The sequence below is a fragment of the Rhinatrema bivittatum genome, chromosome 1 (assembly GCF_901001135.1).
Source record: "Rhinatrema bivittatum chromosome 1, aRhiBiv1.1, whole genome shotgun sequence".
In the NCBI taxonomy this organism is placed as follows: Eukaryota; Metazoa; Chordata; class Amphibia; order Gymnophiona; family Rhinatrematidae; genus Rhinatrema; species Rhinatrema bivittatum.
Genome location: NC_042615.1, coordinates 466,754,542 through 466,826,630, shown reverse-complemented (window position 1 = coordinate 466,826,630; position 72,089 = coordinate 466,754,542).

Genomic DNA, 72,089 nt, shown 5'->3' with positions numbered 1-72,089 from the left:
CCCCAAGACTTACCAAAACTCCCTGGTGGTCCAGTAGGGAGTCAGGACGCCATTTCTGAACTCCTTTGCGAGGAGCACGTGACGTCGGCGCCACGTCGGAGTGACGCGGCGTCATGTGATTCCCCGCGGGTTCGCTCCGGGACCCTCGTTGCACCCAAAAGGAACTTTTGGCCAGCTTGGGGGGGCAAGCTGTCCAAAAGTTGAGTGGAGAGACTGCATTCTCACCATCACTCTGTCATGCCCTGCTAATTTTCTTTGTAGCTTTTTTTTGGCATGCCAGAGGAAGTTGTTAACTTATTGCCATACTTGGCAGTAGGGGTTCTGGCTGAGATGTTCCTGGGGACCTCTGAGATGGTTATAGAATGCCCCTCTATCACGGCCTGCTGTTTCATGGCCCTGGCAGTTATGTTGGGGTGATGGGCTTCTGCAATTTTGGCAGTGGAGGGGGAGGCCCGAGTGGTGTCAATTGGATGGGTCCTAGCAGAGGTGGCAGGGCTGATTGGAACAGATGGAGTTTGGGGTGGAGGGCTTTGCAGATGAGGGGGGAGCTCGGGGGCAGCAGACTTATTGGCTTGGGGGGGGCAAGCTGGCCAAAAGTTCCTTTTGGGTGCAACGAGGGTCCCGGAGCGAACGCGCGGGGAATCACGTGACGCTGCGTCACTCCGACGTGACGCCAACGTCACGTGCTCCTCGCAAAGGAGTTCAGAAATGGCGTCCTGACTCCCCGCTGGACCACCAGGGAGTTTTGGTAAGTCTTGGGGGGGGATTAAGGAGGGTGAGGGGTTTAAATTTTTATTTGCACGTATGGACATAGACTCAACTTATGGAATTCTCCATATGTCCATATTGACCGAAATTGACCCCCCCTTTCAACTTATGGACTTATGAACATAAACTTTTGGTCTTCACATCCCTACTGCCTCATTCTTATCCAAGGATATTCCCTGTGAGGTATTATTTGCAAGCATACCTGCTTCAACAGTACTGGGGTGAGGAGCAGACCTCTTTGGGATGGTGAGTGGAGAGACTGCATTCTCACCATCACTCTGGCATGCCCTGCTAATTTTCTTTGTAGCTTTTTTTTGGCATGCCAGAGGAAGTTGTTAACTTATTGCCATACTTGGCAGTAGGGGGTTCTGGCTAAGATGTTCCTGGGGACCTCTGAGTTGGTTATAGAATGCCCCTCTATCACGGCCTGCTGTTTCATGGCCCTGGCAGTTATGTTGGGGTGATGGGCTTCTGCAATTTTGGCAGTGGAGGGGGAGGCCCGAGTGGTGTCAATTGGATGGGTCCTAGCAGAGGTGGCAGGGCTGATTGGAACAGATGGAGTTTGGGGTGGAGGGCTTTGCAGATGAGGGGGCAGCTCGGGGGCAGCAGACTTATTGGCTTTCTTTGCCTTGGGTTATACTTTGTGGGTATGTCCCACCCCCCAGCACAGGAAGCACCTCACCTCCTCTGTGCTGTAGTAGATAGTGTGTGGGGCCCCATTATGTGAGATAATAAAAGAGCTCTCCAGTTCCTCCCTTCCCTGAGGTATCTTCATGGTCACCTGCAGTCTATAGGACAGGATGTGGTGTATAGCCCTGTGCCTGCACTCCAGAGGTATTACAGTGATGAAAGAGCAAACCTCCCTCAGGGTGCATAGGTGACCCATTATTACTGCCTCCGGAATATAGGGTGGCACATTTGATAGTACCATCTTCATTCTGGGGTTCCTCCAGAGGCTCAACTGGTATGAAGACCCCCTCCACCACTATGCACTTTACAATTTCCATATGCATGGTGGACAGCTGACGGAGGAAAAATACTATTTTTACATGCATCCTGCCAATCACCTCAATAGCTGCAGGACCCACTACATCAGCTAGTGCCATGGCGTGGTCCTCAATCTTTTTGCCTCCCATTGCTGGACCCTTTACCTCATGCCTTCGTGTTAGCCCATGGAAGGGGTAGGTGACATCTTGTAATGGGTATGAGGCTCTACTGCCTAATCCTGGCTGTTGTGCTCATCCTACATCCCTCATGGCAGAGCCACCAGCTGCTGTGCCTGATACCACTGTCGAAAAGGATCTAGTTTGCAGCAGTTTGACTGCAGCAGAAGTGGATGCAATGACCAGGGAGGAACTTGGGCTCTGAGCTTTATCTTTATTTGTGCCCTGCTGCTGCTGCCTGAGGTGGAAGGAAGGGTTCTGTCAACCAGAAATACTTTCTCAGTGGTGAAAGGAGCTAAGGAAGGAATGGTGTTTTCAGTTACTACTTTAGTAAAGCAGTGGTTCTCAACCCTGTCCTGGGGATCCCCCCCCAGCCAGTCGGGTTTTCAGGATATCCACAATGAATATGCATGAGAGAAAATTTGCATGTTATGGAGGCAGTGTATGCAAATTTTCTCTCATGCATATTCATTGTGGATATCCTGAAAACCCAACTGGCTGGGGGGGTCCCCAGGACAGGGTTGAGAACCACTGCACTAAAGGGTCATCTAAAATAGGAGTCTCTGCCCCAGCAGATTACAGTGCTGGGACAGGAATATTGTGCCCAGAAATAGCTGAGATGTCATGATTAACTGTTGCTGGGTTAGATGTTGCATTTTGAGGGGGTGCAGCTGCAACTGATGTTGTTGCTGCAGCTTTTGGGGTGCCAGCCAGAAAGTCACAGATGTTCTTCTTTGGTATTGACTTCCAGCTGGCACCAGCTTTCTTAGGGTTTGCTTCAGGCTGTTCTTTCTATTGAGGAATAGGCAATGGGGACTGGGATCAAAGCAGCCTCTATTGAAATTAAAAGGAAGGTGAGAAGGGTCACTTAAAGTGTGGCTTTTTTATTTTCTAATATTTTTTTAATTTAAATTAAGTGTAAAAATAAGTGAAATGACAGTGAAGTTTTAACTGAACAAGTGAACCTGTGCTCCAAAATTAAAAAGAGAGTGCACAGGGGAGTGAGAAATAAAAAAAACCCCTGAAAATAAAACTTACTTAGAAAAGAAGGCACGTTGGCTGCTCCGGGAAGGCTTGCAGCAGGTGTCTGATTATAGCTCAGCTGGGCTTCAGAGCTTGTGGCCCAGCTGAGTAGCTCAGCCCTCCCAGAACCTCAGTGATTAAATAAAGAAAATAAAAAGGTGAGAGCTTGCTGCTTGTTTAACTTATAAAACTAAAATAAAATAAAAAAAGCAATTGTTGGGGGAAAGGTTGAAATTAAATAACTAAATGAAACAAAACAGTTGAAATAAAATATTCTTCCTCCAACTGTAAAGCAAATAAGAAAGGAAATGTGTCTTGAAATTAACCCTGCCTAAATCAAAACTCACCCTAAAACTAAATCCCTGAAAAACTGTCCCTGCCTAACTAAAACTTCACCCTAAAACAAGGAAAAGAGCTTATGTGTGTGTAAATTAAAGGGGGAAGGGAAGAGAGGCTACAGTCAGAATACAGGGAAAGGCAGAAGAGCTGCCTTCCCCTAAAACAAACAAATCAAAAGTCTGAATAAATAAAATAAACTCTAACTAAAAGTGAGGAGTGGTTGCCCAACACAAACTTAACTAAAATATATCAAAATTATAAAGCTAAGTAATTGAAAATATGTGAAAATTAAAGATTTTTAAATCAGTGATGCAGGAGCACGATGTGCACACAGCCTTTCTCTAGGAGGTAAAGCCTAGCCTGGATCAACTTGAAAATTTGAAGCCAGTTGGCAACACTAACATACATACACACAGAAAACCCCAAAGAATGGTATAATTCTCTAATACATGTGGAGTACACAGCCGTACACTAGTAATAAATGCATTAACAAATTAAATTAATCCACAAAGTAACTGGCTGTACATGTGGTGATGACTGGCACAGACTGCTCTCTTTATGGATGCACTGAGTCTTGTTCACACAAAGACCCAGACACACAGCTCGATACAGTAAAGTGGGGCCGCGGTTACCCCGCTCCTAACCCGCTTTCTACTCACTTTCCGGCCAGGTTAGCCGTTCCTGCAATACACTATCCCCTTTAACCCATCCTTACCGCCTCTTTAAATCCCCGGGTAACCCCTTCCGCACGCGGCATGTATATCAGATGTAAACGATCGAATTAGCTATTCCCTCCCATACAGTAACGCGCGCCCCGACTATCGCTATTTTACCCTGCCATTTTGCCCCGCGTTTAACCTGGTAACTTACCGCCTACCCTTACCCCTGCGTTAGAGGCAGGGGTAATGGTAGACGGCAAACTTTCCCCCAAAAGGAAACCTCTAAAAACCTAAAATCCCCTCTTCCCCTCCTCCCAAAGCGACTCGACATTACTTTCTGTTGTTTTCTTACCTTTTGTTGCTTTTCAGCCCCTTCCCTTCTCTGCCGCCCTCCGGAGGGGGCAGCCGGCGGAGAAAGCGGCTCACAGCGGTCCCCCCCGCGCAGGTCCCGGTTCTCCTGGCTCGGCGTGAAGTGCCCTCTCCGGCACGAGCGAAGCGAAGCGTTCTTTCCTTGGCCGGAGCGCCCGTCGATTTGGGCGCCTGGCCAATGAAAGCACATAGACGCCTCTCAATCTTTGGTACTGTGGCACAGTTAGTAGCACTGGTACTGCACTGCATCAGGTTTAAAATTTAATAAATCACTGCAAACACAGCCACTGCTAGGCAGTAGCCAGACTTCCCCCAGGAGGGGAGAAGGTGATGATGGAAAAAGCTAACCTTTCTCTAGGTCAGTGGTAGTGACAGTGAGATGTTAATTTGTACAAGTTTTTTTTTTTTGTTTGTTTTTTTAACAGCAATGACACATAGAATTGTTTTATTTCACTTTACCATGTGTGTAGGTTTTTAAGATTTGTTTTATTTAATGTTTTATATGTTGTGCATAGGATTTTAAGATTGATGGTCATTTAATGCTATAGATTACATTTTTAGAAATATCAATATTAATGTTTTATTATTTTATTAATTTGACTATGATGTAATAAGGTATTTATTTAGATGTTTGGCACTTGAACTAATCTTATTATCTGTACTTTTTAAATTTATATTATGTGTCATGTGAACCGTTGTGAAGGAATTGATCCAAATGATGGTATATAAACCTTACTAAATAAAAATAAATAAATAAATAAACACAATGTGACATCCGCTAAAATGATTAGAAAAGATATAATGTTTCTAATGTTGAACAAAGGCACTGTTGATATAGACGACTGTAATAAAAAACAGAATTTCCACACAACAGCAAAGCACTATGTATCCTCCATGCGAGAGAGAGAGAGATCCAAATGCTGCTGTACTAGTTTGGAAATACTATAAGAAGAATATACAAATCAGTGATTCTCTGGTTTAGAAAAATGTTTCCCTCTGATACCTTCACTACTCTATCAGTCTGGTTTCCTTGATAACAGATCCTGGGTCTTCTCTGACCTCACACATGAGTCATAATCATCAGGTCTGGTTACTATGAAAACTCCCATATGACCTGCCAAGCCTCAGGCTCTATTTTCCAATGCAGCCAATGCTTTTCAGTGGGAAACATAAAGTTTCATTTGTGGGACTTACAAATTCATTTTTGGGGCAAATGAATCAAACAAATAGAACATTTTTTTGTGGTTTGTCTATTTGTTATAAATTAATGCACATCCCTATGCAATAGTGTTTAACACAGGATTACACTTGCAATTTTAACATATTTTAGTATATTGGCCACTTACTACTATTAGGGTAATGACTGCTTAACCAGTTGCAGAGAATGCTGTTGAGGTTTCAGATAATTATTATTTTTATCTTCTTCAGTTCACTGCCTTAATTTAAGAAATAATATGTTGTGATAACCTTTTGTTTTACAGGCTCTTAAGAATTTGATCTGTCTTTGGTAAGTATAATTTCTTTTATCTTGTATTTGTTTCTATAACTATAATTATTGTGTTCTCACTTATTTTTCTCTTTATTCTGTTTGTCTTCTAGTGTATTTTCTCAGATGCTTGAGTTCATGGTTAGAGTGTGTATGGATAAGGAACACTGATCTTTTCTATTCTATCTGATACTTCTTAAATGATTTCTACTGATTCTTTCTCAGGTTTTGAATACTTTCTATCCTGACTATAAAAACCAATAAAATTATCTAACCACCTCAAACCATAATTCTTCCAAAATCTATCTGTAAGCACTGACATTGAGTTGGAACCATCTTGAACTTTAATTTCTAGTTATTTAAAAATAAAAGAGTATTTATTCTTTTCTCCCCTATCTACTCTCAGAACAAGTTATTGTAAATCGGTTATTTACTCTCTCAGATAATAGAAGGACCAGGGGGCACTCCAAGAAGTTAACAAGTAACTCATTTAAAACAAATCAAAGAAAATTCTTTTTCACTCAGCGCATAGTTAAACTCTGGAATTCATTGCCAGGAGATGTGGTTTTAGAAGTTAGTGTTACTGGGTTTAAAAAGGTTTGGATAAATTCCTAGAGGTTAAATCCATAAACTGCTATTACGGTAATTAATAAGCAATAGTAGCTTGTGAACCAATGTTTGGGTACTTGCCACTTGTGACTTGGAATGGCCACTGTTGGAAACTGGGCTTGATGGATCCTTGGTCTGACCCAGTATGGCAGTTCTTATGTTCTTATGTTTTTGTCTTTCACAATGTGTCTGTTTCTCTCAACACTCTTCACTTTTAATGTCTCCATTTAATTTTCCAGGATAAGAAACTTAGGAGATATTTCAGATGAACCTTAATCAGAATTCAGGTTTTATTTTCTCGTCTATAAATATGGTTTGGTTAGTTACTAAATGCTGAAACAGCTCAATTTCCTTTGATCTTCGATTTAAAGCTGGATCTGAGAATTTTCTTAAGGAGAATTTTATAAGAATTTCATTTTTTAGCTTCTCTCTCCAATCAGTCACACTTAGGCCTGGATTTTCTAAAATCGCAGGCCTTAGTGAATCGCGCAGTACCAGGGGGCGGGGAGCGAAGCGGGGGGAGGGGGGGGCGGGCCTGAGAAAGTCGGCAGAGATCGCACCACTGCGGTGCGATCGCTGCCAGCTTTCGCAAACCAATAGCACCACCGAGAAAGGTGGTGCTATTGGGAGCGTTACTGGTGGTGATAAGGGGCCTTACCTTTTCGCCGTTAGCGATGTCTTCGCTGCGTCCGCCCCTGTGCTGCCCCGACTCCTCCCCTTCCGGTGCCGACTCCGCCCCGACTTCACCCTGATCTAACTGTCGCAGGCGAAAAGGGACTTTTCGCCTGCGAAAGCAATAGAAAATGATCCCCTTAGCAATCTTCTGAGATTAAGGATGGAAATATTCAAAAAGGCTTTTAAGTGACTTTTTAAGAGCGGAAGGTTTTCTTTAAGAACATTTTCTAGATCCTGCTAGCCAATTTAATTTTGTGTTTTGGATTTTCTCTTTTGTTGTGGTCTCTCTCTCATTTTATTTAAGTGAGAGTTATTTTAGGGTTTTATATCTGTAATTACTAATGGTTTTCAAACAAACTTTACAAGTTCACCTTTCTTTCCTAGCTAAAAACAGTAGAAATTTCTTTGTTTCTGTTTTTCAGATTACTTTTAACTGCCCTCCTTACCTTACTCAGGAGTCTCAATTTTACATGCTCATATTTATTTATTTAAAATTGTATATCCTGCACATTTCAACACAGTTCATGGCGGCTTAAATAGGTCACATTTATAAACAATAAAACAATGTAAGACATCATAAAATGAGAAAAGCATAAAACATCAATGCAGACAAAAAGGTAAAATAAAAAAAAATTGTAAAGTATAATACTGGGTTCCTCTTAAAATCTTTGAATGTCAAGGCAAAAAGATTAGTTTTTAAAGCCTTTATGAAGGATTTCTAGTTGAAGCAGTTCATAAGAGCTACAGCAAAGAGTTCCATAAACATGACGAATGACTGCTATTGCTCTGTTCCTAGTGATTTCCAAACTTGTTAGTTTTGGAGTTGAGATTTCCAGCAAATTTGTATTAACCAAATGCAGATATCTAGTTGGTTTGCAGACTTTACATTCATCCACTCTAATATACATATTGGGGCGGATTTTAAAAAGCATTTACATGTGTAAATCTGGGTTTTACGCATATAAATGCACTTTACTCGAGTAAGTGGGCTTTTGAAAATTGCTACAATATATGCCATTGAATCATCCATAGGATTTATTACGTGAGTAAATGGCTTTTGAAAATTGCTACAATAGTAGTTACATTTATGCGCGTAACTCCTTTGAAAATTACCCCCATTCTGTGTATTTTCATTGTTACTAACTGTTCCCAAAGTAAGTAGCATTGCTTTTATATCAATTTTCTGTGAATTCCAGTGTTTTCGCTATGGTACATTCAATACGCAGCTGCTCTGTCTCTCAAACCAATTGTCTGTAACTGATTCTTTACTGTAATATCAATGCTTTCAGTGAAGTCATTGTAAAAATAATCTCTTATATTCTCTCATATTCCTATTTACAGTTATTTGGGAATCCTCCCATTAACCTTCTCTAGAGAAAGTGCCCCTTTAGATTAAATTTCAATTAATATTTAAATTTAGATAGTCTTTAAAATTATAGGGTGGCTGGCCATCTTACTCCTACGTTATCCTTCCTGCTAACAGTACTGTTAGTAAACAGCTTTTTATCTGCAGCATGAGGCTGCACAAGAGCAGCAAACTGGTGTCTGTGAAAATGCAAATTAGGTCTCTGTTAGGTATGTGCAGGGGAGAAAAATTTGTTTTCGTTTTTCAGTTCATTTTCAGGATGATTTTTCCCCAGGAATTTTGGTTTGTGGATTGCTTGAATCGTTTGATTTATGTGAAAAAACAAATCAAGCAATAAAAAAAATAAACCCAAAATGCAGCCGAAAAAAAAAATTAGGCCTCCTTCCCACCCAACTGGAAACATTCTGGGGCCATGATCCCCCATGCCCTCACATCTGGTCTGGTGGGATCCATTGGCAATGCCTAAGCCGAAGTCTCGGACTTGCACAGGTCTAGGCTGGCATAGGTCACCATGACTAAGTCTATTCAAGGCTGAGGCTTCGGCCTAAACTGGAGCCTGAGCACAGGCCTGATGCCACAACCTGACCTGGAGGCCAGTTGCTGGTGCCTCAGCCTTGGCCTAGGGCCAAGCCTGTGCCCAGACTGGAGAATGGGTCTTGCGGCTCAAGGCTGCATCCTGGCATCTAGGCCTAGACTCAGGTCCAACATTGCAACCTGATTGGGCTCCAGCCTCAGCCTAGGCTGGAGCCTGGACCCAGACATGATGCCATGACCCGACCAAGAGGCTGCATCCTGATGTCTGGGCCTAGGCCTAGACCCAGGCCGTGACCGTGACCCAGGCCGTGACCCAGGCCGTGACAAAGCTGTGACCTGACCCGAAGGCCTGGTCCTGATGTCAGGACCTAGGACCGGAATCAGGCCCAACACGAGGGCTTCAGCCGGAAAGCCAGGATATGAAGCCTAGACCTCAGCCCAGGGTCAGGCCCATACATGGAAGCTCCTCTTCTGTTCTCTTCGGCTCTTCAGCACCATATGATGGTATCTACCTAGTTGCATCAGAGTTAATTAACTTCGGTGCATTTACCCTAGCGGCCGGCGACATATTGATGTGCAGCAATGCTGTACATATTGCCATACCTCAAAATGGTGCTAATTACTGGGTGAACGCACCGGAGGTAATTAACTCCAACATGACCCCAGAGGACACCATCATTTGGTGTTGAAGAGCTGAAGAGGGCTGAAAAGGAGGTCTCAGGACTGGACCTGGGTCTGGGCCTAGGCCCCAACATTTGGAACCGGCCTACAGGTCGGGTTGTGGTGTTGGGCCTGAGCTCTGGTTCTGGCCTAGGTTGAGGCCCTGGCATTGGGACCCAGTCTCCGGGCCAGGTCATGGCACTGGGCTTGGGTCTGGGCTGAGGCCCCAGCGTTAGGATCCGGCCTTCAAGTTGGGTTGGCAGTGTCAGGCATGGGTTGGGGCCTCAGGACCTAGCCTTTGCGTCGGTCCATCGTATCAGGCCTGGGTCAGTGCCCTGGCCTGAGCCAAGGCTGCAGCATTGGGACCTGGCCTTTGACAGATACCAGACGGATCAGGTAAGGTTTTTTTTCATTTAGTTTTCAGAGGTCTCGGACTATGTCTTAGGTGAGGCCCCAGTTTCGGTGTTGACCTAGGCCTGATGCATTTATTTAAAATTAAACAAATGAATAAGGTTTGTTTCATTCAGATTTGGTTCAGGGCCCCCTGAATGAAATGAATTAGTCTTATTCATTACGATTTACACTTTTGTTTGAACTGAATGCCCAGCCCTAGTTTCTATAATGGACTTTAATACAGGTGGAACCTTTACCTTCAGTGTTCTAAGGTAAAAAATCACTTACATTATGTTATTATTATTATTATTATTATTATTACATTATTTTTTACATGCACCACTGTGGTACCAACCAGAAAACTGTAAAAAAAAAAAAAAAAAAAAGACACCTGCAACCATATGTTATTGGGACAATTGTAAAGCATGTCGGCAGTCAGAAAGCTTTAAGCAGAGGTGATATGATACAGACTTTCAGATACTTGAAAGGTTTTAATGATCCAATGACAACGACAAACCTTTTCCATAGGAAAAAAATCAGCAGAACCAGGGGTCACGATTTGAAGCTCCAGGGAGGAAGATTAAGAACCAATGTCAGGAAGTATTTCTTCACGGAGAGGGTGGTGGATGCCTGGAATGCCCTTCCGAAGGAAGTGGTGAAGACCAGAACTGTGAAGGACTTCAAAGGGGTGTGGGATAAACACTGTGGATCCATAAAATCAAGAGGCCGTCAATAAAGAGTGGGTGGCTCGCCAGAATGACGGCTACTGCCTGGAGATAATACCCTTATTCAATAAACATACACATGGTTACTGTGACTCCAACATCACTCTAAGCTACAACAGCAAGAGGAAATGTGGAAAAAAGGATTCGCACTCACAAAGTGGGGAGTAGCTGGCTTGTTACGGCGGTTACTACCCCAAACCAAATAAGCCTGATACTTCACTTTCAATACATATCCAGCATAGCTCTCTGCTTCAACAGCAGGGGAGAAGAAAAACTGATACTTCACGCATAGCTCTCTGCTTCAACGGCAGGGGAGAAGAAAAACTGATACTTCACGCATATCCAGCATAGCTCTCTGCTTCAACGGCAGGGGAGAAGAAAAAAGGATTCGCACTCACAAAGCGGGGAGTAGCTGGCTTGTTACGGCGGTTACTACCCCAAACCAAATAAGCCTGATACTTCACTTTCAATGCATATCCTGCTTCAACCGCAGGGGAGAAGAAAAACTGATACTTCACGCATATCCAGCATAGCTCTCTACTTCAACGGCAGGGGAGAAGAAAAACTGATACTACACGCATATCCAGCATAGCTCCCTGCTTCAACGGCAGGGGAGAAGAAAAACAACCAATAAGGGCTGAATAACACAGTCTGGGTAAAACAAATAAACATGGGTGTAGCTTGCTTATTGCGGCGGTTACTACCCCTACTACCCCTAACTAATCAAGCTTGATATTTCACTTGGTTGCAGCTCCATCACTGCTCTCTACAAATGTGAAGCTTGCTGGGCAGACTGGATGGGCCGTTTGGTCTTCTTCTGCCGTCATTTCTATGTTTCTATGTTTCTATGTTTAAGTAAACTGAATTACAATATATTAAAATCCCCATACATAAACAGCAGCCACTGTCAGCACTCAGACAGTAACAACCCTATCTATGAAAAGGCAACACTGCAAATATTACATCAGGCTCTAAAACACAAATACACCTGATAATAGGAAAACAGAACAAGCCACTTTAAGAGCCTGACACAGAAACTACATTCTAGCAGAATACCTCATCTCAGTCACACTTGCAAAACACAGACAGACTCTCACCAAATACAGAATAAAGAGACAATAAAGTATAACTAGAAACATGCTGATAAAAACTAATTTGGAAACCATAATAAGACAGACTCCTTATGGAGTGCAACAATGGAAAAACAGAAGCATCACCATTCCTCATTAAACATCAAACAAAATTAAGATATATAAACCATCAATCATAATAGTAAAGCCATAGTCATAAAAAGAATAAATATGTCAAAGCAGCTGAAGAATAGAACATCCAATGATTAAAAACATATAATTTTTTTTTTTAATTTTCTAAACATCAATAAAATATTTCAAAACAGCAGGAATATCAAATAATACCCAATAATCAAAACCAAGGCTAAAAAATATCCCCTGCTTTCCATACCTGGGAACTTTACACTCCAGTCACCCTCAGACTGTCATGGATTAATCAGGGATAGGAGGTGTATGCAAACTTTCTCCTCTCTCTCTCTCTCATATATGCACACTCTCCATCATACATGTTAATTTTAACACAAACTCCCTTATATTCTCACACACACATGGGGTAGATTTTCAAAGCAGCATGTGGGCATACATGTGCGCGTGCTACCTGGAAACCACAGCAAGTCTTACTGTATTATACAATTCAACAATGGAAAAACAGAAACATCATTCCCCAGGAAACATTAAGCAATAAAATCAAGAAATATAAAACATTATTCATAATATTAAACTCATAGTAATAAAAAGAATAAATATATCAAGCAGGCAACTGCCAACGAACATCCAGTAATTAAAATAACTCACATTTTTCTAAGATTTCCCAAACACCAAATATTTCAAACAACAAACCAATGAAATAACACCCCAAAATTTAAAAGAACAGGATTAAAAATTTCCAGTTTTCCATACCTGGGATCTTTTGATTTCCAGTCATTCACAGATTGTTGTGAATTGGGGAAGGAGGACCTCACAATCTTTATCCTTTCTCTCCACCCCCCTCACACACACACATACTATCACACGCACAGCCTCTCTCTTTCTCACATATATCTGTCACACAGGATTTCTTGCTATCACCCATGTAGTCTCTCTCATTCTCACATACACATAGACTCTCACAGACACATGCAATCTCTATTACTCTCTCATACATATGCAGTCTCTCACACACATGCAGGCTCTGTCACTCTCATATACATTCAGGCTCTGACATACACATGCAGACTTGCTCGCTCTGTCATGCACACATGCAGGCTCTATCGCTGTCTCGTAAAATGCAGGCTCTAACACATATGCAGGCTGTTTCATACATACATGTAGGCTCTCTCTCTCTCACACACATAAGCATACATACCTACAGCTTTCAGGCTTCCCCCTTTCTTCTGGGACTAATCTTTTGCCATTGTTGGATGCCAGCACTGCTCCTCCATGCGGGAAGGGAGGTGGAAGAAGGCCACTACTACTGTACGGTTCCTGCAAGGTTGGAGGGTTAGAGACATGGGTCCATGTAGGCCTATCTTCCAGCCACGGAAAGATTGGCTCTGCCACAGACTGGCAGGCCTCTGTCCCTGCCATGGCAGGATTGACTCTGCTGCTGCCCCGCATAGCTTTCTTCCAGTGGTGGCAAGATAGGCTCTACTACAGCCCCACATAACTGTCTTCTGGCCATGGCAGGATGGGCTCTGCCACAGCCTTGCATGGCTTTCTTCCGGAGATGGCAGGATGAGCTCTGACACGTCCTCACAGGTCTCTCTCCCGGTGGCAGCAGGATGAGTTCTGTCAAGGCTCTGCATGGCTGTCTTTTGGCTGCAGCAGGATGGCTCTGCCACGGCCTTGCAGGTTTCTTTTTGGGCCGCAGCAGCCCCTCTTCTCCTCATTGGCTTCTCTCTCTCTCCTCATGCTGCCTTTAGCAGCAAATATCAGCAGCACAAACCAGAGTCACTTTCAGCCTCTCTCTGTTCCTTAGGATGCTGACTTTACCTGCAGATTTGGCCACAGTTCTCAAAGGGAAATTATGAGCATACTTCCCATTTAAAAAACTGATTAAAGAAAAAGTAGCTGCAGAAATTTGCACCTGCTTTATCTGTGGGTAAATTTCTGGTCAACAAATTGCACATAGTTTTGAGAATATCGTTGCCTTCCCCAGGCTAACCTCACCCTGGGAATAGTTCCATGCAAATGCAGTTAAAAAGGGCAAGGTGTAGAACAATGTTCTTACTTTTATCTACAAACAGGGTAGCAGTTTTTCAATAGCCCTTTATGCCCAGATATCTAGTCATTTACATGGTTAATGACTTTTGAAAATTGTCCTTACGATGACCAACAATCATTAACAGGGACTCAACAGTTGCCACCCCAGTCATGCAATTCTTCTCTTCAGTTTTCACTACCTTTCTCAAACATGATTTTGTTTGTTGATATGCAGGATTCAAAGTGTAAAGAAAAGAACTATTGCCACCTTGCATAGACCAACACAGAACGGCCATGCAGCATCTTCAAAACATCTCTATTTTATAGGAAATCAGCAGTTAAACAGATTGATTGAATTTCATCCTGATTGCATAAAACATTTACACAGCCCAATTAAAGGGTCAGTTCAGCTAGGCCACCAGTACCCTATCTATCTTGTTGTCATGGCACTATACTTGGAGTGACAGTGCCGTCTCATCCTTGCAGCAATAGAGCTGTGATTAAAATTTCCTAATGAAGCACAATCTCATTTTACAAAACCCAATTGATTAATTATATTTCATTGGAAGCTTGATTCTGGGAAATGAGATCACCAGCAGGGATACAAATCACACATACCCTATGCCTGCCAAGGGACTGCGAGTGTCAAGTTAGTACAGCATGCTAATGTCACATGCTATGGAAAACAAAATATTCTGACCCCCTGCAGATCAAAGCCCCTTTGTATCTCTGGTTTAGATATTATTTTTACAGCAAATCATAATTTTTTAGTATAATGCTATTCTTGAGATACAAATCAAAACCTGAAGGTTAGGTGATGATGTGCCAAGAAGGAATTGATGTAGTGGCATGAGCAAGGCATAATAAGGGATGTGATATTGCTTGAGCTATTTTTAGTCAGAGCCCAAAAGTAATGGTGGAAAGAATTTATGGACAGATAGGTAGTCTTTTAGTCAGACAATAACTGCTGTAATGCACATTATAAACAAAGAAACATTCTCAAATTGGAACAGGTCTCTTCTCTCCAGACCGATTATGTACTGTCTGGAGCTGGATACATGCTTTCCCAAAGAGCACATGACTGAGGCTAGGAATGAGATTGCTATTGAATTTCCCCCAATTTCAGATGCCTTGATCCAGAAGGAAAAAAGAAGATCTAAGTGGGTGCCCACGCAACTATGGGAGATCTAATAACCTGAGCAATAGAATTACTTGGGAACTCATTGTCATGGAGTACATAGTGGACATATAGGCAAGGTTTGTCGAAACTCATATAGATTATAGAAGAAAAGGGGAGTCGCCTATTCAGAGTGCTGTTTGTCATTATTTCAGTTTGGGAAGAATGCTGGCAAAGGTTTCAATGGCAATGGAGCTTGAACCTGAAAATTTCACTTCATACCCTTTCACAAATGGTGCATATAGCCTAAGAATGAGTGGGAGCCAAATTAGAAGCATTATCAGATGGAAATGAAGGAGGAATTTCAGACAGGACGTAGTAAAAGCAGAGGTAACACAGGTAGATTTAAATGAAGACCATGTAAACCGAAATGCTTTCATCTGCTAGCAATAAGGTTATGGACAACAATAAAACATATTGCTTTAGTTGTCTGTATACAAATGCCACAAGCCTAAAATATTAGTTTTGAGAGTTAGAATATAAATGAAGAATTGGACATAATAAGCATATAAGGGACCTGAGTGGAAAGAAGATAACTAATGGGATAGTGGGATACCAAGGTGAAAAATTCTCAAAATGACAGGAAAGATCAAATTGTGGGTGGGATGGCACTAGAAGTTAAGGAGACACAGGAACAAATAGGATAATAAACCTGCAGGAAACAAACCCAGATCTCTATGGATAGAAAATTTTCTGAGTATAACAGTAGCGGTATACTGCTGACTGACTGGCTAGTCAGTGAAATACTGACAGAGATTAGAAAGGATAACACAATTGTCAACAAAATAATAAAGTGAGATTTCAGTTACTCCAACATTGATTAAATGAATCTTTCATCAGGTCATTCTAGGGAGGTAAAGTTTATAGATACTATGAATACTGATTCTTGAAGCTGCCGGTTCTAGAACTGATAAGAGAGGAAGATGCTTTAAATTTAGTTCACAGTGGCTCACAGGACCAGGTGCTAGGGGTAATGGTGATGGGCTGCTTGGCAATAGTTATGATAATACAACCAAATTTGATGTAATCACCAGACAGATAATATTAAGTAAAATAATACAGCAGTAGCATTCAAATTTTAAAAAGGGAGCAATGGACGGCCCGTGCCATCTTAGAAAATGGCGTGGGCCATCCATTGCTACTTCCATGTGACAGGGGCCGATCAATGGCACCAGTAGCCCCTGTCACATGGTAACGGCAAAAGGCCACCGGTGCCATTTTCATTAGTGGCAGCCAACAGCTCGAGAGGGAGAGATCGCTCCCAGGACCCTGCAGTACCACCAGGGCTTTTAGTAAGTCTTGGGGGGGGGGGGGGGGTTGTAATTATTTATTTATATTCTGCTTTTCACACTTCTTTCAGCACTTCAAAGTGGATTACATTCAGGTACTGTAGGTATTTCCCTATCCTCAGAAGGCTTACAAAGTTTGAACCTGAGGCAATGGAGGGTAAAGTGACTTGCCCAAGATCACAATGAGAAGCAGTGGGATTTGAACTCTGGTCTCCTGGTTCATAGCCCACTGTTACATATGCACTAGGCTACTCCTGCACTCCGAATTATGTAAATTTGTAAATTAAGCAAATAAAGTAAAGTAATTAAGTATATTTGAAGGGTTGGGGTGGGGTTTTTCTTTTGTAGACAATCGCCGAAAAAAAAAATAATGACCCGCTGGAAAATGAAGTTTTCCAGGAAGCGCCTGACCCATAGCCCGATCCAAAATCTAAAAACGATGCACATCTCTACACACATATATGTGCATGTGAAAGTGAACATGTGTGTACATTTTCAACTTTTATAAAATGCTGAATACTTGAGTAGAGGTTAGATATGTGTGTTTATGCTATATTTTGTGTGCATAAATCTTTGAAAATTCATCTTTAAGAAGGCAGGTCAAGAAATAATTTGAGAAGATGCTTGAAACCGAGGCAAAAACTAATGATAACATCTTTTTCAAATGGCTCCCCTTGAGAGACATGTCTATAAATACTTATTAACCAGATGGCCGCACGCTAAAGCGAGTAGCTCCGACTCTCTCCTTGTTTTTCCTTTTCTTCGTAGTGGAAACTTTAAAATATTTACCTCATAAATGGGCAAGAGGAAAGGAAGGGCCAGAGTGTTCCCCGAAGCTTCGGAGGGAACTCCTCTCAGGGCCCGATGGACCAACATGCAGTGTGGAGCCAGGAGCCCTTGTTGAGCTTCATGAATGTGTCCTTGGGCGGTCAGCAGAGAGGTGTTCCTTCGCTGATGACCCAGACCTGGATTCATCTCTTTCTCCAGAGGAGGGCTGGATGCCTCCTCAACCTGGCCCGGGTGCTGACTTGTTCAGTATGTTCCCGTTGCACTCCGATGATGGTATGCAGCTGGCAGTGTCAGCGTCGGGTGGAGCCAGTTTGGAGGAACAAACTGAGGGAGCTGGTTCCCGGTTCGGTAAGGAAACAGAGCTTTTGTCGGCTATTTCCCCAATATCTTCAATGCCTGGACCTTCTACAAGGGCAACATCAGAGGTAACAACTGTTTCCTTAATTAAACCTGCAAATAATACTTTGGACATAATTTGGGAAGCAATTGCTAGCCTATCTAATCAGGTTTCACAGCTAGTCTCTCAATATCGTGACTTCTCAAATTCCTTTAATGTTTCCCAGTCTCAAATAGTAGAAATAAAATCTCAAGTTGAACTATTGGAGTCCAAGTAGTTAAAGATACAGAATTCAGTCAATACCATTTCAGTTGGACATTTGTATCTTCAAAATAAGATGGAAAATCTGGAAAATGTTGTAAGCCGTTGCGGTCTAAGAATCTTAAATTTTCCAAAGAAAAGATTCACCATTCCAGTTGAAATGTTGCACAGATATTTTATGGAAGTTTTGTCCATTAAAGAAAACTTACTTCCACCTATTTCAAAAGTCTATTTTCTGCCTGGTATTAAGGTTTCAAATTTGAATAATGCACCAAGAGAAGCCGTTTGCACTGATTTGTCTCATCTATCTTCTCTTCTTGAAAATTCTCCTGAAGAAAGTATTACTTCTTCTACTCTGATTGTCACCTTTGCCTTGGACTCAGACTGGGACTTTGTGCTGAAAATGTTTTTCCGCAAAAAGGAGGTATTATTCTTAGGATTTAAGATACATATGTTCCCTGACGTGTCTAAGTTAACACAAACTAAGAGAAAACGTTTCTTATTAATGTGCCCTGCTGTTGTAAATTTGGGAGCTTCTTTTTGGCTATATTTCCCTGTAAATGTTTTATTAAATATAGTGGGGTCAAATATGTTTTCTTTGACCCCGCCAAGCTAAATACTTTTCTAAATGATAAAGCCAGGCAGATTCCGTCTAACCTTACATCCAGCCCATAGTTAATCGACCAATTGGAATTCCTAGGGCTCTAATCCCTTTGGGGCGGATTTTAAAAGGGATACGCACGTAACCCCAAAATCCCGCTCCTGCGCGTGCCGAGCCTATTTTGCATAGGCCCGGCAATGTGCGCAAGCTCCGGGACATGCGTATTTCCCGGGGCTTGAAAAAAGGGGCGGGGAGCGGGCGGGGTGGGGCAGGGGTGGGACCGAGGTCTCAGCACAGCGGCTGTGCCGGGGGATTGTGCGCCGGCACTTGGCCAGCGTGCGCAACCTATGCCTGCCCGGAGGCAGGTGCAACTTATTCAACAAGGGGTAGATTTTCAAAAAACGCGTATAGGCGTACTTTTGCTGGCGCATCAGGCGCCAGCAAAAGTACGCTGGATTTTAGTAGATACGCGCGGAGCCGCGCGTATCCACTAAAATCCTGGATCGGCGCGCGCAAGGCTATGAATTCTGTATAGCCGGCGCGCGCCGAGCCGCGCAGCCTACCCCCGTTCCCTCCAAGGCCGCTCTTAAATTGGAGCGGCCTTGGAGGGAATCCTCTAACGCCCTCCCCTCACCGTCCCCTCCCTTCCTCTACCTAACCCACCCGCCCGGCCCTGTCTACACCCCCCCCCTTACCTTTCTCCGGAGATTTACGCCTCCCGGAGGGAGAAGTAAATCCCCACGCGCCAGCGGGTCTGTTGCGCGCCGGGACGCGACCTGGGGGCAGGTACGGAGGGCGCGGCCACGCCCCCGGACCGCCCCGGGCCGTAGCCATGCCCCCATACCCGCCCCCTAAACGCCGCGACAACCGGGCCCGCCCCCCGACACGCCCCCCTCGGAGAACCCCGGGACTTACGCGAGTCCCGGGGCTCTGCGCGCGCCGGTAGGCCTATGTAAAATAGGCTCTCTGGTGCGCAGGGCCCTACTCGCCTAAATCCGCCCGGTTTTGGGCGGATTTAGGCGAGCAGGGCTCTGAAAATCCGCCCCCAAAGGTCAGGAGGGTTTAGATAGGGCTGGGGGAGCGGGTTAAGTAGGGGAAGGGAGGGGAAGGTGGGGGGGGGCAGAAGGAAAGTTCCCTCCGCCCCCAAGTTTCAGAGCGGCCTCGGAGGGAATGGGGAAAGCCATCGGGGCTCCCCTAGAGCTCGGCATGCACAAGGTGCACAAGTGTGCACCCCCTTGTGCACGCCGACCCCGGATTTTATAACATGCGTGCGGCTATGTGCGCATATTATAAAATCAGGTGTAGATGTGTGCGTGCCGTGTTGCGAGCACAAATCTATGCCCATGCGTACCTACTAAAATCTGGCCCATTGTGTTGTGGCCTTTTTCTTCTATTATATAAGAATAGACGTTTCAAATAGGAACTCCCCCTAATTGTGGTCTGACAAGGTAGTATTGAGATTTAATGTGTTTGTATAATGATATTTTCCTAAATTGTGTGATCTCCATATACCATTCTTGTCAAGTTGTATTAACTTGTTAATTTGATTTAAATATTGATAAATAAAGGAGAAAAAAATACGTATTAACCAGATAAGACTTTAGTGTCTCCCCCACTTTCTTATGTATGTGAACAATATGGAAAAAACTTCTGGGTACTTCCAAGTGACCTGGAATGGTCACTGTGTGAGACAAGATATTGCGCTCAATAGACTATTGGTCATGTTTTAATTATTTTGAATATTTTTGCGTCATTTGATCTCTTCACTCATTGCTCCCTTTTCTAGTTCATTAACTGGTTCCAGTACAGATCCCCGAGGCCCTTCATGTTTTACATCTTTCCATTGGAAAAACTGACCATTTAGTACTGTTCTGTTTCCTATCTTTTAACTAGCTACCAATCCACAGTAAGACATTGCCTCCGTATTTCATGACTTTTCATTTCCTGAAGAGTCTCTCATGTGGGATTTTATGAAATGGCTTCTGAAAATCCAAATACAACATATTGACTAACTCATATTTATTGACATGCTTATTGACACCTTCACAGAATTCTATTAGATTAGTAAGCATTGACATCCCTTTGCTGAATCCATGCTGGCTTTTCACTGATAAACAATGTTTATCATTATGACAAGTAATATCTGCCTTTAGGTTTTTTATATTGCATTTTATATTAATTGTTTTGAGGGAGGGCCTTTTTTTTTTTTTTTACTTCTTCCAGCTCCTATGAGAGAGAGAGGGGGGTTGGTGTTAGTTAGAGGAGGGTATTATTTGTGAGTTCTATTTAATTAATTACAATTCTATTGAATTTACTGCTTAATTATATATTTTTTTACTGTGCCATAAATTACTTTGAATCCTTTTCTGGAAAAAATCAGGACATAAATAGAACTAGAAATGCCCAAGTTGGAAACCCTAAAAGGAATGAGCAGTAGGTTCTGAGATCAGTGTAGTCATCAGTATTGTTGAGGGAGGGAATCCTTTTAAATTTCAAACTGATTTTAATTTTCTAATACATTTTTATTCTGGTCTATTCAATCTCTCTCTCCCCCCCTTTCTCCCTGAAAAATAAAACCAAATGTGCTAGTTGGGCTATCCACTGGCAAAAGGTCCTCTCCAGGACATTTTTTAAACTTTAAGATGCAAGAATGCTTTTCAGTGGGCACCAAGGTGATTTGGTAGGACCTGTTCCTTATTTATTAATATATAACTATTTATCTGCCAGGTTCTGTATCCCTGGAATTCAGGCAGTTTGGATATATTTACCAGCAAAGGGCCAGTGCTTTCTTAGTGGTGTATTTAATAAAGTAAGTGAAAAATGTGTGTTAATATATGTTTCAGGTGAAAAAATCAGGATTTACTAAAGAACATTAAGCTTTGAGTAAAACCACATGGCCAGTAATGCATGCACATTACCAATTATGTCAATGTACACCACTGGCCCACAAACTAAAATGATAGCCCCAACTGTGAACATCCTCAAGGAGATAGCAACCTCACCCCTTACTCTGTCATACAACTCATAGGCAAGCAGATCCCTACCCCCCTCCAGCAAATACTCCTCCTTCCCCAACAGCAAACCAAGCCTCCCATACTAAACCCTTTGGGGCCGATGCAATATTATTCGCGGAAAGCGGAATTTTCAGCACCCGCTTTCTTAACGCACTCATGGCCATGCAATACACAAATTGGGGGTTGTGCTAGCAAGGAGGTACTAGGGTCGCTTGCGTAACCTTAGTGCCTTCTTGCGAACACGACCCCGCGGTTGCTGGCGGTCTGCCAGTTATGAACACCGATGCCGATAAACTCGGCGTCAGTTTATATGACTGCAGTCAGCCGGTTATGAAAACCGACGCCGAGTTTATCGGTGTCGGTTTTCATTACTGCAGCCGGCCGATTATGAAAACCAAAGCCGAGCATATCAGCGTCGGTCTTCAAAGCGGCCAGCAGAGGTTTTTTTTTTCTTTTTTTTAATTTCAAAAAACTACAGAAAAGCAATTTCTGAGAAGCACATTTTTTTGCATTTGGAGTGAATGAGTAATAGCCTCATTCATATGCATTTGCATGTGATGAGCGCTAACTCATTCACTCCGCGTTGGACGCGCATTAAATAGGTGCTAATCCCCCTATTGCATAAGGGGGTGGATTAGCGCCTATTTAACCCTCATCTGACAGTGGGTTAAACAGTGCGCTCAGCTGAGCGCACTATATTCCATCGGAACCTTTGTTCTTTAAAGGGCTATCGGGGCCATTGGCTGGCCTCTGTCACAGGGTAGGAGCAATGGACGGCCAGTGCCATCTTAAAAAATGGCATAAGTCGGTATATATATAAACAAAAGAAAATAGCACACAATGCATAAAATGACTTGCAATGTAATAGTGTGTCATGTGACACAATATTTACATATGTTGTATGGAATATCCTTAATTTCTATAACCATGCCCAAGTTTTTATTGTGGCTCACAAACATGCTATATTTGAACTTTATTTTCCACGATTTGATGAATCTAGGCCTTAGCAAGATAAAACATATCTGGCTAAGTAGCGGCAAAGTCAGAACTTATTTGGATAAGTGGCATGCAATTACAATACCCGTAAATTTTTACATCTAACTTTACAAATATATGAGTGGAGATTTTACCCACATAATTTCCATTGTCTTACACCCCATAAATCGAGTGCTATGTGTGTAAGTCGGGAGATTTTCTAACATACGCTTAGCAATGAAATTACCCGTGTTACCAATTAGTCTACCATTTTGCTCATTCCATCTGCAAATTGTCGAGACCATCCTGGCTCTTTGGTCTCAACTTCCCCCATTTCATCCCCCACCCCTCCTAGTCCCTATTTCAATTTGAATATATTTACAATCATTTACTCCAAATAAAGAGAAGGTGTAAATATATACAAGTAAACTACAAAATCTATATGCATAAATCTTTTATAAATTAGCAATTTACACACATGAATGTTGGCCCCCATTCAGGAACGACTGCCTCTTTTTAATGTGTATAGATTTACTCACTTACCCTTACTTACGTGTTTATGTTGTAGGTTTCTAAAATAGCAAATATGTGAGTATTTGCTATTTACATACGTATAAGCTGATTTTTTGGAAATTCTGGCTTTTGAAAATTCAGCTTTTAATTTCTGCATCGCAGATAAGGTGCTTAATTGCACCTTATCAGTAACATATTAACACATTTTCTATTATGCATTTCAAATATACAAGAGAAAAACAAAACAAATGGTTAATACATTTCTAATGCATGTTAAGACCAAATTTGGCATTTTAATACAAGCTAATGCCTCATCACAGCTTAGTAAATAGTAACTCTAGTTAAAAACTGTCAATGAATCATCATCTTTTCTGATTGGGTGTAGTTGTGCCTCACTTTTATATGAAAAGGCAGAAGTTATTTCCTTGACTTTTTCACACCAAAGCCCATGAAAAAGAATTTTACTGTTGTATATTATTTTTGAAAAGTCTACTTTTTAATTGCATTTTATGTTCCTATATCTTAGAAATATATTATCAATTATTGAGGTTATTACGTTATTTTTTATTTAAACAATTACAAACATTTAACATTCATGATGCCCGAATTATCAGGAGAATTTATCACTTTATCTTAAAAAAAATCATTTGCAAGATTTTAAATGAACTCTTTAAAAATTAGACAAATCATAATGGTAAATTTTCATGAAATCAGTTAAAAACAGACAGGGTAATTTTTCAAATCATGTTAGGACGCGATAACGCTGTAACACATATCATAAATAGTACTATGCACATTACATATGGAAAATAATTATTATTCAAGGGGGAGGAGTTTGGGTGGGGTTAAATACCCAAAGCGAGGGAGGAGTCCCGGGAAGGAGCCACGACAACTTCCTGTCGTGGCCCCTTTAAATATTATCTTCAGCCGCGCATGCGGCTCTAAGTCAGCCAGAAGGGGGAGGAGTCATCCCCACCATGCAGGGCCCTGCAGCTAGCCTCAGCAGTGGCCATGGCCGCAAGGAGAGTGCCGAAGGAGGCTGCCTGCTGCTTCAGAAGCCTTGGGGCCAACCTGACGCCGCAGGTGAGTACATGGTCCCGGCTGCGGACCGCTGCGGCCGGCAGCCATGACAGTCGGCCACAGTTGCATCCCGCCGCGGCCGACGGCCATAACACTCATGCTTGTTCTAGGAAGAATATACAGTATTTTAGAGACAATTGTCAATCATAGGTCTTAAAAAACCTCCAACCTCCAATAATCTAAATTTTATTTCTCAATTTTGTATTGATACTTGTATTAAATGTGTAAATATATATTTTTTGTTTTTTTTATATTTTCTTTAAAAATTACTCGTTTATGCTCAAGCTGTGCTCTCACGGGCGGATTTTAAAAGCCCTGCTCGCGTAAATCCGCCCGGCGTTTTGGGGGCGGGGCGCAGTGTTTCGGGGGCGGGACCGGGGGCGTGGTGCCGGCCCGGGGGCGTGGTCCAGGCCTTCGGACCAGCCCCCGGGTCAGAGCACGGCGCGCCAGCAGTCCGCTGGAGCGCGTAGATTTATGTCTGCTTCTCGCAGGCGTAAATCTACGGACAAAGGTAAGGGGGGGGGGGTTTAGATAGGGCCGGGGGGGGGGGGGGGTGGGTTAGGTAGAGGAAGGGAGGGGAAGGTGAGGGGAGGGCGAAAGAGAGTTCCCTCCGAGGCCGCTCCGATTTCGGAGCGGCCTCGGAGGGAACGGTGACAGGCTGCGCGGCTCGGCGCGCGCCGGCTGCCCAAAATCGGCAGCCTTGCGCGCGCCGATCCAGGATTTTAGAAGATACGCGCGGCTACGCGTGTATCTTATAAAATCCAGCGTACTTTTGTTTGCGCCTGGTGCGCAAACAAAAGTACGCGAACGCGCTTTTTTAAAAAATCTACCCCTCATTGTTTAAAGATCATAGCAAATTTTTCTAATGATCAATTTTTCTGCACATTCTAGACACGATGAAACTTTTAACTTATCTGACTGGATTCTTCACACAAAAACCATCTATGTGTGGTCACTCTTCTCAGTAGTCCAAACCAGACATTTTCAAAAATGCTGGTTGCTAGCCAGAAGTGCAGAATATTCATTCATCAAGCCGACGTCAGCTAACGTTTCACCGTATGGCTGTATCAAGGCTTAAACTGTATAAATAAAATATGATTACATGAGAAATTCAATGTTAGAGAACAACTTTATGCACAATGTCAGTGAAGCCTCAAAATACCTTCTTTGACGAAAAGTCCAGCATCCAAATGATTCTATGCTGCGGACACAACCGCTAATGGCAATTTTGTAACAAAAACGCCGGTGCATGCGCTGTCTATTTATATGCGCACTCAACTAATGGGAACAACCTCCCTCTGCTCTGTAGTTCAATGATGTTTCAATCCCGATATAGGAATTCTGTATATTATAAACATTACGTTTTACATTTTTAACAGAAGAAAAACTGTCCATTCCTGAATTGAATTACTTGATGTCAGAGCTCTCATAGTTTATATGTCCATCCTCTCTCAGTCAAAACATAATCCTTCAGTAGAATAATGAAAATTTAATTCTCCTTATATTGATACGGAATCCATTTGAAACCTTGTTGGAAAAAATCTTTTGAGGTTTTTATTCAAAAAAAGGGGAACCAGTCAATTTCTAAATTCAAACCAAAAGGGGAAAAACTTTGCAATTTATATATCCATCTTGATTCTTGCTGTAAAAGTCTCTTGCCTCTATCACCTCCCCTAACATTTGATTTTACTCTCGCCAAAACACTGCATCTTAGATCCCATAAACTATGAATAAATTTGGTACAATGGGATACTACAGGTGCTTCAATTTTAGCAGCTTTTGTGTTCAGAAAGCCTAGTATGTAAAGGTCTGATGGTCTTACCCACATATGCCTGCCTGCAAGGACAAATAAGAGCATATATAACATAATCAGAGCTGCAAGTTGTAAAATCATTCAAAAACATTTTTTTTTTAATCTTTATGGTTGATGAAAGTATCCCCTTGTAGCATTATTTGGCAAAAGGAACAATGTCCACAATGATGGTGTCCCCTTGGCTTATTATTCCATAATACATTCACCATACCATCCCTCTTTTCAGCCAAGTAGGAGGGACTAACAATTTCCTTGATGTTTTTTGACCGTACCTATGACGTGCGTATCCTATAATCTTGGAAACAAGGAAGTAATTGCAAATATTTTAAAAGATGTCAGCGTGCACACATATCTCCTGGTGCATGCACAAATCAGTAGTTCCAAAAAAGGAGTGTGGCATGGGTATGGTCTGGGTGGGGCATGGGCAGGACATGGTCATTTCAAGACTTTAACATGAAATGTGCTTGTAAGTATTTATGCACACAAGTGTGTGCAGAGGTCCCTTGCCATGTAACTGTGGAAGGCTTGTAAGTCCAACAACAAAAAAAAAGCTAGTAACCAGGGTTTTAAGGTTAGGGGCTAATAGGGTAAAAGGGAGGCTACTCAACTAGGGGGTTTAGAAAGTCCTTTCCTTTACCTGGGTGAACTGGAAATGAACTGGGGAAACTGGTAATTGCGTTGGCAGACTTGTCTACTGCAATCCCTTCACTTATGTGGTAGAGGTGGTATTTGCTAGCATATGCACGCATCCATATTAAATTGTGCACACATATACATGTCTACAGCCTATTTTATATCATGTGTGCATATACGCACATATGTTATAATATGGTGCAATCTTTGGTGCGAGCCATGTATACATATGCGCCGGTGCGACTATTTCAAAGTTACCATCCTAGTTACTATGTTACTACCAAGCTTTCAGGCCGATACAGTAAAATCGCGGGAGAGCGGGCGAGCGCACAGGCCACTCTCCTGTGTGCGCGATACAGTATTTTAATTTATTTAAATTAGGCCCGGTGGTAAAAAGAGGCGCTAGGGATACTAGCGCATCCCTAGCGCCTCTTTTTTGATAGAAGCGGTGGCTGACAGCAGGTTTGACAGCCGACGCTCAATTTTGCCAGCGTCGGTTCTCGAGCCCGCTGACAGCCAAGGGTTTGGAAACTGGACGCTGGCAAAATTGAACGTCCGGTTTTTGACCTGCCAGCCGCGGGCCCATTTTAAATTTTTATTTTTATTTTTTACTTTTTTAAACTTTAGGGACCTCTGATTTAATATCGCCATGATATTAAGTCGGAGGGTACACAGAAAAGCAGTTTTTACTGCTTTTCTGTGCACTTTCCCGGTGCCCGGAGAAATTAGCGCCTACCTTTGGGTAGGCGCTAATTTCTGAAAGTAAAATGTGCAGCTTGGCTGCACATTTTGCTTTCTGAATCGCGCAGGAATACCTAATAGAGCCATCAACATGCATTTGCATGTTGCGGGCGCTATTAGGTTTGGGGAGGAGGGGGAGTTGGACGCGCGTTTTGGACGCGCTATTACCCCTTACTGAATAAGGGGTAAAGCTAGCGCGTCCAAAACGTGCGTCTAAATGCCGGCTAACAGTGTGCTCCGTCGGAGCGCACTGTACTGTATCGGCCTGAATGTAATAAACCAAATTAATAAACTATTTTGGATTATTGAATTATTCTTTGCCTGAGGATAGGTATACATTATTTGATGACCACTGCACCATTCTTTGACTGATTATAAACCTAATGGCTACCAACATTAGTGAGGTGTTGTCAAAACACCAGGCTGCCCCATGCTGACTGATGTTAAGACTGTAAACCATGCCTGCTCCATGCAGGTCACTCAGGGATACCTCAATAAAAATTGTTTAGCGAATGCAAAAAAGAAACCCAAAACATGTATTTTCCTATATTATTAAATTAGTGTATACCATATTATTACTGAATAACTATATGGATTTACATTGTTTAATTCCCAATTTTATTGTTATGTCCCCTCCTTCCCAGATACATATACGGCAATTCACATCCTTTTAATCCCTTGTGCCTATCCTAGGAAAAGCTGAAATATTCAATGGAAATAAAATAAATACATTTCATCTGCTAACAGACTACTGTTGTTTTTTTTTTTTTTAAACTATACCATTGGGTTAGGTGAGTTCATATGATTCAGAATGACAGACCTTTATAGAAAGAATGATGGACCTTTCTTCAGATGAAATCTAAACCCCTGATATCTAATGTTGATTATGAGATTTGAAGAAGATTTTGAAATCCTCACTAATGTTTACTGGGTGAAAGGCCAGCAGGTGCAAAATGATCTCAAGTTAAATCTTGCTTAAATCATGCTTTTTTTTTCCCTGAGCCTGAGAGAAGCTGGCAAGCAAACATGACCTTGGAGATCCATATCAGCTCTAATTATAGCTAAAGGAATCATATAATATTGGGGAAAAAAATGCAAAGATGCAGTTATAGGTTTACACTGTACTGTGCTGCAGTAGGAAATTAGAGTAAGATAAAAAAAAAAAAGACTTTCCAAATTGGCTTAATATATTCCCTGCAATGCTCTTTGAGTTTGAAGCTATGCTTTTAACTTTTAATGCAATTTGCAGTTCGGTCAGAATATAATCTCACTTATTAAAATGTAGACAGAAAATAATACCAGTTCTAATCACTTAAAAGTAGGAGACAGCAGCCACCTTTGCTTCTCTGACATATTTAATTGGCCAGCCCCGAACATTCATTATGAAAAAAAAAAATCAAAGATGTATTTTTTTTAAGTTACATTTCTTCATGAATACAGCACTGTACAAAAAAGAAGGCCCTTGGTTTCCGGTGATAGCTCAGGAGTAGATTGTGCAGCAAAGGTTAGAAAATTATGCAGCCTGGTTTCTACATTTCTGTGATAATTGAACAGCATATTAGTATGAATTTGCATATAGCTATACATTGCTTACTATGCACAAAATGTCAATTTTATTGAAAAACATATTTTAAAATATTTGCATGAAATCAAATGTTTCCTAGTCCTTATTGTGAGTCTGAATAATTTTCTTTGGTGGTTTTTACATGATTTCTTTCCATTATCCATTTTAGTTCTTTCTCCTTTTTTTTTTCTTTTCAGAGCTTTTTTGTTATCTCACTTCCATTTTTCTGCCTTCCTATTTCTCCTTTCATTCTCTTTTCCTTTTCCCCCCCTTCCAAAAGTTCCTCATGTTGTGCTGGTCAATCATTTTCTTCTTCCCCTCCAGCTTTTCTTTCATTCTTTACCTTTCCTTGTATCTCTTTTTTTCCCAGGACAAGCAGGATGGTAGTCCTCACAGATGGGTGACATAATCAGATGGAGCCCTGTCACAAAATACTTTTGTCAAAGTTTCTAGAACTTTGATTGGCCCACTGAGGCCTGGATTTATCAAAATGCACTAAATACCTCCTCACCATCCATCGATGCCTTCCCACCCTCTCGTCTTTGGTATCCTTCCTCTCTCTGGAGGCCCAGCGGGTGAAGGGGAGACTCCCTATGATCCATGGGAGGATGCATCCTCAAACCATTCCTCACAAGCTTCCAATGAACTTCTCTCGGAGCCTTCACCCCCAGAAGAAAGGCATCGTTCTCCTCCGGAAGAACTCTCCTTTTCCAGCTTTGTCAAGGAGATGACTGAAACTATCCCATTTCCACTGGTAATGGAGGAGGACGCACGCCACAAAATGTTGGAGGTCTTACAATTCAAAGATGCTTCAAAAGAGTTAATAGCGATACCAGTTCATGAAGTTCTTCTTGACATTTTACACTGCCTCTGGGACCATCCGGGTACTGTACCTCCAGTCAATAGAAAGACAGATGCTACGTACCTGGTTCAACAAGCCCCAGGTTTTCAGAAGAGCCAATTGCCCCACCAATCGATAGTTGTGGAATCAGCCCAAAAGAAGGATAAAAGATCCCATCCACATTTCTCTGCTCCTACTGGAAAGGAACAGAAGGCGTTGGATGCACTGGGGCACAAAGTCTTTCAAGGGTCCATGTTAATAGCTCAAATAGCAGCATACCAACTGTACATGACCCAATATAATAGAAATCTCTGGAAAAAAAGTCCAGGAATTCTCAGAGACTCTACCACAGCAATACCAGGAAACCTTATCCTCCATCCTACAGAAAGGATTGGAAGCAGGTAAACATGAGGTCAGAGCCACTTACAACACTTTTGAAACAGCATACAGAGTTTCGGCAGCGGGAATCAGTGCTAGACGCTGGGTCTGGCTCAAGGCCTTGGACTTACGCCCAGAGGTACAGGACAAACTAGCAGATCTCCCCTATACAGGAGAAAACCTGTTCAGGGACAAGATCCAGGATGCAGTGGCCCAGTTAAAAGACCATCATGAGACCCTACATAACGATCAACTGTCACCTCAGATACCTCCTCCATAGCCCATAGGGACACTAGAAAACAGTTCTATAGACCACGTAGGTATTATCCTCCTACCTCACATGCTCGGACAGCTTGGGCCCCTCAGCGAGGACATACACGCCAACCGAGAACTAAAGTGCAGCCAGCTCCACAAGCTGGACCTGCAGCTGGATTTTGACTCCTATCCAGAGAGCAGCAGCCACCCCCCCCCCCCCCCCCCCGATCCCACAAACCAGTTCACCAGTGGGAGGCCGCCTCTGCCACTTCACAACCAATTAGCGCCCAATTACCATGGACTAATGCGTATTGTCCATCATAACCCACGGTTACCGTCTAAATTTCTCAACTGTACCCCCAGACTCCCCACCCACTCCAGCGTGGAGCCAGGACAATCACACACTACTTCTCAAGTCAGAGCTCTCAACCCTTCTACATGCCATAGAACCGGTTCCCTTGACTCAGCAGGGGAGAGAGTTCTACTCCCGATATTTTCTAATCCCCAAAAAGACCGGCAGTCTCCAACCCATTCTAGATCTTCGGGCCTTAAACAGATTTCTTTACAAAGAACGGTTCAGAATGATGTCTCTGGGCACCGTGCTCCCTCTCCTACAACAGGGGATTGGCTCTGCTCTCTGGATCTTCAAGACGCTTATGCCCATATTTCAATCTTCCCTCCTCATCGCAAATAGCTGCGATTTATAGTGGGACACGGGCATTATCAATACAAGGTACTGCCATTCGGCCTTGCCTCGGCGCCCCAAGTATTCACAAAGTGCCTGGCAGTCATGGCAGCACAGTTACATCGCAAGGGCATCCATGTCTTTCCCTATCTAGACGACTGGCTCATAAAAAGCCAATCCAGACAAGGAGCCCTCAACTCCCTTCGTCTCACCATACTACTTCTTCACTCATTGGAATTTCTGATAAACTATCTGAAATCCCAATTGACGCCATCTCACCATCGCTCCTTTATTTGAGCAGAAAAGGACACCAGAGTGGCCAAAGAGTTCCTACCCATGACCACGCAACCATGCTGTCCAACCTTGCCAGCTCGATGCATCGTCAGCATGTAGCCTCAGCTCACCAACTACTCACGTTGCTCGGCCATATGGTGTCTTCAGTACACATCACACTAATGGCACGCTTAGCCATGAGAGTGACACAATGGACCCTAAGATCTCAGTGGAACCAAGCCATTCAGCCACTCTCGTCCCTTGTCCACATAACCAACCAGCTTCGTTTGTCCTTGCCTGATGGACGCACAAGGCCAACTTACAAACAGGTCTTCCCTTCCAGCAATCAGCTCCTCAGTTGATCTTAATCACGGATGATTCCAACCTAGGTTGGGGAGCCCATGTCAAAGGCCTGCAAACCCAAGGTCTTTGGTCAAAATCCGAAGCAACCTATCAGATAAACTTTCTAGAGCTTCGAGCGATGTGGTACAACCTTTATGCATTCCGGGACTGCCTGGCCAGCAAGGTCGTCTTGATTCAAACAGACAACCAAGTAACAATGTAGTACCTGAACAAACAGTGGGGCACGGGCTCTTATCTGCTCTGCCAAGAAGCGTAGCAGATTTGGGCCTGGGCCCTGTCGCATTCCATACTACTGCGAGCCACTTATCTGGCAGGCACACAGAATGCAATTGTGGACCTCCTCAGCCAGACATTCCAGCCCCATGAGTGGTCACTGGATCCCTTTGTAGTGAGCAGACTCTTCTGCTGGAGGGGTCAACCGGACATTGACCTCTTTGCGTGGAAGCACAACCACAGAGTGGACTAGATCTGCTCCCTACACAGGGACAGGAAAGCACCAGCTGTGGTTGCCTTCGCCCACCCCTGGACTATATGCGTACCCTCTGATTCCGCTAATAAGCAAGACTCTCATGAAACTAAAGCAGAACCGAGGCTCAATGATACTTATAGTCTCTTATTGGCCACACCAAATCTGGTTTCCCATTCTTCTCGAACTCGTGTCCAGGAATTTATTTGCCTGGGCACATCACCCAAGCTAATAACACAGAATCAAGGCAAGTTACGCCACCCAAACCTCCAGACCCTGTCTCTAACAGCCAGGATGTTGAAAGGTTGATACTTAACCTTTCTAGTAACATCTGTCAAGACCTTATAGCTTCATGAAAGCCTTCCACACAAAAGTCTTACCATTCTAAGTGGAAGAGATTTACCTTGTGGTGCACACAGAAAGGCTTTGATTCCTTTTCTTGCCCCACACCACAACTCAGACTATCTCTGGCACCTCTCAGAATCTGGTCTCCAGACTTCCTCCATATGAGTACACCTGAGTGCCATCTCCGCTTACCATCAAGAAATAGTGGATGCCGCAATATCTGCTTAACCCCTTGTGGGTCGCTTCATGAGGGGCTTACTACAATTTAAGCCTCCCTTACGCCCACCGGTCGTGACCTGGGACATTAATTTGATACTTGCTTTGGTCATGCATACTCCTTTTGAGCCTTTGCACTCTTGCGATCTCATATACCTCACATGGAAAGTACACCTGCTCACAGGGTCAGTGAATTGCAGGCCCTTGTAACCTACTCCCCCTATACAAGGTTCCTCCATGATCGGGTGGTTCTCCATACTCACCCTAAATTCCTACCTAAGGTGGTAACTGACTTCCACTTGAACAAGTCTATTGTCTTGCCTACTTTTCTTTCCAAGGCTTCACACTCACCCGGGTGAGTGAGCTCTGCACACCTTGGACTGTAAGCGTGCGCTCGCCTTTTACTTAGACTGCACCACAGTCTATAGGAAATCCACCCAACTCCTTGTTTCTTTTGACAAAAGCAAGCTTGGAGTTGCAGTGGGAAAGCAGACTCTCTCCAACTGGTTGGAAGACTGCATTGCATTCTGCTACCACCAAGCAGGCCTTTCACTTCAGGGATGTGTAAAGTAGGGATGTGCAGAGGGACGCCATATGTTGCATTCGGGATTCATATTTGTTGGGGGGCAGATACGTTGCATTCGGCAAGGGGGCCCCCTGATATGTTTATCCATTAATTCCTATTCGTTTCCCCGCTAAAATTAAATTAACTATAACCCCCGACCCTCCTGACCCCCCAAGACTTACCAAAACTCCCTGGTGGTCCAGCGGGGGGTCCAGGAATGCAGGCGGTTGAGGCCCGACAGGAGGAGGTCGCTCCTGGACCCCCGCTGGACTTTTGGCAAGCGGGGGTCTGGGAGTGCAGGAGGTCAAGGTCCGAGTGCAGGAGGTCGCTCCCGGACCCCCGCTGGACTTTTGGCAAGTCTTGTGGGGGTCAAGAGGGTCTCCCAAGACTTGCCAAAAGTCCCTGGTGGTCCAGCGGGGGTCCGGGAGCGATCTCCTGCATTCGGGCCGTTGGCTGCCAGTAATCAAAATGGGGCCGATAGCCTTTGCCCTTACTATGTCACAAGGGATACCGGTGCCATTGGTCAGCCCCTGTCACATGGTAGGAGCACAAGATGGTCCTGATGGCCATGTGACAGGGCTGACCAATGGCACCGGTAGCCCCTGTGACATAGTAGATCAAAGGCTTTCGGCGCCATTTTGAAACCGGCAGCCGAGGGTATGAGTGCAGGAGATGGCTCCTGGACACCCCGCTGGACCACCAGGTAGTTTTGGTAAGTCTTGGGGGGGTCAGGAGGGTGGGGGGTTGTAGTTAATTTTAGCAGGGAAATGAATAGGAATTCACGTATAAACATATCGGGGGGCCCCCTTGCCGAATGCAATATATCTGCCCCCCCCCCCCCCCCCCCGATGAATACGAATCCCGAATGCAATGTATGGCGTCCCTCTGCACATCCCTACCATTCGAGCTTCTTCACTCCTGTGATCTTCGCTATCTCACATGGAAAGTGATTTTCCTTCTGGCAGTCACTTCAGCTCGCAGAGTTAGTGAATTACAGGCCCTAATTACCTATCCTAAACTTCTGCCCTAATTACCTATTCACTAAACTTCTGCAGGACTGGGTGGTACTCCACACTCACCCTAAGTTCTTGCCTAAGGTAGTATCGGAGTTTCACATTAATCAATCCATTATACTACCTACTTTCTTTCCCAGGACCCATTCCAATCCAGGAGAACAGGCTCTGCATACCCTTGACTGTAAATGGGCTCTAGCATTCTACCTAGACCGTACAGCTGCCCACAGGGAAAGCACTCAATTGTAGAGATGTGTATCGTGTGATCGATCGTCTTAACGATCAATTTCGGCTGGGGGGGGGGGGGAGGGAATCGGATCGTCGCGGTTTTGTTTTTATAAATATCGTGTAAATCGGGGGAGGGCGGGAAAACCGGCACACTAAAACATCCCTAAAACCCACCCCGACCCTTTAAAATAAATCCCCCACCTTCCTGAACCCCCCCCCCCACAATATCTTAAGTTACCTGGGGTCCAGTGGGGGGGGTCCCGTTGTGATCTTCCACTCTCGGGCATTGGTCGCGTTGATATAAAATGGTGCCGGCGCTACCTTTGCCCTGTCATATGCAAAGCAAAGCAAAGCGAAATGGCGCCGGCCATATGGCCATATTGCCGTACAGCAAAATGGTGCCGGCCGTACGGCAACACGATTCGAGTGCAGGAGGTCATTCCCAGACCCCCGCTGGAATTTTGGCAAGTCTTGTGGGGGTCAGGAGGCTCCCCCAAGCTGGCCAAAAGTCCCTGGGGGACCAGCGGGGGTCCGGGAGCGATCTCCTACGTTCGTGACGTCGGGGAACAGGAACCAAAATGACAGGGCAAAGGTAGAGCCGGCGCCATTTTCTATCAACGTGCCCAACGACCGAGAGTGGAAGATCACAACGGGACCCCCCCACTGGACCCCAGGTAATTTAAGACATTTTGGGGGGGTTCGGGAGGGTGGGGGATTTATTTTAAAGGGTCGGGTGGGTTTTAGGGATGTTTTAGTTTGCCGGTTTTCCTGCCCTCCCCCTTCCCCTCCCCCTTCCCCCGATTTACGATTTTTGACGATAAATCGGGGGAATTCCTATTAAATATCGCCTCTAACGATTTTTGACGATTTAAAATATATCGGACGATATTTTAAATCGTCAAAAAATGATTCACATCCCTACTCAATTGTTTGTCTCTTTCCACCCTAACAAGTTAGGGAAGCCTGTGGGTAAGCAGACTCTCTCCTCCTGGTTGGCGGACTGCATATCCTTTTGCAATCAGCAAGCGGGCATTCCATTTCAAGACCGTGTTAAAGCACACTCTATGAGGGCCATGGCAACTTCAGTAGCACACCTATGATCGGTGCCGCTTCCTGACATTTGCAGGGCTGCCTCCCAGAGTTCTCTCCACACCTTTGCAGCCCACTATTGCTTGGACAAAGCCGGAAGACAAGATTCCATCTTCGGCCAGTCTGTCCTTCATGACCTATTTACAACGTGACGTAACAACACCCTTCCACCTGCCCGGTGGGGTTCAGGATGCCCTCTATCAAATTCCACCCCAGTTGTTGTGCCAGTTGCACGCCAAAGGTACATTTGGTGCATGTTCGGACATCCTCAGCTCGGTACTCACCCATATGTGAGGACTACCATCCTGCTTGTCCTATGAAAAAGCAAATGCTTACGTGTAACAGGTGTTCTCACAGGACAGCAGGCTGTTAGTCCTCATGAAACCCGCCCGCTGCCCTGCAGTGTTGGGTTCATAACGTTTTATTATTTTATTTTTCGGCATTGCATGTAGCTTTTAAATAAGACTGAAGGGGGACCCCTGCTGGCTGCAGGGTTAGTGCCATGCTGGGCATGCCCAATAGGTGCCAGTCAAAGTTCTGGAAACTTTGACAAGTTTTCCGTGATTGGGCTTCATCCTGTGATGTCACCCATATGTGAAGACTAACATCCTGCTGTCCTGTGACAACACCTGTTACAGGTAAGCAGCATTTGCTTTCTTCTGGCAGTGAACCAGTACAGGAAGAAGTGACAGTTCAGGAAGAAGACAACATACCTGCATAAAGGAAATCCTTGGATGCTGTGCCTGCCTGATCGTCCAGGCCTTATGTCCCTACGAGGGCTTGACCATTAACGCTGTGCCTGTCCATCCAGGTTTTCCATCTCTACAAGGGTTTGACCTCGAATGCTGTGCCTGTCTGTCCAGGCATTCTGTCACTACAAGGCCTTGGCCTGTTTCCTCTAATGCTGTGCCTGTCCGTCTAGGCCTTATGACCCTACAAGGGCTTGACCTCTATTGCTGTGGCTGTCCGTCCAGGCCTTATGTCTTTATGAGGGCTTGACCTGTATCCTTGAATGCTGTGCCTGTTTAACCAGGCTTTACATCCCTATGAGGGCCTGACCTCTATCCTCGAATGCTGTGCCTGCCTGTTCGTCCAGGCATTATGTCCCTATGAGGGCTTTACTTCTATCCTCGAATGCTGTGCCTGTCCATCCAGGCCTTATGTCCCTACAAGGGCTTAACCTCTATCCTCAAAAGCTGTGCCTGTCCTTCCAGGCCTTATGTCTCTACAAGGGTTTGACCTCGAACGCTGTGCCTGTCCATCAAGGCCTTATGACTCTAGCAAGGGCTTGACCCGTATCCTCTAATGCTGTGCCTGTTCGTCCAGGCCTTATGTCCCTACAAGTACTTGACCTCTGTCCTCGAAAGCTGTGCCTGTCCATCCAGGCCTTACTTCTCTACAAGGCTTTGACCATTAATGCTGTGCCTGTTTGTCTAGGCTTTACATCTCTACAAGGGTTTGACCTCGAATACTGTGCCTGTCCATCTAGGCCTTATGTCCCTTCAAGAGCTTGACCTATATCCTCGAATGCTGTGCCTGTCTGTCCAGGCCTTATATCCCTTCAAGGGCTTGACCTGTATCCTCTAATGCTGCCTGTTTGTCCAGGCCTTATGTCCCTACAAGAGCTTGACCGCTATCCTTGAATGCTGTGCTTTCCTGTTCATCCAGGCCTTATGTACCTACAAGAGCTTGACCTCTATCCTTGAATGCTGTGCCTGTCTGTCCAGGCTTTATTTCCCTACAAGGGCTTGACCTCGAATGTGTGCCTGTCCATCCAGGCCTTATGTCCCTACAAGAGCTTGACCTCTATCCTCGAATGCTGTGCCTGTCTGTCTAGGCCTTATGTCCCTACAAGGGCTTGACCTGCATCCTCTAATGCTATGCCTGTCCATCCAGGCTTTACATATCTACAAGGATTTGACCTTGAATTCTGTGCCTGTCCATCTAGGCCTTATGTCCCTACAAGGGCTTGACCTCTAATGCTGTGCCTGTCTGTCCAGGCCTTATGTCCCTAAAAGGGCTTGACCTCTAATGCTGTGCCTGTCTGTCCAGGCCTTATGTTTTTAAAAGGGCTTGACCTCTACTGCTGTGCCTGTCCTTCAACATTTGGGATGTAAGAACATAAAAAGCTGACTTCAGTTCTTGCTTCATAAATGGCAGTCTCTATTGCTCTAAAAGGTCATCTGTTGATTTATCTTTCAGACATGATAAAGATAACATATTCTTCTGGCAGAGAATCAGTTCTGGAAGAAGTGACAGATCAAATCACAACATACCTGCACAAAGGAAATCCTCGAATGCTGTGACTGTCTGTCCAGGCCTTATGTCCCTACAAGGCCTTGACCTGTATCCTCTAATACTGTGCCTGTCCATCAAGGCCTTATGTCCCTACAAGGCCTTGACCTGTATCCTCTAATACTGTGCCTGTTCATCCAGGCCTTATGTCCCTACAAGAGCTTGACCTTTAACCTCAAATGTTGTGCCTGCTTGTTCGTCCAGGCCTTATGTCCCTACAAGTGCTTGACCTTTATCCTCGAATGATATGCCTTTCTGTCCAGGCCTTACATCTCTACAAGGGTTTGACCATTAACACTGTGCCTGTCCGTCCAAGATTTACGTCTATACAAGGGTTTGACCTTGAATGCTGTGCCTGTCCATCCAGGCCTTATGTCCCTATAAGAGCTTGACCTGTATCCTCTAATGCTGTGCCTGTCAGTCAAGGCTTTACATCCCTACAAGGGCTTGACCTCATACACTGTGCCTGTGCGTCCACATTTGGAATGTATGAACATAAAAAGCTGACTTAAGATGTTTGGAGCCTGCGTATTTCATATGCTCAATAGTTTTCATGACCTTCATAATATGGGGGCCATGTTCCCTAAATCTTTCTTAGGTGCCAACATTAATGTTTCTTCTAGTACTATAGAAAACTGGTGGTAGTTGCACTCTAGTTCATCCTCTGTGTTCCCATAGTTTATAGAGGCACTGTAGGGTACAAAGTCAACATAGGTCAATATTGTATATTTGAGCGGGAGATGACGTCAGCGCTTCTTTTGGTCCTAACGGCTGAACCTTCTTTGCAAAGGGAAACCTCAGTCTCCGGCAATTCAAAATACTAATCCTTCACAGCATGGATCCTTAAATAAAACAAACAATTTTCTTTTCTTTTCAGGGCAGAGAAGAAAACTTCCTCCATCTTGCTCAAGAAGTCATGATCTGTTTGCACATGCTTAAAGCCTAACAATTTGTATTTTGTACCATTATACACTCTAGGGTCCAACCCATTCCAGGGAGCCCTTCCCTGCTCAAAGGAAAGGGAACTCTCCCCGTGGTAGCCAGCCTATCTCTTAGTACCTGTTTACCCATGTTGAACCGCTGTTCACCTGGCACCCTGCTCCACATCACCACACTTTGAAGGCTTGTTCTCCACTCTAGGGTCCAACCCATTCCAAGGGAGCCCTTCCCTGCTCAAAGGAAAGGGAACTCTCCCCATGGGAGCCGGCCTATCTCTTGGTACCTGTTGACCCATGTTGAACTGCTGTTCACATGGGTCAACGTCGCCACACTTTGAAGGCTCATGCTCCACTCTAGGAGTCAACCCATTCCAAGGGACCCCTTTCCTGCTCAAAGGAAAGGGAAACTCTCCCCGGGTGTAGCCAGCCTATATCTACCCTCTGACCCATGTTGAACCGCTGTTCACATGAACCCTCCTCTGCCTTGGCCTTGAAAGTTCTCATTTGTATATCTCCTACATCGACCAGATTTTAAAAGACCAGCGAGAGCTCACTAGACACCAATGAAAACACCCCACTCTAGGGGCAAACCCATTCTAGGGAGCCCTTTCCTGCTCAAAGGAAAGTGAACTTTCCCTGGGGCCGGCCTGTCTTACCCCTCTCATAACCACAAGGACCAGACTTCATCCGCTCTGCCAGCCTGTCTTGCCCCTATCATCTTTCTACCACTGTGCCTTGCTGCCATACACCAGCTGACTCACTCAACTCCTTGTGGTTTTATTGCCACTATCATGGTTCCTCAGTGTGCTGCTGCTAGTCTTTCTGCTTGCTATGTTGCCCCTTCATTGTGCTGTAGGATGTTGATGCCACTTGTCTTGCCACTTTGCCTGTCGTGCTGCCTTCGAGGGTTCATGCATCTGTTATTGGTGCTCTATTTTGAAGCTGTGGGGTGTTTTTGACACTCTCACTGCTGCTTTGCACCTCTGTTAAAGCACTCTTGTCACTCCTGGTACCCCTTTGCCCCTTTAAAGTGCCTTAGGCTATTCATGCCACTTTTGTGCCACTTTGCCACAGTCTAAGTACCTTGGAGCTATTTTCTCATACTGATGATTACTCCCCAGACGTTTCATTAGAACTGATAAGAAAACTCCAATTCTGCAGCCAAAAATAGGCTGCAAATACTTCCCCCATTGACTTTAATGAGAAATTGGAAAACGAATACAACTAATCAACGAATTGGTTTCTCCCCCTATGAAATGAATACAAAGGATTCCTGGCGAAATAAATACCCAATCGAAACAATTTTTTTCCTTTTGCACATCCCTAAACAGGGGCAGTCTTGGACTTGGACATCCCGCTATATCAGATGTTGGGCTATTACCAGCTATTCTCTTGTTCAGCCAGGTAAGAGAAGATTCATGTTACAGAAGTTGTTCTGAATTCATATGATTATAAGTGGGGCACAACTGGGGGATTTAAGAGCATTGGCCATTTCTCACAGCTCATAGAAATAACTGTAGAATTGATTGAAATGAAGAGAATGTGACATTAGATAGAAAGGAGCTGCAGTGTGACTTCCTTCTCAAGTGACCCAGCTAAGATACATTTGTTTTTGATATGCAGATCTGAGGCTCTTCAAGTGACCCTTATCTGTTCTGAACATGGTCAAAGAAGTATAGCCTCATACTGGAGAATGTTGGGCTATAAAGTGAAAATGCATTAGTAATTATTACTTTTAAAGGCCAAGAAGCAAAAATGCAGACTTGAAAAAAAATGTTGTCACATTACAACTTGAGTTGTCACACTTACCATCTCACTAAATCTCTAACAACTGGATAGAAATCGTGGTAATACTATGACAATCTTGTATATAATGAACCACGTTTAATGAAATGCCAAAACAAAAAATATTTTTATTGCGACAATAACCCTTTGTCACAATAAAAATTGTCGCAATAAAAATATTTTTTGTTTTGGCATTTCATTAAACGTGGTTCATTATATACAACACTTACCATCTCTGCAGATACATTTTGTTGAGCATTTAATCATCTGATTGGTTTACAATTTTTAAATGAACTATTTCTAAAAAGTGGACAATGAACCATGATTATAAGAATATGACCAATATAACAAAGGAGCGGTTAGAGGTTTCATTTTATATATTTATTTGAATTTTATCACATTTATTTATTTGTTTATTTATTTATTTTGTCAGTTTATATACCGTCATTCCATGTGTAGATCACAGCAGTTTATAAAATCACATTCATAGTTGTAATTCATCAAACAAACAGTGATTGGTTACAGGGGTGGTCTTCATAAACAGGCATTAATATCTATCAAGTGTAATTATCTAGTACGCATTAATAATTGATCTAGTACTTAAGACAAAGAGTATGGAAAATTAAAACAAAATGATAGTTTTCTCTTCTTAGAGGGTTGTTTTGAGAATCATATGTTCTCTCATTTGGTTTACTCTACATGATTCGATTATCTTTTGTCCTTCTTGTCTTTGTTACTCAGTATATTCTGATGTTTTTAAGTTAGCTATTCAAAAACACATATAAACTATATGCTTAGCTCACATATACATCTCTTTCTTTTTGGTAAAATATATAACATGTCAGGCAGAGAATTCCAGAACTTTGGACCCACTATGGAAAACACATGATCTTTTATCTGCGTCAGATGTGTGCTCCAAATTGTGGGAATAGTCAATAGTCCTTTATTTTGATATCTTAGTGTTTGTGGCAGATTGTATGGGTGTAGAGGCACTCCTATTAAGCCAGTGTTATTGGAATGAATAATGTTGAATATTATCGTTAATACGTTATAGTGGATACTGGCTTGAACTGGTAACCAATGCAGTGACATAAGCGAGGGTGTAAGGTGATCATTTCCTAAATCCTAATAAGAGTCTTGCTTTGGCACTTTGTAACAGTTGTAGTGGTTTTAAGTGACATGCTGGAAGACTTAATAGTAAGGAGTCACAGTAGTATAGGTTTGAGAAGATTAGAGTTTCCAATGCAGCACAGTGTTAGGAATTGTGGACCCTTGCTCCAAGGTGGGGTTGGTGCTACCTGCGGGGCTCAACCCCACCGTTGGGAGGCGAGGCTGGCTGAAAGCAGAGGCAAACAGGAACTTTGCCAGTACCAGCCCTCGTTCCCCACAGGTTGAGCCCATGGGTGCCAGGGCCGGCTGGTCTTAGGTGGGCCTTTGTGTAGGTGGTCCCGGAGGAAACAGGTGGCTAGAAGAGAGGTCAGATTCAGACCAAGGTTGAGGTACCCTCGAGGAGAAAGAGAGAGAGAAGGCCTCAAGTGATGAGATGCTACAGCAGTTTCGGAGACAGTAGAGCAGGACCACGTAGGGCAGGCTCCGTGGAAAGGAAGTGCAGGAGCAGAGGCCTGAGTAATGGTATGTTGAAGCAGACTGAGAGTGGCAAATCCACTGAGATAGGTTCAGTGGAGTAGAAGTGCTGAGGCACTGCCTGAGGTGCGGCAGTGCAGTAGCAGGAACCTGTGAAGTAGAAGCGCTGAGAGATACCCCGAGGAGCGGGGACACAAAGACACAGTCCTGTAATGTAGAGGTGCTGAGACAGGTCGTGAGCGGGAGCGTAAAGACAGCGTCTGGTGACGTAAAATTTCTGACCAGGCCCTGAGGGGCAAAACCGCCGAGACAGGCTCTATCACAGCCGCACATGGCAGACCACGTGACTGGAGCGATCAGCCCACCTGGGGTTGCCCGATCCCCCGATAGGCCAATCTGCCTCTGCTCATGATGTAGCAGCACTGAGCCAGGTCCCGAGGAGCGGGAGCGCTGAGGCAGGTCTCAGATGTAGAAGCACTGAGCCAGACCCCGAGGAACAGGGCACTGAGGCAGGGACCAGATGTAGAAGTGCTGAGCCAGAACCCCGAGGAGCTGGGCACTGAGGCAGGGTCCCAGATATAGAAGCGCTGAGCCAGGCCCCGAGGAGCTGGGCATTGAGGCAGGGTTCCAGATGTAGGAGCGCTGAGGCAGAACCCCAAGGAGAGGGGCACTGAGGCAGGGTCCCAGATGTAGGAGCACTGAGGCAGAACCCCGAGGAGTGGGGCGCTGAGGCAGGGTCCCAGATGTAGAAGCACTGAGCTAGGTCCCGAGGAGCGAGAGCGCAGAGACTGGATTCCGACGAGCAGAGCAGGGATCCGTAGAATAGGAATAACAGGTACGGAGAACTGGAGCAAGCACCAGCTAGGAACTTGTTGCCAAGTCAGTTAGTGGTGGAGAGAGATAGTCCTTAAATATCCCAGGCAGTTAATGTCATCAGCCGGCGAAGAGCCTAAAATTCCCGCCATTGACCCTTTAAAGGGAGGACAGATGGTACGCACGTGCGTGCCTAGGGAGGCCCAGGGTCGGAACGCTGGTTGGCAGCGTCCCAGTTGACACGTGGAGCACAGGGAGCCAGGAGGAATGCGGTGGCGGTGACTGGCTGCGGCTGCGAGAGTAACAGGAGTAAAGGGCCAAGCATGACATGAGGTGAGTTTTGCCGGTCGCGGGTGGCCGTGGCTGGTGGGTGTAACACTATCTTACCATGGCCTAAGAATATAGCATTCCCCTTTCATTATTAGATAACCTGTGCAAAGATAGACAAAGGTTTTTTGTTTTTTGTTTTTTTTTTTTTTTTGGGGGGGGGAGTCAGATAATTATAGTTTAGGCTAATCCCCACTGGCATCACATTCCACAGAGTTGGACCAAAAAAGCAAAGACCTTCTACCTCATAGAAATCAATTTTACCTCTGTTGGACTTAGGGCCTGATTTTTTTTAAAGCATTTACATGCTTAAAAATGGGTTTTACACATGTAAATGCACTTTACCTGAGAAAGTGGGCTTTTGAAAATTGCTACAATATGACATTAAATTGTTCATAGGATTTACCTGTGTTAAGTGCACTTTATGTGGGTAAATGGCTTTTGAAAATACCTCCGATAGTAGTTACATTTACACATGCAATTCCTTTTGAAAATTACCCTCCAAGTAAAGCAAGTTATGAGGAATGAAGCAGTCTACTAGACTGTTGGCCATTCCTAGATGAACCAGCTATATAGGTGTGTCCCAGTGCAATGCCTTAAGTACCAATCATGATATTATGAAAGCCTTTACTCCATAGGAAATAAATAAGGATGTGCATTGAGAAAATGTTAGGTTCATTTAATTTTGTTTTGTCCCCCCAACCTTTTTATTTCATTAGGTTTTTTATTCTTATTTTTCATTTAGTGCACACTAGTGTACACTATTTGAGTTGTAATAGTGTGCACTAGCTCAAATAGTACACACTAAATTTAAATAGTGTGCACTAAATGAAAAATGTAAAAAAAGTTTTGTAAATTTTTTTAATTTCAGTTTAGGAACAATATGAAGAAAAGCAAAATAGGCACTGTCATTGAGTATATTAAAAAGAGGCCACATAGGTGCATACAATGCATGAGCAAAAGTACACATGCAAAAAAGGGGCATGTTGGGATAGGGTTAGCATGTACATGTGTAATGATTAATTGTAAAAGCAATGTATGAGAAAACATCATCCAACCTATGGGCCGGATTTTAAAAGGGTTACGCGCATAAGGTACGTGCGTAACCCTTTTAAAAGGCCCCTGTGCACGTCGAGCCTATATTGCATAGGCTTCCGGTGCACGCAAAGCCCCGGGACACACTTAAGTCCCGGGGCTTTCTTGGGGTGGGCGTGTCGGGGGGCGTGACGCAGTCGGCGCATCATCCGGGGGGCGGTGCCATGGGAGTGAATTTGGTCCGGGGGCGTTCCAGGGGCATGGCCGTGGCCTCCGGACCAGCTCCCGGACCAGAACATGGCGCGCGGCAGCCGGCCCGACACGCGCAAAGTTACACCTGCCTCAAGCAGGTGTAACTTGTGCGACATAGGTAGGGGGGGTTAGATAGGGCCAGGGGGGTGAGTTAGGTAGGGGAAGGGAGGGGAAGGTGGGGGGAGGTGGATGGAAAGTTCTCTCCGAGGCCACTCCGAAATTGGAGCGGCCTTGGAGGGAACGGGCAGCGCACTCAAGGCTCGACGTGCGCAAGTTGCACAAATGTGCACCCCCTTGCGTGCGCCGACCCCGGATTTTATAAGATACGTGCGGCTACGCATGTATCTTATAAAATCCGGCGTACTTTTGTTCACGCCTGGTGCGCGAACAAAAGTATGCGCGCGCGCTGTGTTTTAAAATGTACCCCTGTGTGTGTTAATTTACTATTGCTCATTTATGTACAAAAAGAACAAACTTTCTTTTGGCTTGGCATTTAGTGGGTTGTCTACTCCAGCTGAGTTGTCACAGGAGCAGGCTAGGAAGTGAGAGGGAGTATACCATGGACAGATTGGGACCTTCTGGGGTCAAACTGTGATACACCAGGGTCATATAAGTGTGTCACTGGGACACACAGGGTCATACGATGGGGGGGGGGGGGGAGGAAGGGGAGAGTGATTATACCTAGGATAGATACTGGGTTGTAACTGGGATATACTAGTTTTTACTTGGGAATATGAGTTACTGAAACCTACTGGAACCTATTGGGGTTGGGAGTCAGTAGTGGAGACTACCTTTTCAAAATGACTCTAATTGCCTTATGGATACTTAGGCACAATTGTTGAAGAGGGAGAGAGAGGAGGAATAAGAGGAGGAAGTAGTCCTTACAGGGAGTCTACAAGACTAGGACACAGATTTTAGATCTCTCAGATAAATAAATAATGCACAAATTCAGGTTCAACAAGGAAATCATACTGTACCTATGCCAGCAGTTAGAGCAAGATCTGCAACCTACCATTCAAAGGGGCCATGCCTTGCCTGTACATGTCAAGGTCTCTACTATTTTGGCATTATTGACCACCAGAACTTCCAGACACCTCTGGGGGTCATTCCTGGAATAAGCCAGTCTGTCACCTCCATATATATTAATCGGTTCCTGACTGCATTTCTCCAGAAAACATACCACTCTATATCTTTCCCTCAGAGCAGACACCAACAAGAACAAATCATGACTTATTTCTATCAAATATCACACTTCCTTTCTGACTTGGGGGCTATTGATTGCACTTACATCCATATAAGGGCACCAGGGAAAGACAAGGCCACCTATCTCAGCCGCAAGGGCTTCTGCTGTATCAATATGCAGGTGGTCTGCAATTCTAAGGACAACATCCTGGAAATCATTCCCAGGTTTCCAGGATCCACTAACTATGCCTATATCCTCTCAAAGTCAGGAATTCATGATCGCTTCCAGAAAGGTCACGTCACCAAGGGCTGGATCCTAGGTAGGAATGCATTTATCACTACTATCACATACCAACTAATCTCTTTTTATTGTCTCACTCATATCTAGGTGGGCTGAAAGCTTTGGCCCAGGAAGACCACTCTAACCCTGCCCTGTGAAGTAGCCTGCTGCCACCTCCCCAAGGCCATATCTAACTGATCTTCTCTGCCTTGACCCCCTACAGGTGATATCCGCTCAAAATCTGTCTCATGATCCCACTGGGTAGCCCAAAGATCGCTGCAGATGTTTGCCACAACAAGGCCCACCAGGAGACCAGAGCATTCATTGAGAGAACCTCTGGCCTAATCAAAACAAGTTTCTGTTTCCTGGACCAATCTGAAGAATGCTTTCTTTACAACGCCTATTAGGTCTGTAAGATATTTTTAGCCTGCTGCATACTCCATGCCCTGGCCAGAACCAGAGGTATGCTTCCTCCTGAGGACTAGAAGATCATCTAGATGAAGAGAAGGAAAAGGAAGAAGATCTGAATCAGGTAGAATTGTAGGAAGTATATTGCCAGAGTCAACGAAAAGTTATAGAGGAAAGGAACACTCTGATACAAAGTCATTTTAGAAGGTAAATGTGTATTTATTTACAATCCGGGGTCGGCGACCGCAAGGGGGTGCACACTTGTGCACCTTGCGCACGCTGAGCCCTAGGGGAGCCCCGATGGCTTTCCCTGTTCCCTCCGAGGCCGCTCCAAAATCGGAGCGGCCTCGGAGGGAACTTTCCTTCCGCCGCCCCCCCACCTTCCCCTCCCTTCCCCTAACCCTAACCCTAACCCTAACCCTAACCCGGACCAGAACATGGCGCGCGGCAGCCGGCCCGACACGCGCAAAGTTACACCTGCCTCAAGCAGGTGTAACTTGTGCGACATAGGTAGGGGGGGTTAGATAGGGCCAGGGGGGTGAGTTAGGTAGGGGAAGGGAGGGGAAGGTGGGGGGAGGTGGATGGAAAGTTCTCTCCGAGGCCACTCCGAAATTGGAGCGGCCTTGGAGGGAACGGGCAGCGCACTCAAGGCTCGACGTGCGCAAGTTGCACAAATGTGCACCCCCTTGCGTGCGCCGACCCCGGATTTTATAAGATACGTGCGGCTACGCATGTATCTTATAAAATCCGGCGTACTTTTGTTCACGCCTGGTGCGCGAACAAAAGTATGCGCGCGCGCTGTGTTTTAAAATGTACCCCTGTGTGTGTTAATTTACTATTGCTCATTTATGTACAAAAAGAACAAACTTTCTTTTGGCTTGGCATTTAGTGGGTTGTCTACTCCAGCTGAGTTGTCACAGGAGCAGGCTAGGAAGTGAGAGGGAGTATACCATGGACAGATTGGGACCTTCTGGGGTCAAACTGTGATACACCAGGGTCATATAAGTGTGTCACTGGGACACACAGGGTCATACGATGGGGGGGGGGGGGGGGGGGGGAGGAAGGGGAGAGTGATTATACCTAGGATAGATACTGGGTTGTAACTGGGATATACTAGTTTTTACTTGGGAATATGAGTTACTGAAACCTACTGGAACCTATTGGGGTTGGGAGTCAGTAGTGGAGACTACCTTTTCAAAATGACTCTAATTGCCTTATGGATACTTAGGCACAATTGTTGAAGAGGGAGAGAGAGGAGGAATAAGAGGAGGAAGTAGTCCTTACAGGGAGTCTACAAGACTAGGACACAGATTTTAGATCTCTCAGATAAATAAATAATGCACAAATTCAGGTTCAACAAGGAAATCATACTGTACCTATGCCAGCAGTTAGAGCAAGATCTGCAACCTACCATTCAAAGGGGCCATGCCTTGCCTGTACATGTCAAGGTCTCTACTATTTTGGCATTATTGACCACCAGAACTTCCAGACACCTCTGGGGGTCATTCCTGGAATAAGCCAGTCTGTCACCTCCATATATATTAATCGGTTCCTGACTGCATTTCTCCAGAAAACATACCACTCTATATCTTTCCCTCAGAGCAGACACCAACAAGAACAAATCATGACTTATTTCTATCAAATATCACACTTCCTTTCTGACTTGGGGGCTATTGATTGCACTTACATCCATATAAGGGCACCAGGGAAAGACAAGGCCACCTATCTCAGCCGCAAGGGCTTCTGCTGTATCAATATGCAGGTGGTCTGCAATTCTAAGGACAACATCCTGGAAATCATTCCCAGGTTTCCAGGATCCACTAACTATGCCTATATCCTCTCAAAGTCAGGAATTCATGATCGCTTCCAGAAAGGTCACGTCACCAAGGGCTGGATCCTAGGTAGGAATGCATTTATCACTACTATCACATACCAACTAATCTCTTTTTATTGTCTCACTCATATCTAGGTGGGCTGAAAGCTTTGGCCCAGGAAGACCACTCTAACCCTGCCCTGTGAAGTAGCCTGCTGCCACCTCCCCAAGGCCATATCTAACTGATCTTCTCTGCCTTGACCCCCTACAGGTGATATCCGCTCAAAATCTGTCTCATGATCCCACTGGGTAGCCCAAAGATCGCTGCAGATGTTTGCCACAACAAGGCCCACCAGGAGACCAGAGCATTCATTGAGAGAACCTCTGGCCTAATCAAAACAAGTTTCTGTTTCCTGGACCAATCTGAAGAATGCTTTCTTTACAACGCCTATTAGGTCTGTAAGATATTTTTAGCCTGCTGCATACTCCATGCCCTGGCCAGAACCAGAGGTATGCTTCCTCCTGAGGACTAGAAGATCATCTAGATGAAGAGAAGGAAAAGGAAGAAGATCTGAATCAGGTAGAATTGTAGGAAGTATATTGCCAGAGTCAACGAAAAGTTATAGAGGAAAGGAACACTCTGATACAAAGTCATTTTAGAAGGTAAATGTGTATTTATTTACAAGGTGTGCTAATATGATGAATAATATATTAAATTAGTGCTTCCTTGGTCACCCTTGAGGGGTGAGAAGCTCTGTTGTCTTTGATTGTCTAATTCTGGCACTTCTCTGTAGTGATGTCCTATCATAGCTGAAACTGCCATTGGAGGGCACAGAACCTGGGGGCAGTGGCACAGCTATGGAGCTGCAGGAGAGGCCTGTAGTGCTCAGAGTCAGCAGAGAATATAGGCCAGCTGCTGTGGTGGGCCTTTCCTCCTCAGCCATCTGTTCTCTTAGAGAAGTGGGAGCATTTCTCTGTGGAGCTCAGGATTTCAGTGTTTTGTCAATAAGGTCCTTTTCCTGAGTGGTGATTCCCAGAAACCGGTATTGCATATTTGTCATTGGGATTATTTTTCCCTATGTGCATCACTTTGCAATGTTCCATATTAAATTTCATCTGCCGTTCAGAAGGTCCTTCTGCAGTTCCTCATAATCTGCTGTTAGGCTTTGCAGCATCCCCAGCCACAGCTGACCTGAGGTTTGAAAGATTTGACTTGGTGATCTAACTGGGACCTCCTATGTGGCAACGTGCAGCAATCTCACTGAGTCACTGGCCAACCCCACACATATTTATTTTATTAGACCATACTATGTTGATTTAGTTATCTTGGTTCGCAGTCTAGACTACACAGAACTGTTCCAAAAATAATCCCCTAAAAAATAGGAGGTAGTGGATGTGACAGTAGACTGAAATAGCTCTGGAGTTTTCAAGTTAGTCCCCTGGACTTAAAGGCAGAGATAGATGCTACCATATAGGGAAGTAAGTAGCAGGTTAGGCCACTGCTATCAACATTTACCAAAGAAAAAATTGTATAACAATAGTTTTCACAATTTAAAGTTCAACTCTTAATTTAGCTCTCCCTTTTTCATATGGCAGAGGAACCTGTTGCACATCCCATCCGCGCTCGGCCCGCAGCCAGGCCAGCTCACCTCACTAACCCCTCTACAGGTCCCGGGTCGTCTTCTCCTGCAGCAGCAGCAAGCACAGCCAGGCCTCAGTGTCCTGCAGCGGCGGTCGCCAGGCCTTCTTTCTCCAGCCAGGCCTCACGGCATGACTCGGCAACCTCCATGGCGTTGACCCCGCCCCTAGGCGTGAGCACGTGGACCGCCCGGTCCCTTATAGGGCCAGGGATGGGTCCCAGCTCCGCGATGTGCCCTGATTGAGCACAGTATATCAGAAAGCTCCCATCATCACTTCCTTGCCTTGGCAATTGGGTCAATCATGATGTGATTTCTAGTTTGACTCTGCGTTTCCAGTCTTTGTTCCAGTTTCATTTCAGCCTTGTTCTAGTCTTGTTCCAGTGTCCTCCTGTTCCAGCGTCCTCCTGTTCCAGCGTCCTTCTGTCTCCTCATCTCCCCAGGTAGTACCCCACGAACTGTCTTCTCGGTACTGACCTCGGCCTGTTCTTGACTACATTGATCGCTGCCTGCCTCTGACCTTTTGCCTGTTTCTACGATCATGTCTGCACGCTGCCTGGAACCGACTTCTGCCTGAACTCGACCACGTCTGACTGCTCTCTGCAATCTGACCTTGCTTTGGCTGACTACCCATGGACTGACTACTGATAATTGACTCCTGCTTTGGCTGACTATCCACGGACTGATCACTGGCACTGACCCTGGCATTGGCTGACCACGATGCCTTGACTCTGGCTCTGATCCTTGCAATACATTCCGAGACTCTCTTTTGGCCTTCTCTGGCACCCCGGACTTCGAGCCCAAGCATCGACTGCACACCCTTGATCATGGTGGACACACCTCTGAACTTTCTCTCAAGGAGATCCTGCAAGGCCCATCTAAGACTAGGCGGCCCGGATAACTAAGGGCTCAACCCAAGGGAACCCTGGGTTGCTAGTGGTGAAGCTCCAACTACCCTCTGTCTCCTCTTGTGCTCCGCCTCCTGGTGGCAGGCGCTCTTTGGGTCCAACCAGGGAGCCTACCAATCCTGCACTAGGCCAAGGATCCACTCCCAGTGCAACAGAACCTATATCTTGGTAATAGGATTTAGCTATGAAAATATGACAAAAACGTTTCCACCATTTACTTTACAAACCATTTTTTAAATGGAAGTCACAAGAACAGAAACTAATACAAATAAAAATTTCCTAGATACTGGTTTTGCAGATTGTAGATCATGGATCATGAATTGACTCATCTCCATTATGATGAGATTAGACAACATAAAGGTTAATATACACCACAACTATCCTTAAGTGGGATAAAATATCTTTCTTGAAGGTGAAGTTTCAAAATGTTATGTGCATAAAAATTAGCATATATCCAGGGAAATAGCCTCTACTTGCATTCTCCATATTTTATAAAAGCCCAAAATAGAAGTGTATTTTTACTTCCGTGTGCATATATACATATTTATTTATTTTATTTAACATTTTTCTATACCGAACTTCATGACAAGCTTCATATCAGGCCGGTTTACATCAAACTTATCTTGGGGTGCTCTTGGGGCAATCCCGGGTTGGGCCAATAGTAATGCTTGTAGACGCTTATGTGCATTTATGTTCCAACTTACTCGCATATTTTTACACCACTGGTGAAAGTGATATTAAAAGTGGTTATTGACTGGGTTGGAAGTCTGAGTGAGCTGGGGGGAGTTCAGGCTGAAGAATCAGGAAGGTCTTGATGACCTGGAGAAGACCTGGAAAACTGGTGGACTAATTGGTAAAATTGGTAATTTACTTAACGTGCACATGTTTTAAAATACACCGACTTATACGCATAAATTGAGACTTTCAAGAGTAAGTCCTATTTTACTTTCACGCATAAAATATACTCACTTATATTTTTACAATAGTCAGGTACAGTATGCATTGAGATACGTAGTTTAAATGCATCAGATATGTTCACAGATAAGCCTACATATGTGTGTATATTGAGTGGTAAAGATACATGTATTTTATAAAATGCATGTATATCATATGCATAGGTTATAAAATACAATGGTAAAAGTATGCATGGCCATATACACATGTGCATGCCATCGCACAAATTTATTTAAAAGTTATCCTCCCTGGTTTAATAAAAATAAACCAACAAATCAATAAATATTAAATTATTGAACAATAAATAAACTATGTATATACATTTCAAAACCTAATTCATGGTATGATGCATAAGAAACCAAGCATTACTCTTACTTTTTATTTGAATTACAAGGTGGTGCTTTTAAAATTCCTATCAAAGAAAATATTTAGTTAATATACTGTCCAGCTACTATGCCATTATGTAGATAAGGTGAGTGTTACTTTAAGAGTATGATATGAATCTTGCATTTTAATGTCTCTTCAGAATTCCAATTACAAAAGCAACAGAAAGCAGAATATGGTGCTGGAAAATAAATGCAAACCATTTTCAAGGTGTAAGCTTAATTAAAAATATAGTTATTTTTTACATGCAAAAATGTTCCTAACAGAGATTTTCTTAAAGATCTAATTATACAGAATGAAAGTTTAATTATAATATTGATTCTACATTTTTTTCTGTGGAATGGAGCTAATTGAATTACAGCTATTTATATGAGTCGAGAGGTCAGTCTAATCTTATACTACTAGCAAGGATTGGCAAACTGATCCAGGTTAAATTCAGACTCTTGGTAAAGCAGCAAAATACAATAGTACCCCAATGTGAATAGTGAATCTGAACTTCCTTGAACTAGCAGAGAATAAATGAGTCCATTCAGTGCTTATTTCAAATTTAAACTTTCTTAAATGATGGTGAACTTGGATAATAAAAGCTAATAAGTTCTCATCTTATAGTTAACTGCAGGAAATTATGAAAAAAATGTTGTCAGAAACATATGTGAAGTGGGGTACCAAATAGCTTCTTAGTCTACTGTTTCTTATATAAGGGAAAATTGTCAAAGGCTTAGTTGAAATCAACACATATGGAGTTAAGTGTACAGAATAGCTATAGCTGCATAAATGGGTTCTGGAACCTCCTAAAAGATTGTGCATTCTTTCACAACACACAAAAGAAGCATTCAGGTCATTTTAAGGGGTTGGTTGAAAATTAAACTCAACATTTGTTTAATAAATATACCCACACAGATGGCATACTACTAATGGGGCAGATTTTAATACCTACGCACAGGCGTAGATTTGTACCCGCAACCTGGCACGCAAAATCTATGCCCAATTTTATAACATGAGCCTGCAGCCGTGCGCATGTCATAAAATCCGGGGTCGGCGACCGCAAGGGGGTGCACACTTGTGCACCTTGCGCACGCTGAGCCCTAGGGGAGCCCCGATGGCTTTCCCTGTTCCCTCCGAGGCCGCTCCAAAATCGGAGTGGCCTCGGAGGGAACTTTCCTTCCGCCGCCCCCCCACCTTCCCCTCCCTTCCCCTACCTAACCTGCCCCTCCAGCCCTACCTAACCCCCCCCTTAACCTTTGTTGTGCAAGTTGAGCCTGCCTCCGGGCAGGCAAAGGTTGTCCACGCCAGCCTAGAGGCCCTACGGAGGCCTCTGGCCATGCCCCCGCCCCAGACCACCCCGCCCCTTTTTTCAAGCCTGCGACATACGTGCATCCTGGGGCTTGTGCGCTTCACCGGGCCTATGCAAAATAGGCTCGGCACGCATAAATCCAGCTGGATTAAAGCACGTAGGGCTTTTAAAATCTGCCCCAATTTGCATACTTTAGGGAAATGCTAAACACAGTTTAACACTACGTGCCTACTTTTAGCCACATAATCTATATTCAAGCACAATGTGTGCCATATGTTTAAAGATCTGTTGCGTTTGTGTAGGCTGAAATATACTCACATGCTTTTTATGGGTAGGCACCCTATTGAAAATGTGACTTACAATTTTCAAACAATATGGAAACTTGAAAGGATAAATGTGTTAAATGAACATCAACAAACATTCTACAAGATGAAACAATAGAAAGTAATCCCATTCTTAGTGGAAATGGTTTATGCATTTTTTTTGACCCATATGTTGACCTCCTCCAGTCATGTTCTCAGATTACCCCTTTTCTTAATCTTTTAATGGTCTTTGTTGAGGGCAATTTTCAAAGGCATTTACATAAGTAAATAGCGCTTTCCCTTAGGTAAATTGGCAATCTGAATATTTACTTCTCTCTATCTGCCTAAAAGTATATGTGGTCTTCAACAGTGCATATACTTTTGGCTGCAGTGTGAAGAGGTATTCTCAGAGGCATGTTTATTGTTTAGGTTGAAGAAGGAAAATATTGAACATATGCCTAGATTTACTAAGCCACAATATGTCTATAATGCTTTTAAACAATACTTAACATGCAATAAACACTGTTTACAGTACTATATAAACATAATGCAGCAATATTGTGCAATATTTTGGCCTGAAAAACCCTACACTACAAATCATTCAAATTAAATCAAAATTGTAAGTATAAGGAGAAAATGACCTCAGAACCAGCTGTTTATTTATTTTATTTAGCATTTGTTTATATACCGAGGTACAGCTGACATAGCCTTCACTCTGGTTTACATTATAACAAACCAATTATAGCCCTACCTATCAAGAGTCACCGCATTGAAATAAAAAAACTCTTATATGAAAATTCTTGACCAAGTGAAGTTTATGTGCACTTTTGGTGTTTACAGTCATAAAATTATATGGCCATAAAACAAGTTTTACAAGATCCCAACAGAAGTTTGCCTGATCACCTAGCTTGTTCCTTTTTGCTTCATGCTGTAGGAACAGTGAACCATGTGGCTCCTCTAGGGGATTATTCTTCAAATCTACTATAGGCCTCCTTTCAAGTTTGGCGATTACTTTTCCTCAGTATCTTAGGTAAGTTTCCCACGTAACTCCCTTCTGGTCTTTGATTTTCTAGGTCTGTCCAAAGCAGAACGAATTGGAAACATGTGTAGGAAGTAGAATCTGTGCACTGTATGGTTCGATTTGGACGGTTTTGTCGGTATTGATGTTGTTGATGGCAGCCGAAGCGGCCTCAAGGGTATTGTAAAAAATGTATATGAAAAAAACGTTGATGACTCGGCCAGAGCAATTATGACAGTGACGGAGCACTGACGGCATCGGCTTAGGTATCTATGGGAACAATGTGGCATTGAATAATCAAAAAAACATCGTTGGTATTGGAAAAATGATACCGGCAATGACGGAGTCGATGACCGCATCAATAGGAACGTCGAAGACACCAATGGAAACGATGTGGGCATTGAGGGCATCGATGTATGGAGGCGAGTGTCAAGGGCATTGGTGGCATGGCCATGGGCATCGATGGTATGGCCACGGACATTGACGGTATCGATTGGATCGACTTGGGCAGCAATGGTGTGCATGGCATCCGTGCCACGGACATGGGCACCGGCATGGGCACCGACGGAATCGATGTTGGCATGACCCCATCGATGGAATTGACACTGGCATCGATGGAATCCACCTTGGCATCGATGCAACCCATGGAATTGGCATTGGCATGGATGCCATCCATGGAAATGGCATTGGCATGGATGCCCATCAATGAAATTGACCAGGGCATTAATTTCCATCGATGGAATCGACCTGGCATCGATGGCCATCGATGGAATGGATCCTGGCATCGATGTACATCAATGGAATCGACCTGGCATCGATGCGTATTGATGGAAGGGACCTGGGCATCGATGGAAAGGTCCTGGGCATCAATGGCATCCATAAAATAAAGGATGGCATTGATGAAAATGACCCTGGCTTTGAATGAAGTGCCCCGGGTAATGGTGGCATCGACCTGAGTATGTATGGCTGTAACGAGACAAGGGTGTGCATCAATGGCATCCATCCAGGCAATGATGGCACCAATGGAAGCCAAGGAAAATTCAGTGCCATGGATGAAAACATGGATGGCACTGATAGAAACGATGCAGGGAGGATGGCATCAGAGTACTGCAGGTGGAGGTACAAAGTTAAATATTAAAATTTCCCTCCACTATATCTTTACAACATGACAACTACCAATTAGGAGAGATAACAAAAAATTGCAATAAATATGACATATGAAAAGAGATGGGATGTCAGCAAGCCAGGAACCCTTTTGTCTATAAAAGACCATTATTGGTCTCACATAACGGACCTGGTCTTCTCAATCATTCATCCCATAGAAAGTGAAACTGTGTCCATAAACAGTTCCAAAATACTTATCTTGTGTAAATCCCTTTAGTGTTTATTTGATAGCAAATAATATTCAGCACCAATGGTATCAAATGAAAGTCTATCAACACAAAGAACTATAGCATTACCACGCAGTGTTCAACCAAAAACACCCCAGCTCAGCAATAAAACCTCGACACTAGCTAGTGTTTCAGCATGTCCTATGGCAGGGGGAAAAGTAAACAAAAACATATCTGAAAAACAAGCTCATGTGCAAACTGTTGAATTTTGCATAATAATTAATCTAAACTCTGTTGCAGGTGACTCTGTCAAGTACAGGATAGATAAAATTCCTTATAAAGCCACATTTTTAGCCTACTTTCTTCCCTTCCTTCCCTCATTGAGGTAGGGAGGGCAGAAAGTACTCTCTACCTAGCTTGATTGCAGATAGGTAGAAAATGCATCAAGCTAGGTAGAGAGAGCATTGTACAAATCAACTCTTCTTTGACCTTTCATCACTCCAAATAACAGAAAATCTTCACTGATGGTAACTGTGCTGTTCATACCTCTGACTGTGCACATCAAACTGCCCTTAAAACTTACCCTACCTCCCCAAACCTCACCCCAAATTACTAGCGCTTCCTCTTACAGTGGTATAAATATTTAACTTGTATGTGAGTCTCTCTCTCTCTTTCTTTCTTTCTTTCTTTCTTTATGGTTCTTGAAGACTGAAGTTGGACACCCCTGCTCTACTTGAAAGCGGCTTATGTTTCCAATTCCTATCCCTCTCCTGGTTGCACACCTATCTAGTCAGGTTTTTAGGATTGCCACAATGAATATGCATGAGATAGATTTACATGCAATGGAGACCCAGTATATATACCAAATCTCTCTCATGCATATTCAATGCCGATATCCTGAAAACCCAACTGATTAGGTGCACCTCCAGGAGAGGGCTGGGAAACACTGGGATAAGAAACTATATGAGAGAAAATTATCTCATCCATTCCCAAAGGAATCCTTTTGTGTAGTATGAGAAAATGCTGGTGGTGCTAGGATGCCCTTATTGTCTGACATTATATTTGCATAGGATTCAATTCATCCAGGGAGATTTTTGTTTGAATATTCAGAATTTGAAGATTCAGTTTTCCTGAATACCACTGTTATAAATGGAATATTTATTTATTTTATTTTTTGACCTGGCAGTTTTCTCCTTCCCCTTTGGCTCAGTTGGAAGCAAGGCTGGGGATTTTTTCTCCTAATTTATATTTACTCCCAACTTCCATTAGTCCAGGCATTGCAGTGACAGACCTTGGCTGGGGGGATATTCACCTGGGCTCCTTCTAGACCCTGCAAATCATGGGCCCTAACTTTTGCCACTGGATTAAACCATTGTGTAATGACTAGGGATGTGAATCATTTTTTGACGATTTAAAACAATCGTCAGATATATTTTAAATCGTCAAAAATCGTTAAGAGTCGCGATACAATAGAAATTCCCCCGATTTATCATGAAAAATCGTAAATTGGGGGAGGGGGGAGGGCGGGGAAAACCGGCACACCAAAAAAACCCCTAAACCCACCCCGACCCTATAAAACAAATCCCTTACCTTCCCCCACCCTCCCGAACCCCCCAAAAACTTTTTACGAGTACCTGGTGGTCCAGTGGGGGCACGGGGACCAATCTCCCGCTCTCGGTCCATTGGCGCCATTTTGGCTGCCACTCAAAAATGGCGCCGATGGCCCGATAAAAAAAAACCCCACCCGACCCTTTAAAAATGACCCCTTAGCTTCCCCCACCCTCCCGATCCCCCCAAAACATACCTGGTGGTCTAATGGTGGTCCCGGGAGCGATCTCCCATTCTCAGGCCGTCGGCTGACACTCATAAAGATGGCGCCGATGGCCCTTTGCCCTTACCATATGACAGGGTATCCGTGCCATTGGCCGGCCCCTGTCACATGGTAGGCGCACGGGCTGGCCGGCGCCATCTTTAAAGATGGCCACCACCTTCATAAAGATGGCCGCCGCCGTATTTAAAGATGGCCGCCGCCGTCACTCAATGCACAATAAAGCTCTGGAATTTGTTGCCAGAGGAGGTGGTTAGTGCAGTTAGTGTAGCTGGGTTCAAAAAAGGTTTGGATAAGTTCTTGGAGGAGAAGTCCATTAATGGCTATTAATCAATTATACTTAGAGGTAGATTTTCAAAGGGATACGCGCGTACCCCCCGAAAACCTACCCCAAACTCCCCCTATGCACGCCGAGCCTATTTTGCATGTTGCTTGCCCCGCTCCCAGCATGGTCCGTGACCAGCCTCCTCGGGCTGTGTAGGGTGCGCAGTTGGACAGGGTGGTCCGTGACCAGCCCATTGGGTCCGCCCGGGAAGGTGGGTTGTGTAGCGCACCCTAACAGACAGTGCCAATGTCTACCTTCCCAGCTTCTCGTCTTGTTTGGGATGCCATTGCATCTCCCCTCGTCTGTGAGGTCTTCGTATCAGTCCCTCATCTGTGATGTCTTCGCATCAGTCCCTCGTCTGTGATGTCTTTGCATCAGTCATAGACTCAAGTCTTCTATGTTCCAAGGACTCCGTCTGCCCTCATCCTCATTCTGGCCTGCCGCCCATTGCCGTACCCAGCGGCAGGTCTGAAAGGGCTTGGAAAGGTATGAGGACTGTTCATCAATCAACATTGCGTTGTTGGTTGTCCGGGGTGTACAGGTCCGGTTGAGGGTCAGACCTTGTATCCTAGTCCTTGCATCTGCCATGTCTTGCCATGTACCCATGCTCGCACCAGCTCACCTCCCACGGTTTGGCTTGGGGCTCCTTCCTGGGTCATGCCGTGGCCCAAGGGCTCCCAACCCTGTTTAGAGACGACCGCACCTCCGTGCCTCGGAGTGTGACGGCCGTCGCGCTCATAACAGTTTATGAAGTTGAGGGGTGTTTAACATTGCATGCAATAACAATTTAACACCAGAAATAGCTTCACCTTTTTCCCTGGCATTATCTCAAAGTGAGATTTTTATCATATATCCTGAGTGAGAGAGAGAGAGAAAGTGCCTCTGGGAAGGCATCCATATTAGTCAACTTTTTATACCACTGTAAGAGGGGCAACTAGTAACTCAGGGTGAGGTTTTGGTGGTGACCTAGGTTTTTGGAGGTAGTTTTATATGCACAGTTAGAGGTACGAATAGCACAATACACATCAGTGAATATTTGATGTGATTCAGAGTGATGGAAAGTGCCAAAGATGAGTTTGATGCACTCTCTACCTAGCTGCTATCAAGCTAGGTTGAGAGTACAATCAATGTACAAATATTTCCTTTATGTACCTGTCATCATGGTCTTGGAATTCTAGATTTCTGGAACTATTATGCAACAGTATAAGAATAAAATATTTGTATAGCAAAGATCGAACACTGATCAGGGACCACCTGTGAGATATATGTTTAAGATGGAAAATAGTAAGTCTGTAGAGATCAGAAGGGAAGAATGTAAATCTACAGCTCTAACACTAATTTTTGAAAAGGGAAACTGATAAAATGAGGAAAATAGAAAAAAACTGAAAGGTGCAGCTGCAAAGGTTAAAAGTGTATAACAGGCGTGGACAATATTTAAAAATGCAATCTTAGAAGTGCAGTCCAGATGTATTCCATGTATTAAGAAAGGTAGAAGAAGGCAAAAATGATTACCGGCATAGTTAAAAGGTGAGGTGAGGTGAAAGAGGCTATTTTAGCGAAAAACATATCCTTCAAAAATTGGAAGAAGGATCTATCTGAAGAAAATAGGAAAAAGCATAAGCATTGTCAAGTTAAGTGTAAAACATTGACAAGGCAGGCTAAGAAAGAATTTGAAATGAAGTTGACTGTATAGACAAAAACTCATAATTAAAACTTTTAAAAAATATATCCAAAGGGACTCTAAGAGCAGATAAGGTCATTGCAGAAAGACTAAATTAATTCTGTGCTTCTGTGTTTACTAATGAGGAGGTTGGGGAGATACTGGCTCCGGATATGGTTTTCAAGAGTGATGAGTCAGATGAACTGAACCAAATCACTGTAAACTAGGAAGATATAGTAGACTAGCTTGACAAACTAAACAGTAGCAAATCCCTTGGACTGGATGGAATACACCCCAGGGTTCTAAAGAAACTCAAAAATGAAATTTCAGATCTATTAGTAAAAATTAGTAACCTATTATTAAAATCATCCATTGTATCTAAAGACTGAAGGGTGGCCAATGTAACCCCAATATTTGAAAAGGGCTCCATGGGCAATCCAGGAAATTGCAGACCAGACAGCCTGACTTCAGTGCTGTAAAAAATAGTAGAAACAATTCTAAAGATCAAAATCACAGAGCAGATAGAAAGACATAGTTTAATGGAACACAGTCAGCATAGATTTAACTAAGGCAAGCCTTGCCTCACAAATCTGCTTCATTTTTTTGAAGGGTTTAATAAACACATGGATAAAGGTGAACCGGTAGATGCAGTGGGGTGGATTTTAAAAGGGTTACGCGCATAATATATGCATGTAACCCTTTAAAACCTGTTACTGCACATGCCGAGCCTATTTTGCATAGGCCCGGCAACGCACGCAAACCCCTGGATGCACGTATATCCTGGGGCTTTGAAAAAGGGGCAGTAAGGGGGCATGGGCGGGGCGCCGGTCCGGGGGTGGTCCAGGGGCAGGTCCAAGGCCTCCTGCACAGTGCTTGTGCCAGGGGATTGTGCGCCGGCAGCTGGCCGGTGCATGCAAGTTTTGCCTGCCTAGGCAGGCTTAAAAGCAAAATAAAGGTGGGGGGGGGGGGGGATTTAGGTAGGGCTGGGGGCGGGTTAGATAGGGGAAGGGAGGGAAAGGTGGGGGGAGAGGCCACTCTGATTTCGAAGCAGCCTCAGAGGGAACGTGGAAAGCCATCGGGGCTCCCCCTAGGGCTCAGCGTGCGCAAGGTGCACAAGTGTGCACCCCCTTGCGCGTGCCGACCCTGGATTTTATAACATGCGTGCGGCTGCGCGCGCATGTTATAAAATTGGGCGTAGATTTGTGCGTGCCGGATTGTGTGCACAAATCTACACACGCGTGTAGCTTTTAATATCTACCCCAGTGTGTTTGGATTTTCAGAAGGCGTTTGACAAAGTCCCTCATGAGAGGCTTCTAAGAAAAGTAAAAAGTTCAGGATAGGTGGCGGAGTCCTTTCATGGATTGCAAACTGGTTAAAAGACTGGAACCAGAGAGTAGGATTAAATGGACAATTTCTTCAGTGGAACAGGGTAAACAGTGGAGTGCCTCAGGGATCTGTACTTGGAATGGTGCTTTTCAATATATTTATAAATGATCTGGAAAGGACTATGATGAGTAAGGTAATCCAATTTTCAGGTGATACAAAATTATTTAGAGTAGTTAAATCACAAGTGGATTGTTATAAATTGCAGGAGGATCTTGTGAGATTGGAAGATTGGGCATCTAAAAGGCAGATGAAATTTAATGTGGACAAGTGCAAGGTGATGCATATAGGGAAAAATAACCCATGCTGTAGTTTCGCGATGTTAGGTTCCACATTAGGAGCTATCAAACAGGAAAGAGATCTAGGCGTCATAATGGATAATACATTGCTTTTTTGACTGCTGGAAAACACAGAGCTGACAATTTCAAACAAAATGTTAGGAATTATTAGGAAGGGAATGGTGAATAAAATGGAAAATGTCATATGTCTCTGTATTGCTCCATGGTGAGACCGCACCTTCAATACTATGTACAATTCTGGTCGCCGCATCTCAACAAAGATATATTTGTGATGGAGAAGGTACAGAGAAGGGTGACTAAAATAATAAAGGGGATGGAACAGCACCCCTATGAGGAAAGGCTAAAGAGGTTAAGGCTGTTCAGCTTGGAGAAGAGATGGCTGAGGAGGGATATGATAGAAGTCTTTAAGATCATGATAGTTCTAGAATGGGTAAATGTGAATCAGTTATTTACTCTTTTGGATAATAGAAGTACGAGGGGGGCACTCTATAAGGCTAGCAAGTAGCACATTTAAAACTAATTGGACAAAATATTTTTTTATTCAATGCACAATGAAGCTCTGTAATTTGTTTTCAGAGGATGTGGTTAGTACAATTAGTGCAGCTGGGTTTAAAAAAGGTTTGGATTAGTTCTTGGAGGAGAAGTCCATTAACTGCTATTAATCAAGTTTCCATGGAAAATAGCCACTGCTATTAGTGGGATCAGTAGCATGGGATATACTTAGAGGAAGATTTTATAACCTGCGCGCGTGGCCTCCATTTCTGCGTGCTACCCGGCGTGAACAAATGTATACCCAATTTTATAACATGCGCGCGCTGAGCCCTAGGGGAGCCCAAATGGCTTTCCCCATTCCCTCTGAGGCCGCTCCGAAATCGGAGCAGCCTCGGAGGGAACTTTCCTTCTGCTCCCCCCCCCCCCCCCCACCTTCCCCTATCTAACCCTACCTAAATCCCGCCCCTACTTTTATTTCAGGAGTTACGCCTGCCTCTGCGTAAATTGCGCGTGCCGGCCGGCTGCTCGCACGCCATCCCCTGGCACGGCTGCTGTACCGGATGACTTGGGACTGCCCCCGGACCAGTGCCCCGGCCCCACCCCCTCCCTGCCCCTTTTTCAAAGCCCCGGGACATACGCGCATCCCGGGGCTTGCGTGCGTCACCGAGCCTATGCAAAATAGGCTCTGCGCGTGCAGGAGCAAGTTTTCAGGGTTATGCGTGTAACCCATTGAATATCTGCCCCACAGTGGTTAGGTACTTGCCAGGTTCTTGTGGCCTGGTTTGGCCTCTGTTGGAAACAGGATGCTGGGCTTGATGGCGCCCTGAAAGGGAGTGAATTCGAATCGCTCCGGACCCACGATCTAAAATTTAAGCTAATAACGCTATTTCCTCGAGTTTGATGCCTCATAAGCGGAAAGGCAAGTGTCGGGTCTTCCCACCCGACCCTGATAATGCTGCTGGTCAGCGGTTAATAACCGAATTCTCCCTCCAAACGCCACAATTGAGGGCTGCAATCCCCATTGGAGAGCAGGCGAGAGGAGAGCTGTACTCACCAGGGGAGCTATCATTGAGCCCTCCAGACCTCAGAACGCCGGTTAGAGCCTTGCCCCTGCCCGTCGGCAGAGGAGCTGAGTTGCAGGCTGATGAAGTCATCGGGCATGCTGAGCTGGGTGGTTCAGACGCCGACCGAACGGCTGGAGAGGCAGAAGAAATCCTGGAACCCCGAGGGACCGAGGAACCGAGCAGAGGAGTCGAGGAGGCTGTGGAAGAACCCAGAACAACGGGAGAAGCGAGCGGTCTCGATAGAACCGGGGTAAGAACCCTCTCCCAGCAATTGAATAAACTGGCGGTTATTACCCTTGATAACATCGGGGAACTAATGATGAAAATGTCTACCAAACTGGATAACCAAACCCTGAAATTGGACGAGATAGCGGTTAAGGTTGGTGTACTCGAACAGGACACTAATCAAACGTTTTTGGTGCAAGATAATTCTATAAAGAAAATAAATGATGATATAAAAAACCTCCAAAGTATCAATGTTACAATGGTCTCAGAAAGGATTTCATCTTTAAGAAGAATTGAATCGATAGAGAACTATATGAGACATTTAAATTTGAGACTGTTGAATTTTCCCATAATTGCAGGGGAAATACCCTTGTTAACTTTCAAAAAATTTGCAATGGTGGTTTTGAAGATTCCTCAGAATGAGATACCAGCTACAAAAAAGCTCTTTTTTCTTCCTAAGAGAAGTAGCATGCCAATCACTTTTCCCCCTCAAGAGTCAGAATTTCATAATCTTACTGATTACTTAGAAAACTCTAATGTTGAAATCATTGACCGAGCAGTGCTCTTTGTGACCTTTTTTGAAGAAACAGCTGTATCCTTGATAATGAAGAATTATTTTAAAAATATAAATGTTTCTTTTTGTGGAGGCCTTGTTCGGGTATATCCCGATTTAGCTAAGTCTACGCAGCAGCGTAGAAAAAAATTTCTACTTATCAGACCTGAGACCATAGCAGCAGGGGGTAGTTTTAAATTACGTTACCCCTGTAAATGCATAATACAACTGGCCAGTAATACATATGTTTTCTTTTTACCGGCCCAGCTGAAGGATTTTTTATCTGGTAGGAGACCACCTGAGGAGTTGTAATGAGGTCTATATGTAAAGGTGGTAGTTACAGGGCTAGTAATTTGTAACTGTTTCTTTTTGTTACTCCTCGTTTAGTTTCCTTTCCCCCCCCCCCCCCCCGTATTTCCTGTGTAACAAGAAAACGATGTCTGTCAATAAGAAATCTTTTGATTTTGTTTCTAATGTTAAGGGCAGGAATGGCCCACTACTAATTTTATAATTTCTGTATTTTCCGATACAATGATTTATTGTATATTTTTTGTAAAAGCTGAGAAATAAAAAATTAAAAAAAAAAAGGATGCTGGGCTTGATGGACCCTTCGTCTGACCCAGCATGGTATTTTCTTATGTTCTTATGGATAAGACAGACCAAAGCAGAGAAGATCTATTCTGCTCTCTTACTCAACCCCAACTCTCCTCCCATTTTCCAGGAACTGATGTAAAGGGAAAAAAAGGTACCGGTAAGATAAGAAACACCTTCCTGAAAAAAAAGTCCTGCATTAAACTATGATAATTTGGACATTTTTTTGTAAATATCAGTTTGCTTTCTGTCGCTACTAATCTTTCTACAAACTTAAGTAATGAATGTTATTTCCTGCATAATCTGTTTTGGGATGCTTATGATACTTTATTCTGTTGCTACAATTACAGTAAATCACATAATTATATAATAAAAGTGAGATCAATATATAATCAAAGTCAACTGTCACTATGATGCATTTGTCTAATAAATCATAATCAACAGTGATGTACTTTGATTAATTATCATTTTAAAGGCTAGATGAGGTTCAATGAAAATGTTAAGTTTTATCTGATATATTTTATAAGTTTATAGCCTAAAACATAGACAAACATGACTCTTTTTCCTCCCATTTCTATCTCTCACCACAACAAATCAATCTTGAAATATTTGTGCGTAATGCAGGCCATAGCTTTAGTACAATATGCTTTAACTATCCCTGCCAAGGTCTGCTCTTGTATCAGACTACCTGCTTCAGTCTAACTAGAGAGGTTGTGAACCTCACTGAGCCTGCCATGTAATAAGAGAGGTCAGTTCTGCAGGCAAACACCATGATTCCAAGCTAATTTCATTGTTAGTATTTGATAGAGGTTGTACATTTGTTTGAAACAAAATAGGATATAAACATTATATTTCCTATTTCATTTCATTTTGTGATTAAAAAAAATATGTTAGAAAAAAACACAAAATTTTATGTGGTTTTTTAATTGGTTTTTTTTTTTTTCAAAGAAGCACTATTTTATTTTTAAAAAAAATAATTCTGCTCACATGTCCCATGCCCAGCCCTTCCCCTTTATTAAAATAGCCACCCCCGACCGGCTAGCCAACCCGAACCCCCCCTTCAAAGCCCCCAGGACTCATCAGTCTCAATGCGAGAATGAAACAATAGTGCAAAAAAGGTTTAAGATTTGATAGAAAATGGGGAACATTCTGATTAAAGGGATCTTATTCTGACTAGATGGACTCTGTTTTAACTATCCTGCTGGGGCTAACTTTTAAAAAGAAAATAAAGCAACTTTTAAACTAGATTGTGGGGTAAAGCCAACAGTCACTTAGCAGCACATGGTTTGGTGGGAGGTATCTTGAAAGGATGCTGGGAAAACAGATAAGTTAGAATGTCCTGATAGAGAGGTTGTTGCAAAAAGCTGAAAAGTGCAGATATAGTTAAGTACAGAACATGGAGATAAAATGGTTACAAACTGCCTGCATAATCTGATAATAAGCAGGTTGTGGGTACATATAGAAAAACAAATAAATCTACTTTAAAATGTCTATATCTGAATGCCAGAAGTCATATAAATATATAACAATAGGAACATAGAAATGTGACCGCAGAAAAACACCATAAAGCCTATCCAGTCTACTCATCCACACCAACTAGTCCAGTTTTACCTCTCCCTCAGAGAGCCCATATGTTTTATCCCAGGCTTTCCTGAATTCAGATACTGTTCTTTTCCCCACCATCCCCACGGAGAGGCTTTTCCATGCATCCACTACCCTCCCTAAGAAATATTTCCTTAGATTATTCTTGAGTCTACTCCCTTCCACTCTCTTCTGTTCTAGAGTCTCTTTTCTATTGAAAGATGTTTGCCTACCGTGCATGGAAACCTTTGAAATATTTAAACATCTCTATCATATCTCCCCAATCTCATTTTTCTACTAGGGGTATACATGTTCAGATATTTAAATATGTTCCTATCAGCAGCATTTGACACAGTCAATCACTCCATTATGCTTGAAAGTTTAGCTGATATTGGACTTTCAAATACAACTCTACAATGGTCCACTTCTTATCTTTCCAAGTGACATTTTCAAGTAAAAATTATAAATTCCACCTCAGACAAAATAACCCTTCACACTGGAGTACCACAAGGATCAGTACTCTACGCCACTTTATTCAATACTTAAAAAATTAAGCCTGAAACATTTCCTTTTTGCAGACGACGTACAGATCGTAATCCCTATAAAAGAATCAATCTCAAAAACAATGGAATACTGGGACAGTTGCCTATTATAAATTAAACTTCTCCTCAACAGTCTAAACCTTGTACTCAATGCTTCGAAAACAGAATTCCTGCTCATATCACCGGAAAACAATAACACACTTCCTAAACCACCCACACTCCTTCAAACAACCCACGTAAGAGACTTAGGAGCCATCCTAGACAATCGTCTCAACCTCAAAACATTCATTAACCAAACCACCAAAGATTGCTTCTACAAATTACATATCCTGAAAAGAATAAAACCACTGTTTCACACTCAGGACTTCAGAACAATCTTGCAAGCAATAATCTTTTCCAAACTAGATTATTGCAACTCATTACTATTAGGCCTCCCAGCTTCTTACACCAAACCTTTACAAATGGTTCAGAACTCTGCAGCCAGAGTCCTTACAAATTCCAGGAAAATTGACCACATTTCACCTATTCTCAAAAACCTCCATTGGCTTCCGATCCACTATAGAATCATGTACAAAACCATTAACATCATATACAAAACTATCAACCAACACACGCAACTTGACCTACAAATACCACTTAAAAAATTCACCTCCGCCAGGCCTATCAGGGAACACTACAAAGAGTCACTCCAAATTCCAAAGGCCAAAACCTACCAACATAAATCCTTGAGTCTCAGAGCCTTCTCATCAGCAGGTCCAGCTCTCTGGAACTCGATCCCACCTGATTTGAGACAAGAGCCATGCTCTTTAACATTTAGGAAAAGACTAAAAACTTGGCTTTTCAAAAAAGCATTTCCAAGCCTTGAATAAAACCTCCTCTCACTAGCACTAACTCGTATGCAATAATGGAATGTAAACACGAATCAACCAACCTCAAACCCTCTCTCACTAATTCCTGCTGAATATTTATCATACTATTACCATTCACAACTGTCATATTTATTCATTTGATTACCTATGTACCGTTTCATAGTCTTATTTTTTCACTTGCTATTCTAATGTATCAATAGGCTGAAATGTAAATATTGTGCTGTTCAATTTCTCCCCTTCCATCCCAAGTTTATTTTCCTTGTTTTTTGTAACTTTCCCTCTCCCTTTTTCTGATTCACTGTATTTAAAGTTCAAGGTTCTTATTGAAAATATTGTTTTTTACGTTACGTTATGCTTTACACTCCTTGTTATTTGTAAACCGGGTTGATGTGATGCCTATCATGAAACTCGGTATAACAAAAACAATAAATAAATAAATAAATACTTACATGCTTCCCTTTTGCCACCTTCTTTCTGGACTCGGACTCACTCATTATATCTATACAGATGATGTACAGATCCTCATTCCAATCCAAAAATCTCTTGAATCCACCTATAAAATTACAGCAAAGTATTTAACAGTCATTAAACAGTTATTATCCCACTTGAAACTTATACTAAATGTTGACAAAACCGAAATCATTTTATTAGATAGAAAACCGACTCTCGACAATTCACCTTCTTTAAAATTAGAAGACCAATCTACTACACTAAGGCCCAGATTTTCAAAAGCCTATGCGTGTAAATCGCCTTACATGCACTGGGCCTATTTTAAAAAGGCCCTGCCACGCACATAAAGCCCTGGGAACCGCGTAACTCCCGAGGCCAAAGAAAATGGGCGGGGAGGTCTGGGGGTGGGGCGAGAGTCCCCTGGCACAATGGGCTTTTGCCGCTGTGTCGGAGGATCTTGTGTCGGCAGGCTGCCGGCACGTGCAACCTGCGCCTGCCATGAGGCAGGCGCAACAGGTATGACAAAGGTCAGGTGCGGTCTAGGTTAGGGTTAGGGGAAGGGAGGTTAGTTTAGGGGGTTGAGAAGTTCCTTCCCAGGCCACTCTGTAATCGGAGCGGCCTGGGAAGGAACGGAGGAAGGCCGCAGGTGTTGGTGCGCACAAGTTGCACTAATGTGCACCCCTTTGCACATGCCGACCTCCGATTTTATAACATGCGCGTGCTGGCGTGCGCATGTTATAAAATTGTGTATCCATGTGTGCGCGCCGGGTTGGTCTTACAATCTACCCCTAAATCCTATTCCCCATACTTGTGATCTAGGGGTGAGCATTGATTGTAAACTTAATTTCAAAAAACACATCTTCGCCAAAATAGGATATAACAAAATTTAAACTTTAAAACAATTAAAACCATTGCTAAACCCTTCCGACTTCCAGAATGGTACTTCAGCTACTAATCTTTGCTAACATTGATTACTGTAATTCACTCCTACTTGGCTTACCAACTTCCACTATACGTCCACTACAAATTTTACAGAACACTGCAGCCAGAATTCTAACAGGAACCAAGAAACATGACCATATAACTCAATTTCATTGGTTACCAGTTAAGTATTGAATTGAATATAAAATCTTATGAATTCTACACAAAATATTTTTATGGTGAATAAACTGACTGGCTCAACACCGCCAGTCGACTTCATGCTCCTCAATGCAATCTCCATTCTGCTAATAAAGGTCTTCTAAGTATTCCCTCTGTGCAATAAGCCCCTCTCTGCCAAGTAAGAGATCATACATTGTTTTTGTCAGGACCCAAAATCTGGAATTCCCTCCCAACAGAGACATGACTACAACCAGACTTTAAAACATTCAAAAAGGAGGTAAAAACATGGTTATTTATGAAGGTCTATCAGGATCCAACATAATTCTTTACCAAATTTCCATTATGAACCTTCATGATATGGTCGTTTTATTTTTACTCAATGATATCTACCATAATATTTAATGATGCTAATTTAAAGCCCTTCTCAGTAGGTTTGCTAGTCTCTGCTGGTAGATGCTGCACTACTTCCTTGAACAATGGATGCCCCCATCTCTGCTCAGCAGTCCTTGAAACCTCATCTCATAGACCAGTAAGCCCAAACTCTCTTGTTTACACCATCTTCACAGCCTTTCATTAATTTCCAAAATATGAGCTTCCCTGCCTGGTCCTTTATCTTGACTGGGAAGGTGGAGGAGAGAATATCACCTATGTACCTGTCTGTTTTACCCTCTCTCCCAGAGCCATGAATTCACTTTTGATATGATCTGTGATTGCTATCAATATTATTCATGCCAACATGGATGAACAGCATAGGATAGTAATTGGTAGTCTTGAAGATTTTTGGCAAGCTCACCACAATGTTTTGGAAATGTCTGAAAAACAATATTGGCCAGTTAGAATGCCTATCACTAAAGGATGATTTAGACATAACAGGCATCTCGGAGACCTGATGGAAGAAGGATAACCAATGGGTATATATTATTAACATGACAGAGCAAATTCAATTGGTGGAGGGTGGCACTATATATTAAGAATGGCATACAGTCAAGAAGGATACATGTTTTGCAGGAGACAAATTGCACTCTGGAATTCTTATGGATAGAAATCCCATGGATAAAAGAGAAGAGTATAGTAATGGGGAAATATTACCACCTTTCCTGGCCAGGATGAGTAAACAGACTGGATAGTAAAATGGGCAACAAAATAATTATGGGGGACTTCAATTATCTGAATATTGATTGGGTAAATACCACATCAGGACATGCAAGGGAATTAATTTCCTAAATGCCATCAATGACTGCTTCATGCAGCACTTAGCCATGCAACTAGCAAGAGGGGGAATTCGATTAGTTCTAGCTGTCAGTGGAATGCAGGACCTGGTGCGAGAGGTAAAGGTTGTGGATCTGCTTGGCAACAGTGATATGATATAATCACTATGGGACAAATATTAAGGAAAACTACTACAGCAGCATCATACTACACAAAGGAGACTGATAAAATGAGGACATTTGTTAAAAAAAAAACTAAAATGAGCAATTCACAAGGTTAAAAACTTGCAGGACGCATGGCTGTGGTTGAAAATTATCATCCTCGAAGCCCAGACAAAATGCATTCCATTAATTTAAAAAGTTTGAAGGAAAATCAAACTGCTGGCATGGTTTTTTAGTGAGTGAACGAGGCAAATAAGCCAAAGCCAAAAGGGTATCATTCAAAAAATGGAAATCAGATCAAATGAGGAAAATAGAAAACAGCATAAGCACTGGTAAGTTAGATGAAAAAAAAAACATAGATGTAAGTAAGCCAAGTTAGAATTTGAGTAGGATCTTCCCTTAGATGCAAAAAGAAGAAATATAAACTTTTTAATGTATATTCAAACAAAAAGCCTGTGAATAAGTAAGTTGGGCCACTAAATGACCAAGGGGCAGTACTGGCCTTTCGGTAGGGCACACTGGGTGATAGCCCAGGGTGCTGCTGGCATTACCCATTATGCTGAAGAGCTGGCAGGGAGCCATTTTTCACCCAGGATGCTATTTGCTCTAGAGCCTGCCCTGCTGAGGGGGTAAAAGGATTGTTCAGGAAAGACAATGAAATGCAGAAAAACTAAATGAATTCCTTGCCTCTATCATTACTGAGCAGGATGTCTGGGTCATACCCACACTGGAAACATATTTTGATAGTAATGACTCTGAGCAACTAAACAAAATCATTGAGAAACTGGAGGATGCAATAAATCAGACTGACAGACTAAAGAATAACTAATCATTTGCACAATATGATATTCACCCCAGAGTTCTGAAGGAACTCAAATATGAAATTTCAAACCTTTTTCTGGTGATGTGAAAACTATTATTTAAAACAATTACAGTACCAAAAGATTGGAGGGTGTCTATTATATGACACCAATTTTTTAAAGGGCTTCAAGGGTGATCCAGGAAACTATAGACCAGTGAGCCTGATGTTGGTATCAAGCAAAATGGTAGAAGCTATTAATGATATAATTACTTACCACTTAGATACGCATAGCTTAATGGGGTAAAGTCAACATGTTTTTTGCAAAGGTACTATCAATTTACTAGATTGTTTTGAAAATGTAAATAATCACGCAGATAAAAATGAGCTTGTTCATTGGGAGGATAACTTTCAAAGAACTGTGTGCGTGCCCATAAATGCATGTATATGGTAACACGTATGCAATCACATTTATTTTGTATTGTGCATGAAAATGTACACACATGATACAAAATACATGGAACTTTAACTTGCCGATTGTGCAAGCAGATTTGTGCATGGTTATGGACTGTATGTATTCCATTTACATTCATGTATTTGAGCATGCACACATTTCAGTGTGCTTAGAATTCCCAGTTCTTCAGGAGTGTAGAGAGTTAAACTGCCGCAATCAGCCAACAACCAGGGACTAACCGGCCTAGCATCATTGGTAGTGGTGCATAAGAGAGGCCTTTTCCCTATCACTGGGATATATAGAAACCTGTAAAGGAACAAGCAGGAGTGGTGCTTGGAATGCCATGTCTTCAACAGAAGGGCCTCCTACCGATGTTGGATTAGTAGAATGTAGGTAGTGGGGGTAGAGTGGTCCAAGAGTGAACTTCAAATAGTCCAAG